We start from the raw sequence: 72089 nt of genomic DNA on the forward strand, positions 1-72089 counted from the left end.
CACTACACCATTGCTCGAACACAATCTCTCCTCGATATACTTTTTATTTAACAACGAGTTCCTTGAACAATCTTACTGTGACACCTTGGGGAGCACTTTGCCTACTCTGGTGCCCATTCTTTTTATGTAGGAGTTTGAGAAGCCAGCACTAGCTTCAGCTATTTTAAAAGCATCAGTATTTTGACTCTTTTATAGTTTGGCCTCATGGTTTGGACAGTCTCCGAGAGTTTCTGCAACACATAAACTCTGTGCATGAAAACATAAAATTTATTGTGGAGATAGAGAGAGATGGTTGCTTGCCATTTTTAGACGTCTTGATGCGACGGAAGAGCCGTGGCGCTCTTGGGATTTCGAAAGCCGATTCATACAGAACTATATCAGCAAGCTACCAGTTGCCACAACAAGGCATAAAAGACGAGCGCTTTTTTCCACCCAGCTCATACCATCTCGGATGCCGATAATCTGCCAAGAGAGCTGAACCATCTGCAGACTATGTTCCAGAACAATGGATATTTGTCCCAGCAACTACATAGAGCGCTAAGGACGTACAAGAGAACAAGAGGATGACGCCTTCAAAACGACCGCTTATTTACCATATACTGGAAATATTTCAGCCAACATAGGCAGAATATTAAGAAGACATAAAGTTAAAGCAGCTTTTCGTTCTCCTTCTAAAATCTCGGCTATGTTGGGATCTGTTAAAGACGACATAGTGTTGCGCAAGACACGTGTTTACTGAATTCCGTACGAATGCGGCAGATCGTGCATACTACAAATGACGCGCACAGTGCAGTAACACATTGTAGAACATCGGCGGTATACTCGCCTCCTCCAAGCCAACAAGTCCGCTATCGCCGAGCATTATGTTTCCACGGGTTATTTGACGAAGTAAGACCAAACGAAACTTTTGGATCTATACCATCAATGAATCAGTGGAAATACTACTGTCTGGGTGTCTCATTAATCGAGACGGCGGTTTCCAGTTAAATTCTGCATCGAATCCCGTCATAGAAATTTTTCGTGCTGTGCTTAGCCGGTGTCATTTGCCATTTGACGACAATCGATCTGATATTGATGATATCTCGCCCAGCGCAAAGTCCCAAGCAACTAGAAGAAAAGCGCAGGTGACTCCAGTATATAAGAAAGGTAAAGGAACGGACCCGCAAATTTACAGACCAATATCCCAAACTTCTGTTTGTTCCAGATGCCTTGAACATATCCTCAGTTCGAATATAATAAACTTTCTTGAGACTGAGAAGCTTCTGTGCACGAATCAGCATGATTTTTGAAAGCATCGCTCATGCGAAACTCAGCTTGTCTTTTTCTCTTACGATATACTGCAACTATGGGTGAAGGACCACAAGTAGATGTCCAGGAAGCATCTGACAAAGTGCCCGATTACAGGCTGTTAACGAAGGTACGAGCATATGGAATAAGTTCACAGATATGTGAGTGGCTCGAAGACTTCTTAAATAATAGAACCCAGTATGTTGTCTTCGATGGCGATTGTTCATCAGAGACAATGGTATCGCCAGGAGTGTCTCAGGGCAGTGTGACAGGACCACTGTTGTTCACTGTATACGTATGAACTGGCTGACAGGGTGGGCTGCAATCTTCGGTGTTTGCTGATGATGCCGTGGTGCACGGTATGGTGTCGAATTGGAGTGATTGTAGGAAGATATAAGACGACATAGACTAAATTTCCGATTAGTGTGATGAATGGCAGCTAGCCCTTAGTGTGGAGAAGTGGAATTTACTACGTTAATGTTCGCCTACAGTGTTACTAGTGTCCTGCTTGACACAATCAAGTCATTTAAATGTCTAGGCATAACGTTGAAAAGCTGTATGAGATGGAACGAGAAAGTCAGAACTGTGGTAGGAAAGGCGAATGGTTGACTTCTGTTATTGCTAGAATTTTACGAAAGATTGGTTCACCTGTAAAGGAGACCGCGTGTAGGACGCTCGTGTGACCTATTTTTGATTACGATGTAGGACTGAAGGAAGACAACGAATCAATTCGAAGGCGGGCTGCCAGATTTGTTAACAGTAGGTTCCAACAACACGTAGGCGTTACGGAGTTGCTTCGGGAACTTAAATGAAATTCCCTGGAGGGAGGTCGACCTTCTTTTCCAGGAATATTATTGAGAAAATTTGGAGGATCAGGATTTGAAGCTGACTGCGGGACGAATCTAGTGCCGCCAACTTACATACCACTAAGATAAGATACGAAAAATTAGGGCTCTTACGGAGGTGCCAAGACGGTCTTTTCTTCCTTCGCTCTGGTTGCGAGTGGGACAGGAAAGCAAATGACAAGTAATGGTAAAGGGTACCCTCCGCCATGCACCGTTCGGTGGCTTTCAGAGTAAAAAAAGTGGTTCAAATGGCTCTGAGCACTATGGGACTTAACTACTGAGGTCATCATTCCCCTATAACTTAGAACTACTTAAACCTAACTAACATATGGACCTCACACACACCGATACCCGAGGCAGGATTCGAACCTCCGACCGTAGCAGTCGCGCGGTTCCAGACTGTAGCGCGTAGAACCGCTCGGCCACCTAGGCCGGCGCTTGCAGAGTATCTATGTAGATGTATATGTACAAAGTTCGTTACTGGATCATGTGGAGCTTAAGGGAGAGAATGCTCTGATTTAGAAGTGATCGTTTAACTTTAGGAGGAGACTATGAGCTGAATACATAGACTATGTGATCAAAAGTATCCGGACACCCCCAAAAACACTCGTTTTTCATATTAGGTGCATTGTGCTGCCACTTCCTGCCAAGTGCTCCACGTCAGCAGCCGCAGTAGACATCGTGAGAGAGCAGAATGGGGCGCTCTGCGGATCTCACGGACTTCGAATGTGGGCAGTTGATTGGGTGTCACTTATGTCATACGTCCATACGCGAAATTTCCACACTTCTAAACATCTCTAGGTCCACTGTTTCCGATGTGATAGTGAAGTGGAAACGTGAAGTGGCACGTGCAGCACAAAAGCGTACAGGCAGACCTCTTCTTTTGACTGACAGAGACCGCCGGCAGTTGAAGAGGGTTGTAATGTGTAGTAACAGACATCTATCCAGACCATCACACAGGAATTCCAAACTGCGTCAGGATCCACTGCAGGTACTATGTCAGTTAGGTGGGAGGTGAGAAAACTTGGATTTCATGGTTGAGCGGCAGCTCATAAGCCACACATATCACCGGTAAATGCCAAACGACGCCTCGCTTGGTGTACGGAGTGTAAACATTGAACGACTGAATAGTGGAGAAACGTTGTGTGTAGTGACCATTCACGGTATACAATGTGGCGATCAGATGACAGGATGTGGGTGTGGCGAATGCTCAGTGAATGTCATCTGCCTTGCTTCCCACTGTTGGAGAGCAATTCGGGGATGGCGATTGCATCATTCAACACGATCGAAGACCTGTTCATAATGCACAGCCTGTGGCAGAGTGGTTACACAACAATAACATCTCTGTAATGGACTGGCCTGCACGGACTCCTCACCTGAATCCTATAGAACACCTTTTCGATAGTTTGGAGCGCCTACTTCGTGCCAGACCTCACCGACTGACTTCGATACCTCTCCTCATTGGAGCAATCCGTGAAGAATGGGCTGCCATTCCCCAATAAACCTTCCAGCTCCTGATTGAACGTATGCCTGCGAGAGTGGAAACTGTCATCAAGGCTAACGGTGGGCCAGCACCATATTGAATTCCAGCGTTACCGATGGAGGGCGCCACGAACTTGTAAGACATTTTCAGCCAGGTGTCCGAATACATATAGTGTACTTACATCAGCGGTTTCTGATAGATTGGATTTTTTCCCTTTGTTGGCTATTTGTAAGTGAGCACCAGGTGATTCAAAAGGAAGGTCATATTTCAGTTTTTTATTGCAGGAAAACTATAAAAGATAGAAACACATTGGACATGTCAGTGAATAGAGGAAGCTTCAAAGTATACTGCAAAATTGGTTATTTCCTCAGCTTCAAGGAGACCTGAATGATTTCATTTTTATGATGACAGTGCCCTGCCTGACTTTCATTTATAGTCCAGTAGGGTTAAACCTAAAAATTAGACAAATCTGTAATAATTGGTTTTATTGTTTTAATGGCTTCATTTGTGGCCCATTATGACTATCCTAGGTTTTCCCCCTCGGCAGAGTTGTGGAAAAGGGGTGGGTGGCAAAAATGTACCCGAGAAAGGGGTCTTATTTCGGTTTTGTGATTATATCTTGTAAATGACTCACAATATCGAAAACATAGTAAAATTAAAAATTGTCCGGCATGAAATTCTGCATTGAATGAGACCATCTGCATATGTTTGGGCCACCAGTTTCCATACTAGTGCTCTTCAAAATTGGACCAATTTTATACGTTCATGAAAAAGTTTCGTTTCAACCTCTGTTTTTTGGTAATAGCGTTGAAACTAACCTATCTGTCAATAAAGTGGGTCATACAAACGATATAGAGGAATAAATTCTGCGTTTGATGAGACCAAGAGTGAAATGGACCACCCGTTTCTGTACGGCTAAATTTGTACTTTCATTGCTATGCATGTAAGGTAATTCACTTTTACAAATCTAGGTCTCTAGATCAGTTTTATACAGAGAACTGAAAAATAACATTATCGTGGGTAAAGATTGAAAAAAATAAAAAAAACTGTTCACAGTCAGCGGTAAATTCCGTGACAAGAAATTTAAGATCCACTTTGGCAATCCCTTTTCAAACGGCAAAGCCTTTTTGCACCTTGTTATTCTGACTTTGTTTATATGTTCTGCCTGGCAAGCCAGTGTAATAACGACAAATGTGCATCTTTTGTAATCGGCCAGAAAGTTACCTTCAAAAAATGAGAACCCCCCATTTGACGAAATTTGGAGGCAAATATATTTATACAGCTCACCTCTGATTTTAATTTAAAATGCACCATTTGGAAGAGCAGCTTATGCTATACTAGAATATTGTGCATAATGTGAGTGTGCAGTTACCAGGCGGCAGCATCCTGCGTCCGCCCCCTAGGCGACACAGTTTATTGCTCTCTAGTGGCGTCTGGCGCCACGCGCGGACAAAAGGACAGGTGTGGCCGAGGTAAAAACTTTGTCTGACCGGGTCTCGCCAGTTCCCACCTTTCTTCCGGGATGGACGCACGCCAAACTACGCATTTATTTACCCATAGAGAACGACTCGCCACGCGGCGATAAGTGGCGGTGTTTCGCGCGACCGCGACGTGCGACGTGCCGCGACGCCAACGTGCCTCCACGCCTCACACCCGCACCGCGACGCGTTTTTCTCGGGCCGCCTCCGACGCATTTGCGCATCACGCATCACCTCGCCGCCCTTGTGCCACCGTCAATGCTACCGTAAATAAGAGCACCATGCTTTTGCATATCGATACATACATTGCATATGACGAGTTGCGTCATCTTTCAAGTTCTATAACCATTCAACCCATAGAGGACCAAGTACAACAAACAGCATTCATGTAGAGAATAAGCAGTTCTTTCTAATCGTGCAGTTTAAATTGAAATCTGATTTAACCTATATAAAGATATTTGCCTGCAAATTTGGTCAAATGTAGTGTTCTGATTTCTTGAAGGCAACTTTGTGGTCCATTATCTCAGGAAGTACAAATGGTACAGTTTTTTCATCATTACATTGGCTTGCCCAGCAGAACATATACACAAAAGCAGAATAACAAGGTGTAAAAAGGCTTCGTCGTTTAATAGGAATTCCTTACATTTCTTGTCTCGGAATTGACACCTGCCTTTGCAAAAATTAAAAAAGAAACTACTCAAGCTTTACCCATGAAAATATTATTTTTGAATTATCTGTGCAAAATTGTTCTAGAAACCTAGACTTGTAAATGTGAAGTACTTTAGATGCAGAGCAATGAAATTCCAAACTTGGACGTACAGAAACGTGTAGTCCATTTCACTTTTGGTCTCAACAAACGCAGAATTTATTCCTCTATATCATTTGTATGAATCAGTTTATTGATAGATAGGTTAGATTGAACGATAAACAGAGATTAAAACGAAAACTAACTTTGTTGCACGTTGGAAACAAGCAGATGTAAAAATGACAGAACTGTGCCTGTGTGCGAGAAGTCAATAGTGGAGGATGAGGCAGTGACTGTAGAAGCAAGAGGAATCAGAACCTTGTTGGAGTGCAGTAAGAAGAGACGTAATTGAATGGATGGTCTTTTTGAGGCTTGTAATACTGTAAAACTTCATGCCTCTTGTCACAAATCTTAACCACGGACTAAAATGTCGCTGCTGCAGAGAAAGCAGGTGGAAGTGGATATACACGTCGCGTACGATTCAAATCAGCCAGTTTTCACTTTTAAAACAACATTTTTTTTTTATAACATGGATGCCAGTGATGAATTCATTTCCCAACAGTTAATACTGAATGTCCATCGACGGATTGCTGTTAGCACTGTAACCACTACAGGACTTAGAGAAAGTGTTCTGGAAACTGCAGCTGCCCGAAGTGACCAGTGGGCAAAGGAAGTCACATCCCGGCTAGGGAATGATTTGATTGCTGATGAGAGTAGATACCATCAAAACTGTATGAGAAAATTTTTATTCCCAGTACGTTCAATAAAAATCAAAGTCAGACCCTAGGATAAAGACATCACTAATGCTTTACAATATGTTTGCAACTACATTGAGGGTATGAAAGATGAGTGCCAATTTTGTTTGAAAGACGTCATGAAAGACTTCCCTGGCCCCAAAGTAAGTGAGAAAACTCTGAAGAAAAGATTTCGAGACTATTATTGGAGGGACTTCATCATATCAGTTTGTCAACGCTGAGAGACAGTACTCTGCTTCCGCAATACTGGTTACAAAATCTTGTCCCAGAAATGGTATACATCCAAACAGGCAAATGAGGAGGAAGAACGCCTCCGAGTTGTTCGAGCAGCAGCTGATATAATCTAGGAAGATATCCGTTCAAAAGTGTATCGTCTTGACCGTCACCCAGATCCCCAACGCTTTCTTGAAAACTGTGAAGTGGATATCCCACAAACCCTACATGTGTTGCTTGATTCAATCATGCATAGAGGAAAACGAGGCCAACAGCAGAAAGGCAGAACAAAAGTAATTTCTATTACTCATGGTGTAATATCTGCCGGTAGACCGAGATCTTTTCATTCTTCCCTCCAAGTTGGGGTTGGAGCCCTCTTGTTCAGGAAATATGGCTCAAGGGAGCAAGCAAGTGGACCTGGTTTCTGCTGTTCCTACGACGAGGTCAGGATGTTTGAGGTGTCTTGTATGAACCACCCTCATGCCCTATCCACCCAAATTATTTCTCTCAATGGGCGTTTGACAATGCAGAAGTCAGTGTTGACATTATTGATGACCCTAATAATTTCCATGCTATGGGTGGTATCTAATGTGTAACGCCAGCAATTTCTCCCTCTTCAAGAGGTACAGTAATTGCTAGAACAAGTACTGTTCCAAAAGCCAGCTATGTTGTAGATTTGTACGTAATTCCAGCAACAACATTTGAACATACTGGAGCACCTTTGAAGAGCATTATGTTTGAGAACTTGACGGAAAATTGTTCAACAGTGGACAATAAATTTGCTGATTTCAAGTCGATTTTTGGTAAATGGAAAGAAAATGATCTTCCAGGTTGGAATGGCTTCGTGGAGCAAGTAACGTGCTCTGAACTTTACGTCACAGACACTTTTCCTTTCACTCATTAATGCACCTCCCAGTAAGTATGACACTGTGTACACTTCACTTCTCACTGCAACAAATAAATGCAAGAGCATCAAGCAAAGTGCCTGTTTTGTTATATTTGACCAGTCTCTCTATCTTAAGGCACGTGAGATAGTGGCATCTTTCCCTCCAGACTCCAATTTGGGCGTGGCCATACTACCATTTGGAGGGTTTCATCTTCCTTATGAGAGGAAGTGGGCTGCAAGAGCTATTCTGCATTGCTTACGGGCAGGTATCAACAGAAAAAAATGTTGGCTGGTCGTGCTTATTCAAGGGCAGTTCGTGCACATATCCTTTGCAATTTGGCTCTCGCACATTTCATCCTCACAAGAATGAGTGACAGTGAAAGAACTGTTCAGCACCTTGAAGAGGCGTCTACCTCATCAAGTTCCTTGGAAGCCCTTGATTATGAAACTTTGAAGCACGTGTTTGCACAGAAACTGGGAGAGCTGGAGCTAAATGGTCCCACTGCCAAGTTATGGATTCTCTATTCAACATGACTACTCTAATGATGCAATACATTCAGATTGAGAGGAGTGGCGACTGGAAACTGCACCTCACCACTGTTAAGAAAATTTTACTCTATTTTCATGCCAGAGGACATTTTCTGTGTGCTAAATCTGCACAGCTGTATTTACAAGACTTGATGGGCCTTGAAAAGAAAATTTCAGAAGACTATACACAGTTTTCACTCAAAGGCTGGTTTACTATCAGAAGGTCTGATAAGTTTTGGAGTGGGGTATGGTCTGACGTGACGCTTTAGAAATACTAATGCGCTCGTTGAAAAGAACTGTAGGGCTCAGTCATGATCGCGGCGTTTCAGACAGTACTCTGAATAGAATTCTGACCAAGCCAACTGTTACTACAGTGACCCATCTGGTTGAAGAGTTTTGTAGGGTATCACTCACTACCTGAGATGCGAGGGATGCTAGAGTTCAGCGTGACAACGCAGATCTTCAGAAACTTATTGACTAGTTTCAATCCCATGATCCTTTTCCTGTTACTAAATTTGTTATGTCCATCAGCACAGGAATCGTCGGAGATGACTCAATCAACTGCCACAGAGCCTTTGAAATTGGCAAATACTCAATGCTCGCCCTAGTTGGTCAAACACTTGACAACATCAGGTTTGTCCGAAAGAAAAGATTGATGAGTATACACTGATTTAAATCTAAGGTGACCATTCATGGGAAGGATGTACCAGTGAACCCTGAAACCATATTCCACTGGATAGCACGTCTCAAGAAATCTGACTAACAACTAACAGCTTAAAGAATTCTTCCGATATGAGCTGTCACCCTATCTTCTCTCTGTGTTCGATGCATCTGGAATGAGGCAGTCTCCCAAGTCAGTGTTATATTGCTTGTTCACACCACTGAATGATGTAAACCTGGAAGAAGCAGCATTTGGCATCGATGGTGGATTTCTTCTCCACCGGGTTGTATGGAAGAATGGTGAAACATTCCACTTAATGCTAACCAAATACGTTAAATATTTAAAAAGGCACTACAGCGTAAGTGCGACAAGTGTGGTGTTCGATGGCTACCCAGAAGCCCTGCGTACCAAAAGCATCAAATATGCCGAGCACCTCCGCCGAAGCAAAAGACACACTACGCCTGAGGCCATTTTTACCGATTTAATGATGTTGACTATGACTCAGGAGCAATTCTTTTCCAATGACAGAAGTAAAGCGCGTCTCATTAGCTTGCTTATTTCGAAGCTTGAAGATGATGGCTTCTCAGTAAAGCAAGCTAATGAAGACGCAGACCACTAAATTGTTGCCACAGTGCTTGAAGTATCACGGGAACATGAGAAGGTGGTGGTTGTTGGTGAGGATACGTACCTTCTCATCATGCTCAATGCCCTAGCCACACAATCAGCAAATATATATTTCTTGAAACCTGGAAGAGGAAAGACCTCATCCAAAGTATTTGGTTCCAGCAGTTTCAAACTGGCAAACAACATCAGGAGGCCACTCATATTTCTCCATGCCATAAGTGGATGTGACACAACTTCAGCACTCTTCGGTCAGGGCAAGAAGAAGGCGGTCAATCTGCTGGTCAAAAATAAATGTCTTCTGGAAGATATCAAACCTTTCTTAGAGCATGACACAGAAGTTGAAGCTACTGTCGAAGCTGGCCTCCAGTTTTGGACAATCCTCTTTGTAGTTACGGCTGGAGACACTTTAGACAAATTGCGCTTCGACCCGTTTTCCAAAGCTATTGTGAAATCCAGATTCACCCTAGCATCCCTACCACCAACGTCGGAAGCAGCTCGTCAGCATTGCTTGAGGACCTACTTACGAGTACAAATGTGGATAGGACACGAGATGGATCGGCTCCTCTGGGGATGGCAAGCATCAGAGTTTGGTCTTGACTCCGTTCCTACCTCCAAAGAACCAGCTCCACAGTCTCTTCTCTCAACAATTTCCTGCAAATGCAAAAAGGGCTGTGCAGGTAGTTGTGGGTGTCGGAAGGCGGGTATTAAGTGCTCATTAATTTGTGTCAACTGCAAGGGGAACTCATGCACTAACTCCCTCCAACCAGATGAAACTGACGAGCCAGATGTTGACTAAGACCTGGACACTATATATGAAGTGACGAAAACTACTGACTTTGAGGAGCCGAATGACGGGGTTTCGGACTCCGGAATTACAGACTTTGAGGAGCCGACTGGTGCAATGACAGTCAAACGTCGACTTACATGAAATTTGTGTACATACCTAGTTTTACCCTTTTTATCTCATATATTTATGTAAAATTTTGTAATTACGAAATATAATAACCACTTCATAGTTTCAAGGAGTGTCTCTCTCTTCTTGCCTCCTTCATATCAGTTGGACAGGTATATTATATGGAGGGTTAAGAACAGAGACCACGTTTCTGAAAAAAGACAAATTTTACAGTGGAGCTAAAAAACATAACTTTTTAATAATAAATTTGATTGCTTTGATTTTTTTATTTAGAGCATAATCATTTATTAATCTCAGGTTGTGCTCTGTCTTTTTTGCATCATTTTGTTATAACATATATTTTTTTCACTTAGAAGTTTTTTTGAGCCAGGACTTTTCCTGACATCTGTCAGATACGAGGTCTCAGTTCTTAACCATCGATAAATGAAAAATATTTTAATATTATTTTTCAAATTGTATAGAATTTTAATATTTTAGTCTACTACTATATTAAATAAGTGCAAGACAATGGGTTGCTATAGTTCTGTATTTAAAGGAGTGTACATAAGAATTACTGAAGTACTACATTTGAAATTGTCTTCATTGATGATGAGAAATGGTCCAACTTTAATAAGGAGCTGTACACAAATGGGTGGTCCAATAAATTCACTTTTGGTTTCATCGAATGCAATTACCAAGAAACAGAGGTTAAAACGAAAATTTTTCATGAACATGTAAGATTGGCCCATTTTTGAAGAGCACCTGTATGGAAACAGGTGGTCCAAAAAATATTCGGATGGTCTCATTCAATGCAGAATTTTATGCCCTACAATTTTTAATTCCACTATGTTTTCGGTATTGTGAGTCATTTACGATATAATCACAAAACCGAAAAAATACCCCTTCTTCGGGTGCATTTTTGCCCCCCACCACTATTTCACAACTCCGCTGAGGGGGAAAACCTAGGATAGTCATACCGGGACACAAACGAAGCCGTTAAAACAATAAAACCTTTTGTTGCAATTATTTCTTATTTGAATGCTAATTCAATAAATAATAAGTTGGGGCGTTATCTTAACAATACCATCCCACAACGTTGGATTGAAAGATGTGAACAACAGGAACTTGTTCATTTCCTTTAACCTCCCAGGTCACCAGATCTCACATATTGGACTTTTTCCTGTTGGGCTACTCTCAGGAACGACTCCTTGTTCCACCAGAAACTCAAGATGGCTGCCGAGTGAGATCTCAGGTATTTTCTTCATCCGCTAAAAGAATTTATTTAAGAGAAAATAGTGTTAAATTTCAGTTTTCTTTGATTCTTATATCTCCTGTAGTATAGAGTCTTGTCACACAACTGAATATTAGCGTCCCAGTAGAGCTTGTTCTTGAAAAAACTTCGTGTTACCTGAAGTCCCGATAATCGCGACATAGCCAGAAATGTTGCGTGACATAAGAAAAAGTGCTATTCAGGTTTTCTAGATAGTGCAAAATACGTTAAAAAAGACAGCAACTAGTTTCATCAGTGTTTTATCGTCGCAATAAAAGAGTAATTAAACGTTTCTAAATCGTATTTAACTAACACATTTCGTATGGTTTACTAGTCGGATAGTCGCGATCCAGGCCTAAATGTTCCGCGTTATAAACGCTTAAAAACCAGACCCAACACTCTTGATAAGGTAAATTCTCTAAAAGCAAAGTAATTATTAATTCATTCTTCTGTCATTGCGTCTCTAAACCAGTACAAAAGCAATAACAACTAGACATAAGACCTTTCCGCCGATTTTGTTTACATACAGCCAATCTCACATCCTTGACACGTTTAAAACATTCTTTAAACTTAATTATTCATTCGAAACCGAGCATGAGTGAGAAATGTGGGAGCTGTTATAGGCCATTTAGTAGAGAGATTTGGTGCCACTCTTGTAAGGAATATTTTCACTAGGAGGGGGAGAGGGGGATGCAGTGCGGAGAATGTTGGGAGAACAGAGGAGGCTCTCTCCTGGAACTGCAGAGTACGCAGTGGGTATATTTTGATTGGGGAATATATTTTGTTTGGGGAACATGAAAGGAAAATCTTTGCCCTTCAGGCACAGTTGGAGGAAGCAAGGAAGGAACTGATAAGAATCAAGGAACATAGGGGTAGGACGGTGTTTGGGAACTGGCAGTTGGTAGGAGGATAGGAAGAAAGAGAAGGCGATCTGACAGTTTTACCATCAACACCGAAACAGGAATCTGCCACTGCCAGAGTTAAGTGGAGAAGAGCCTCAGGTAGAATGAGGAGCAGGAAATATGCAGCACGCTTCAACCAAGGCCAAGAAGCCTAGGAATATACAAAGTGTTAGGAAGAAGAAAGAGCTGGTGCTAGGTAGTAGCCATGGGCGAGGTGTAGGCCTTCAGTAACAGGAAAGTTTACGGGCAGCGTACCAGACCACCAATATATACAAGCCAAATGCAACGCTAAGGCATGTGATAGAAGACTTAGCGTCTTCATGTAATGACTTTACAAAAGAGGACCATGTAGTGATAGTGGGTGGGGCGGGAAAAAGTTTGGACAGGGATGGGGCATACGACATAGGTGGTGATCTGAATAAGATAGCTTCTCTGACTTATGGCACCAGCGGAAACTTTGTTGAGCTGTTCCAGCATCATGATAGACCACACCTTGATGGCACTGTGAGGCGAATCAGTGTGGGTTTAGGGATGGCTCTGAGGACTGCCAACTTTGTTCTTGTTTCTCTGGTGCCGTAGGGACAATCAAAAGATTGCGTTTCACTAGGCATGGCCTACACCTAAACATGACTGGGAAGGGAAGATAGGTATAGCTCATTCATGAAAGTATAATGGGTGGATCGTGGGCCACACATGGTCAAATACCTGTTGTCATGGGTAGGAAAAGTAAGTTTTTTTGAGATAAACCCAGACAACAGGTTCCACTGCCAAAAGATTATCTCCAGCAGTTTAAAAAATACTGACACAATCACTCACTAGACAGATTTTAACACTCCAAATACCACAAATACATATGTCGTCTTAACTTCCGTCTGCTTCACATCTGCTGTGCAGGAAGCTACGTAAATTTAATTATTAAATGTGTTTTTCCTATTTGTCACTTCTTTTTCCGAGTGTTTTTGCTTTTAGGAAGCTTTAATTTTCGATTACTAGTAATAATGTTCCATAGATTTTGTGTTTGTTTTGAGTACAGTCCAGATACAGGTAGTGCTTATTTTCATTGTTTCCAACAAGAAGTGTGTAGCAACCACAGTTTAGTCACCTATCAGCCGCCTTTAGTGAAATAGCAGTCTAGTTAATAGTTGATTAACTCTCTACAGTAAATTGTTGATTTCTTAGCATGGATAGGATATGTGACTGCTGTGTACGGACGCAGGAGAAGCTGGCCACTGTTCGCGAACAGCTGAACGTGCTGATGGCCGCGGTCAGCCGCCTTCAGGCTGCTGCCTCGGAGTGTAGCGGCTGTGGGGAGCCTGGTGCGTCGCATGGTAAACCCCAGGTGTTACATGCTTCACCCAGGGTCCCTGCTGTCGAGACACCTTCGCGGGTGCCGGGCGCAGTTGGGCCACCCTCTCCCCAAGGGCGGGTTCAACGGCGTTCGCGTCGCACGAGGCGGAGGGTGAATGAGGAGGCTGGCCGTGTGGCATCGCCCGCTCTGCCTGTGAGTGGACATGTGGCCGCTCCTTCAGCAAGGTATGAGCAGTCACACGGGGGGAGGGGTTTATTAGTGATTGGGAGCTCCAATGTTAGGCGGGTGATAGAGCCCCTTAGGGAAATAGAGGAAGGGTCGGGGAAGAAGGGCAGTGTCTGCTTGCTGGGGTCTCGTCCGAGATGTGGAGGAGGCCCTACCAGCGGCCATAGAGAGCACTGGGTGCACCCGACTGCAAATTGTTGCTCATGTCGGCACCAATGACTCCTGCCGTCTGGGTTCAGAGGTCATCCTCAGTTCATACAGGCGGCTGGCGGAGTTGGCGGAAAGCCTAGCTCGCGGTGTGAAATCTGAGCTAACTATTTGTAGTATCGTTCCCAGAACCGATCGCGGTCCTCTGGTTTGGAGTCGAGTGGAAGGCTTAAACCAGAGTCTCAGACGATTCTGCGGAGATCTGGGGCGCAAATTTCTTGACCTCCGCTATGGATGGAGAAATCTACGGTCCCCCTGAATAGGTCAGGCGTGCATTACACGCAGGAAGCGGCTACAATGGTAGTGGAGTACGTGTGGAGTGCACATGTAGGTTTTTAGGTTAGAGAATTCCCTCCCTAGGCCCGAAAAGACGTCTTCTGAGACGCGACTACGTAGCAGTAGGCAAAACGCAACAGGGAAGAACAATATTAATGTGGTAGTAGTAAACTGCAGCAGCGTCTATAGAAAGGTCCCAGAACTGTACGCATTAATAAACGGTCACAATCCCCACATAGTACTAGGGACAGAAAGTTGGCTGAAACCAAATGTAAACAGTAATGAAATTCTATACTCAGATTGGAATGTGTACCGCAGAGACAGGCTAGACAGTGAAGGGGGAGGCGTGTTTATAGCAATAAAAAGTACAATAGTATCGAAGGAAATTAACGGAGATCCTAAATGTGAAATAATTTGGGTGAAGGTCACGATTAAAGCAGCCTCAGACGTGGTAATTGGATGTCTCTATAGGCGCCCTGGCTCAGCAGCTGTTGTGGCAGGGCACTTGAAGGAAGATTTGGAAAATATTTCGAGTATATTTGCCGACCATATTATAGTTCTGGGTGGAGATTTTAATTTACCAGATATAGACTGGGAGACTCAAACGTTTATAACGGGTGACAGGGAAAAAATCCAGTGAAATTTTTTTTAAGTGCATTATCTGAAAACTACCTTCAGCAGTTAAACAGAGAACCGACTCGTGGCGATAACATATTAGACCTTCTGGTGACAAACAGACCCGAACTGTTTCAAACAGTTAACGCGGAACAGGGAATCAGTGATCATAAAGCGGTTACTGCATCGATGATTTCAGCCGTAAATACAAATATTAAAAAGGTAGAAAGATTTTATGTTTAGTTAAAGTGAAAAAAAAGCAAATTTCAGAGTACTTGACGGCTCAACACAAAAGTTATGTCTCAAGTACAGATAGTGTTGAGGATTAGTGGACAAAGTTCAAAACCATCGTACAATATGCATTAGATGAGTATGTGCCAAGCAAGATCGTAACAGATGGAAAAGAAAAAAATGGTTCAAATGGCTCTGAGCACTATGGGACTTAACATCTGAGGTCATAAGTCCCCTAGAACCTAGAACTACTTAAACCTAACTAACATAAGGACATCACACACATCCATGACCTAGGCATGATTCGAACCTGCGACCGTAGCAGTCGCGCGGTTCCGGACTGAAGCGCCTAGAACCGCTCGCCCACCGCGGCCGGCGATGGAAAAGGGGCACCGTGGTACAACAACCTATTTAGAAAACTGCTACGGAAGCAAAGGGAACTTAACAGCAAACCTAAACATAGCCACAGCATTGCAGACAAACAAAAGTTACACGAAGTGAAATGTAGTGTGAGGAGGGCTATGCGAGAGGCGTTCAATGAATTCGAAGGTAAAGTTCTGTGTACCGACTTGGCAGAAAACCTTAACAAATTTTGTCTTACGTCAAAGCGGTAGGTGACACTCTGTGACCAAAATGGTACTGAAACAGAGGATGACAGACCAAAGGCCGAAATACTAAATGTCTCTTTCCAAAGCTGTTTCACAGAGGAAGACTGCCCTGAAGTTCCTTTTCTAGATTGTCGTACAGATGAGAAAATGGTAGATATCAAAATAGATGACAGAGGGATATGGAAACAATTAAAATCGCTCAAAAGAGGAAAGGCCGCTGGACCTGATGGGATACCAATTCGATTTTACACAGAGTACGCGAAGGAACTTGCCCCCGTTCTTGCAGCGGTGCACCGTAGGTCTCTAGAAGAGCGTACGTTCGAAAAGATTGGAAAAGGGCACGGGCCAACCTCGTTTTCAAGAAGGGGCGTCGAACAGATGTGCAGAACTATAGAACTATATCTCTAATGTCCATCAGTTGTAGAATTTTGGAACACGTATTATGTTCAAGTATAATGACTTTTCTGGAGACTGGAAATCTAGTACGTAGGAATCAGCATGGGTTTCGAAAAAAACGATCGTGTGAATCCAAGCTCGCGCTATTCGTCCACGGGACTCAGAGGGCCATAGACACGGGTTCCCAGGTAGATGTCATGTTTCTTGACTTCCGCAAGGCGTTTGATACAGTTCGCCACAGTCGTTTAATGAACAAAGTAAGAGCGTATGGACTATCAGACCAATTTTCTGATTGGATTGAAGAGTTCCTAGAGAACAGAACGCAGCATGTCATTCTCAATGGAGAGAAGTCTTCTGAAGTAAGAGTTATTTCAGGTGTGCCGCAGAGGAGTGTTGTCGGACTGTTGCTATTCACAAATATATAAATGATCTTGTGGATAACATCCAAAGTTCTCTAAGGCTTTTTGCGGATGATGCTGTAGTATATCGAGAGGTTGTAACAATGGAAAATTGTACTGAAATGCAGGAGGATCTGCAACGAATTGACGCATGGTGCAGGGAATGGCAATTGAATCTCCATGTGGACAAGTGTAATGTGCTGCGAATACACAGAAAAAAAAGATCCTTTATCATTTAGCTACAATATAACAGGTCAGCAACTGGGAGCAGTTAATTCCATAAATTATCTGGGAGTAGGCATTAGGAGTGATTTAAAATGGAATGACCACATACAATTAATCATTGGTGCATCAGATGCCAGACTGCGATTCATTGGAGGAATCCTAAGGAAATGCAATCCGAAAACAAAGGATGTAGGTTACAGTACGCTTGTTCGCCCACTGCTTGAATACTGCTCAGCAGTGTGGATCCGTACCAGATAGCGTTGATAGAAGAGATAGAGAAGATCCAACAGAGAGCAGCTGGCTTCGTTAGAGGATCATTTAGTAATCGCGAAAGCGTTACGGAGGTGATAGATAAACTCCAGTTGAGGACTCTGCAAGAGAGACAGTCAGTAGCTCGCTACGGGCTTTTGTTGAAGGTTCGAGAACATACCTTCACCGAGGAGTCAAGCAATCTATTGTTCCCTCCTACGTATAACTGGCGAAGAGGCCATGAGGATAAAATCAGAGAGATTAGAGCACACACTGAGGCATACCGACACTCTTTGTTTCCACGAACAATACGAGACTGGAATAGAAGGGAGAACCGGTAGAGGTACTCAAAGTATCCTCCGCCAGACACGGTCAGGTGGCTTGCGGAGTATGGATGTAGATGTAAATGTCACTGGAATGCGTAAGATGGGGCATTTCACGGGCTTGAAAACCCTTCATCAGGGCAGGCAATCAATAAAAAATAAAATAAAAGTTGAGCTTCAATGTTTGAACTGCATAGTAGTTCGTGTTACTGAGCACCGATGTAGAGACACAGAAATCGTACATGTAGTATTATCATAGTATGAAAGGGCAACTCCTACTGCAGAACTGCTTAAAGGGGTGGAGGATCATGCATTTATATCAGAAAAGGAACACAGTTGAAATCGAGACATGACCTAAGTACAGCAAGTGAAGACAAACACTTTGAAATACCAGCTATTGAATTAACTTTACCTGATATCACCAAGAAATTAGTCGTTTCGTGTGTGTATAGAACTCTCAGTGGTTGTGTGGACACTTTTTTCAATAAATTAACAGAAGTTGTAGATAAAGTCTCAAGTACAATGGTAAACATAATTCTGTATGGGAACATTCACATCAATATCATAAATGAATCCAGCAGCACCCTCATAAATACTCTTCAAAGTTTTGGCATGTCCCTATTGGTCAATAGTGAAACGAGCGTTACTACAATGACTGCATCAGTAATTGACCATGTGTCCACAAATGTGGATAGGGAAAGATGTGATGTAGCTGTAAAAGACCGCGGACTATCAGACCATCTCTGTCAAATAACAACAGTAAAATCAAGCATCGAATCGTTCCCTAAACTACAAGCCTAAAAACGACATGTATCAGAAATCAAAATAAAAGTGTTTTCAACAGAAGTAGAAAAACAAAGCTAGTATGAAGTGAACAAGGGAACGAATGTAAATATGAAATTTTCTAAATTCTCAACATTATTTAAATTGAACTTTGAACAGACATTTCCAAAAGTATGCATGTCTGTATCAACATCTCACAAAAACAGATTCATAACAGCAGGTCTTAAGAAGTCCTCCCAAACACTTAAATACTTCAGTTCCATGAAAAAGATCCGCAATGATCAAGAATTGTTAGATTTCTGTCATAGATACAGAAAGATCTGTAGGAAGGTGCTGATTGCTGCAAAAAGTCATTTAATGACAAAATAATACGTAACGCAGAGAATGAAAGCAGAGCTGCCTGGGCTGTTATAAAAAAGTAAGCGGGGCGAGGCAAACAAATGCAGAGTAACATACTGCTAAGGGAGGGGGATGAGGTAGTAAATGATCCACTAAATGTAGCAAATTATATAAACGAACTGTTTTCAAGTATTGCAGAGAAGCTACAGCAAGAATTCCCGAAAACAAAATAAAACACCTATAAATAATGTTGCACTAAATACGAGGATGTTACTTCGAACCACAGAGAACGAAGTCAATAAAACTGTTCAAAAACTAAGAAATAAAAAGTCAGTTGGCTTAGATGAAGTACAAATGTGTGTACTGAAACAATGTATAGAGATTATGCAAGTCCCCATAACAAGTATAATAAATGAATCCTCCACATCAGGGACATTTCCAGAGCAGTTAAAATAGCCAAGAGTTGTGCATCTGCTTAAGAAAGTAAATGCCGAAGACATAAAATTACCGACCCATTTCCCTGTTGTCACCATTTTCATAAATAATTGAAGAAATTATGAAACAGATTAATGAATTACCTCAATAAACACAATCTTTTACGCGAATCACAGTTTGGTTTCCCAAGTGGCTAAAATACGGAGTCAACCTTGTAGAAAAAGTGGTACATGATGCTCTCGACAAAGATGACAGTGTCATAGGCATATTTTTGGATCGTTCTAAAGTCTTTGATACAGTCGACAACAAGATTATAATAAATAAATTAGAAGCATTAGGAATAAGAGGGGTAGCTAATGACTGGTTTTGATCATACCTAGCAGATAGTGTACAAAGAGTAGAGATAACACATACTTCCAATAGATCTAAACATTTAGTAAAACACTTATCCGAGCCAAAATACATTAATACAGGTGTTCTGCAAGGTAGCAAATTAGGACCAATACTATTCCTGATTGTTGTTGTTGTGGTCTTCAGTCCTGAGACTGGTTTGATGCAGCTCTCCATGCTACTCAATCCTGTGCAAGCTTCTTCATCTCCCAGTACCTACTGCAATCTACATCCTTCTGAATCTGCTTGGTGTATTCATCTCTTAGTCTCCCTCTACGATTTTTGCTCTCCACGCTGCCCTCCAATACTAAATTGGCGATCCCTTGATGCCACAGAACATGTCCTACCAACCGATCCCTTCTCCTAGTCAAAGTGCCACAAACGTCTCTTCTCCCCAGTACTATTCAACACCTGCTCATTAGTTATGTGATCTACCCATCTAATCTTCAGCATTATTCTGTAGCAACACATTTCGAAAGCTTCTATTCTCTTCTTGTCTAAACTATTTATCGTCCATGTTTCACTTCCATACATGGCTACACTCAATAAAAATACTTTCAGAAACGACTTCCTGACACTTAAATCTATATTCGATTTTAACAAATTTTTCTTCTTCAGAAACGCTTTCCTTTCCATTGCCACTCTACATTTTATATCCTCTCTACTTCGACCATCATCAGTTATTTGGCTCCCCAAATAGCAAAACTCCTTTACTATTTCACGTGTCTCATTTCCCAATCTAATACCCTCAGCATCACCGGACTAAATTCGACTACATTCCATTATCCTCGTTTTGCTTTTGTTGATGTTCATCTTATATCCTCCTTTCAAGACACTATTCATTCCGTTCAACTGTTATTCCAAGTCCTTTGCTGTCGCTTACAGAATTACAATGTCATCAGCGAACCTCAAAGTTTTTATTTCTTCTCCATGGATTTTAATACCTACTCCGAATTTTTCTTATGTTTCCTTCACTATTCCTGATATACATCAATAACTTTCCCATTAGTGTTACTCATATATATCAATAACTTTTCTATTAGTGTTACTGACGGCGAAAAAATTGTCTTTGCTGATGACAGCAATATTATAGTCACTGAGAAAACAACAAGAGGACTCCTGCAGAGGAAGCAAGTGAAACTCTGAAGGACGTTTACAATTGGTCAAGAAGAAATAAAGTGACACTGAACATAAAGATAACTAATGCCATGAATGCAGTATTAAGCATGAAAATGACAATGTTAAATTAAATGTAGATGGCACCCCTATAGACTGTGTAACAAATGTAAAATTTCTGGGTATGAATATTGATTCTCAGCTGAAGTGGTGTGAACACACAAAGGTACTTACAAACAGATTGTGATCAGCATGTTAAGCCCTTATAATCCTGTCATCAGTGTGTAACATGCAGTCTCTTTTGGTTACATACTATTCATATGTATACTCATTTCTTGGGTGTGGCATTTTATTTTGGGAAACAGACGCACAAAACATGAGCACAGTTTTCAAACTGCAGAAAAGAGCCAGAAGAATAATAACCAGAAATAGTAGTCGTGCTCATTGTAAAGATCTGTTCAAAACACTGGGGATTTTAAATGCTCCAAGTGAATACATTTACCAACCAGCTGCACACATCAAAACTAATATTGGTAATTACTGCACAAACAGCTCTGTCCAAGATCATGGAAGAAGAGCTAGATTCAACTTACGTTTACCAAGAAAATATTAACGTAAGAATCAAAACAGCATTTTCTACAAAGTAATAAAACTGTACAATAAATTACCAGAAGATATTAAAGAAACTGCAAAAATACACTTATTTAAAAAGCCAGCTAAAATACCTGTTGTGGAATACATTTTTACATTAAAAGATTACTTAGATAAAAGAGAGGAGGGGTTGGCAAAAAAAGTGTTACACAGATAAATAATAATAATGATTATAAAACATCCAACATTCCACATAAACCTTCACACTATGGTTTTTTTCCTTGTGTTTTTCCTTTTCTAGGGAACCTTACCTCCAAGCTAAGCGTAACACAATGCCAACACCCCTTTCTCTTTCTGAGCTCATCATCTCATTCATTATACAGATATGCTGACTCAGTTTTGCAGGATAGCAAATGGGAGATTGCCATACAGAAAATGGCCCAGAGATCACCAGTGTGTGTTTGTGTGTGTAGTGAGTAAAGTGTATAACACATTGTGTGTACAGTATGTGCAATGACTGATAGTGAGAGCTAATGGTGTGGCATTACATTATTTAACAAGTTATTTGTAAAAGAAAAGTTGTATACCAGGAGTAAATCTAATGACTGTCTCTAACTAGAAGGCTGTAAATGTATGTGTATACGAATTAGCCCATTTTAAATTGGTCTAAACTTGTAAGTAGTTTGACACATCTTATATCCTTATAAAAGACATCTACGGATAAATAAAGCTACTACTTAACTACCTCTATCACTACTATGGCTGCTACTCTTTAAGGGCTGGGAAATGAAATAGTTGATAATGTCGATTCAATAAACAGGGATGTGTTTATTCATGTGTGAAACGAAATGTTCTACCGTTTCGATGTTTCTCAAGCAGTTCATGTTGCTCATGTTGACTGCATGGTGCAGTGTCTGTGAGAACAGAGAAGTTTGAACCTTCCTTCATGCAGCGTCTTCCACAATGTTTTTCTTTGCGTGTGGTCTGTAATAAATAGTGGAAATCGGTTCTTTGTTTTTGAATTTCCCTATATATTCCACCAGTTTATTCGTCTAATTCGTATGATTCAGCCGGTTCCTTACAGTCACATGCAGGCAAAGCTGTATACATAATAGTTTCATCTGATGAGTTGTTATTATGCTCACTGCAAGTAAAATAATTATTCTATAGTTTTTCCTTTATTTGGAGAAGTATTTAGAAGTAAGAGGTCTGATTGAGTGTCAGGGGAAGAGGAAACTACGAATTTGTTCTTTGTTCAAAGATCGTCTTCAGGAATTTTTCTTTGTTTATATTTCTCAGATGTTTGGACACGTTACTGGCAGCGGAACAGCGGGCCGTCGCAACTGTTGGCGCCGCTGGCAGCGTAGAGACACGCTTCCGGTTTAAATCGATGCAGCGGCAGAGTAAATCTGCCGTCGGCAGACTGCGAGTACACGACACGGGCCTGTGCTAATATTAGCTCCGGAAGGGAAATTGCAGGCTTGGCAGGTGGCCGCTCACGGCGGCGTAACATGTGTGTGGCTGCGGCTGTGCGCCACTGTGGGGGCGGCACGGGCAGCGGCTGCGGCGGCGGCTGCCGGTCGCTCTCCACGTTTACGTAACGACAGTCCACTCTACTGCGAAGGGTTTTCCACAGGCTCTGCCTCTTTTTTTGAATGTGATGAGGAATTTGGAAACGGAAATGAAAACTTTGCGGTATGCCGATGATGTAATTGTGTCAGAGACGATAAAGGACTTGCAACAGCAATTGGACGAAGTGGACAGTATCTGAAGATGTAGCAATATTAATGTAAGCAAAAGTAAAACAAAAGGTAACGGAATTCAGTGATAGCAAAGCAGGTGATGCTAATAGAAATGCAAGTATGATTGCGAGATGCTGAGGGTGGAAGCTGTCAGGGCAAGAACGTATTATTTCAAGGAAACAAGAAATTTTATTTTTTGAAGCCGGTAGTGTGCCAAAACAATTTCCGTGAGGCATAATAATAAACAAATAGAACTAATCAAGTTGCAAAAGCCACACTTAAACAGTTTATAACGATGTATGTTAGCATAGGCAGTTTACAGTCAAGAGCAAGCCCGTGTCACCAACACCGGACTCCCAGTACGCTTTGACAGTCTCAAGCAGTATACTAGCTATACAAAGCTGCTAAAACATTGAAAAGACAGTTCCTATTAACCCTGCAATACCAACGTCTTTTCCATAACGTGCATTAACAAGTGGGAGGAGGCACTTCTTGTCCACCCGAAGAAATAAAGAACCGAAGTTATTTATTTGTTGTAGACTTATATTAGCAACATACCTTTTAAAAAGGTGCAGGTATGTAAGTAGGCTTTAGAAACTGAAAATATCCTTTAGCACACGCTTCACAATGCCATCAACGTTCCAATAACAAGCGTACCACCAAGTGGAGCGGGTTAGGACGAGTGGCGGTAACTTATCACCAGCACAAAAAAGAAAAGGAAGTAAATAAACACAAATACGCTCATTGTTGTTTACATTTACTCACAATATACTTTTAAAACTACATTCACGTGTAAGTAGTGTCGTGAACGTGAAATTATTGAGTATGACATCCACACATTCAAACAGACAGCTTCAGATTGCACAAAGAACATGTGGTGCTACAGAAATTTCACAGCTCTGAATAAAAATTTACGAAAATCTGATAGTATTAAAGAAGTGAAATATTATCGTGCCAAACTCATACGATGGGCAATAATTAGTTTCGATAACACAGCCTGCTTAAAACAATTCATCACCTAGCACGGATATACATATATCAAAGCCCAAAAAATATGCAGTGAATTGCAGTTGTCCAACTTACATTCAGAAGACAACTAGAAAGACACGGCAATGCCCTGATACTGCATAAGCCAGTGAATCCTGACAATGTAAGTAAATGTCGCTAAGGTCTACGATATGCAAACCACCTGTCACTGTCTGTGACGCCAGACAGCTGGAAGCTAGTGTTATTACACCGAGTGCGTCTGGTCCAATGGGCCTGAGTTGACAGCGTAGCGCATCATACGGGCTCAGTGTACCAACGTCTCCACTTGTCACCTGCAGCACGAGGATTCCAAGGGATTCGAGGAGGAACGCACTTTGTGCAAGACTGCACGGTCAGCAATCTAAAACCACTCATTTGGGGCCAGTTGCACAACCTAGGGGGACGCCATAGACTCTTTGCTAGGTTGCAGAGTCAATGACACGATAGAGACAAGACCTCTAACGACAGCAGTAGCCACACAGCTCGAGATCGAGGTTACGAAATGAGAACTATATGAACAGTTTTTCTTCTTGGACAGCAAAATAAAGAAGTTTGGCAGAAATATAATGGATATAAATATAGACAGGTAATTGTGATATAACTGTCTCCGAAAAAGAGAAATTTGCTACCAAATATTAGTAAACACTGAAGTGTTAGCAAGGCTTTCCCTTAGGTATCTGAATGCGGTGTAGCCTTGCGAGGGAGTAAAATGTAGACGACGAGTAGGGCAGACAAGAAAATATTAGCTTCAGAACTGTTGTCATCCAGAACTTGTTGTTGCCGTTGTGGTCTTCAGTACGGAGACTGGTTTGATGCAGCTCTCCACGCTACTCTCTCTTGACCTAGCCTCTTCATCTCCAAATGACTATTGAACCTTTGTGAATCTGTTTTACTGTATTCATGTCTCGGTCTCCGTCTACAATTTTTTCCACCCACTTTTCCCTCCTGTATTAAAGTCGTGAACGGTTTTTGCACAGGTTATTAATAGTGTTTCGCTTCCTGTACTTTACCGCCGCTACTTTCAAAATTTCAAAGAGAGTATTTAATAGTGTTTCGCTTCCTGTACTTTACCGCCGCTACTTTCAAAATTTCAAAGAGAGTATTTCAGTCACCTATGTCAAAAACTTTCTCTAAGTCCATAAATCCTATAAAAGTAGGTTTGCCTTTCCTTAGCCTATCTTCTAAGATAAGTCTTAGGATCACTATTACGTCGAGTGTTCCTACATTTTTCTCGAATCCGAACTGATCTTCCACGTCGTCTGTTTCCACCAGTTTTTCCATTCTTCTATAAGGAATTCGCGTTAGTATTATGCAACCATGAATTATCAGACTGATAGTTAGGTAATTTTCACACCTGGCAGAAACTGCTCCCTTAGGAATTGGAAATATTACATTCTTCTTGAAGTCTGATGGTATTTCGCCTGTCTCATACATCTTGAGCAACAGATGGAAGAGTTGTGTCAGAAGTGGCTCACGAAGGGCTATTGTGACGGAATGTCGTCTACTCCCGGGGTTTGTTCCGATTTAGATCTTTCAGATCTTTGTCAAGTTCTTCTTGCAGTACCTCATCTCTCATCTCATCTTCATCGACATCCACTTTCCTTCCTACAATACTGCTCCCAAGTACATCGCCATTGTGCAGATCTTCTATATACTCCTTCCACTTTTCAGCTTTCCCTAAAATCTGAACTCTTGATAATCTCTCAGCTGATTCTCTTTTCCTCAAAGGACTCTTTTAATATTCCTGTAGGTGTTATCTATCTTTCCCCTAGTGAAATATGCTTCTGAATCCTTGCATTTGTCCTCCGGCCATTCCTGCTTAGCAATTTTGCATTTCCTGGTTGTCTAATTTTTTAAACGTTTTTCTTCCTTTTCACCTGCTTCATTTGCCGCTTTTTTAATTTTCTTCTTTCGTCAGTTAAATCCAATATTTCTTGTGTTACCCAAGGATTCCTACAAGGCCTTGCCTTTTAACCTATTTGATACTCTGTTGCCATCACTATTTCGTCTATTAAAGCAACCCAAACTTCTTCTACTTTATTCCTTTCCCCTGTTCTTGTCAATCGTTTCCTACTCCTCTCTCTGAAGCTCTCAACAACCTCTGGTTCTTTCAACTCATCGAGGTCCCATCTCCTCAATTTCCTACCTTTTTGCAGTTTCTTCAGTTTTCAACTACCATTCATAACCACTATATTATGGTCGGAGATATTGCAGTTTAAGATGTTTCCTAAATCTCTGTCCAACCATTATATAATCAGTCTGAAACTAACCAGTGTCTCCAGGTCTCTTCCACGTATACAGTCCTCTTTTACGATTCTTAAACAAATTGTTAGCGATGATAGAGTTATGCTGTAGGCAAAATTCTACCAAGTGGCTTCCTCTTTCATTCTCCCCCCCCCCCTCTCCATAATCGGTTGCTACTTTTCCTACTCTTCCTTTTCCTACTATCGAATTCCAGTGAGTCATCAAGATTAAATTTTCATCTCCTTTAACTATCGTAATGGTATCTGTTACGTCATCATACATTTCTTCAATCTCCTCATCATTGCGGAGCTATTTGGCATGTAACCTTGTACTATTGCGGTAGTCTTGGGCTTCGTGGCTATTTTGGCTACAGTAACGTGTTCACTATGTTGATCATAGTACCTTATTCCGGTTCCTTTTCTCTTATTCATTCTTAAACCTATTCGTGCATTAACCCTATTTGATTTTGTATTTATAACCCTATATCATCTTATCAGGACTCATGCCATCGAACTTCACTAATTCCCGCTATAGCTAACTTCATCCTATCCGTTTCCTTTTAAAATTTTCTATCCTAATTGCCCGATAAGATCCATAAGTATGTTGAATATTTGATGAGTGGACTGAATAATTAATGAGGAGGAATTAATTCTAATTAGAAAAAAATGTAAATCTGTTGCTCAACTCGACTAAACGGAGAGTTCAGTTAATCTGACACACTGTAAAGCAACAAGGAATCATCAGTTTATTGAAGGAGAAAAGTAAAAATTGTAGAGATAGACCAACGCGTGTCAACAGTTAGCTGGTTCGTATTCTTGTAACTTGCTATAGTTATTCAGAGATGAAGAGCCTTTTTCAGGACAGGTTTACATGTAGACTTGCACCAGTCTTCGGACTGAAGACCACCACAGTTACAACCCATTTTGAGGTATTTTCACTAATCTAATATTATAACGAATTTCCGACGTCTCTGCAGCTTTCAAATTTGATACTAAATAAATTGTACAGGATGACGTGTTTCGGCTGCAAATTGTCATTTTCACATTCCCAAATACTGTCTATATATTATACTGGATGCTGAACTGTTATTTTCTGCATGCAGCAATTAGGCTAAAAGAAACTGTATTACCGCCTCTTGTCACATGAAAGTATTACGGTTTACTTTGTATCCGGATATACCTATCTGAACTGATTCCATTTTGGATGTGGGGAGCTACGCGCGTTCACAACATATGATTAGATTACCGGACACGCACTTAATGAGAGCGGATAGTGTTATGTAGATATTCGCATTTTCATGCAGATTTAGTTTTGCATTGATGCTATTTACATTGACAAGTCTGAAATAACACGAGTTATTATGGACAGAGAGCTTCTAACTGGATATATTTGAGACTTTGTTAAGACACGTGTAGGTGGGGGAGGTAAAGTTGATTGCTGAGCATAGTTTGATCACTTCAAACAAAACCTTACGATCCTGACTAATTTGAGTACCAAACACTTACACTAAATGAGAAAAAAGTAAAGATTTAAAATATAATTTACAAAATTTTCTAGGATTAAAGCTCCCACTAGTACCGTTGTAGCACGGAAACATGATAACAAATATGTATGAGAAGACCGCACAGAATCGATGCTTGTAGTGGGGAGGGGGGCGGAAGGTTCAAAATGGTTCAAATGGCTCTGAGCACTATGGGACTTAACTTCTGAGGTCATCATTCCCCTAGAACTTAGAACTACTTAAACCTAACTAACCTAAGGACATCACACACATCCATGCCCGAGGCAGGATTCGAACCTGCGACCGTAGCGGTCGCGCGGTTCCAGACTGTAGCGCCTAGAACCGCTCGGTCACCCCGGCCGGTTGGGGGCGAAAGGAGCGGGGGGTGTAGAGTCTTAGTGATGGCTTGCCAGTTGAGCCAGGAACATGGGGTAAAATTTTTTCAGCTTAACCTAGCCCACCGGCCATCTGTACGGCCGTTCGAACACCTATCTTACTGTAGCTGTGTTACCATATGTTAAGCAATGTTTGAAGGATGAACCGAAGCCGTTGTCCCGACAAATTGAACCAACTGAGTAATTCCTTTTGCAGAAGATTTTAATTCGGATAAAATTAATGCTCATCTAACGAGACGATTTGTAAGTGCACCGTTCGGATTTTGCGTGCAAAAACAGCAACCCTTAAATAACTGCTGACTGTAGCGAGAATAATGAGTCAAATTTGGTCCACTGGTGTAACGGACCTTGCTGTAAGATTTTTTTATCCGTTCGAAAATCTCCTGCTTCATTTGAATTTTTGTGGGACTTTTTGAAGGGTGCATTTTAATGCTTATACGAATTGGTTCAAATTTTTTAAGAACGTGGACAGATGGACGTAATTACTGGTCGTCCTGTTACCTTGTGAAAGCTGTACCCGTTGCCAAGATGTAGCGTTTTGAAGTAGCACATGAAACGAACATAAAATCTTGTTTTATGCGAATCGTATATTCTGAGACTGTTTGAAATGGTACAGATAATAAACTAAAATATATTCATGTGGTAATCACAAAAAGCACTAGCAAAAATCTTTGTTCACTCGACTTTGTTTACGAAATATTATGCGGATGCACATAAAATTGAGTTTCGCATAAATGAGTTGCATTTGAAGCGCTGCATTTTGATGTAATTATAAAAAAATGCTTATTACAGTTGATTTTCGTTTAGTTGTTTATATCCTAAAGATTTTAATCGCCAGTGGGTTAAAGTCATAGGTAAATCTTTGGACGTGCAAAGCAATGCATCTACAAAAAACGATTTATGCCCAGTCCCCTACAAAATAATACACTATTTAACAGAGAGTATGAAGTTCTAACGATGGTAAGACAGAAAATAAAACCCATCCAGAAATTGCTATAAAAGTAATTGTCAGAATTAGGGTCATCTTATTTCTAATCATTAGAAAATGTTTCACTGCGTTTGATGCACAAGCTACACTACTATTTCGTAGCAAGTTTATTTTCGGGCAAAGCAAGCTTAAGTTCGACAGTTGTTGTACAGCATTGGAAAGATGACAGTATATTGTCCTGTATACATTATTTCATAGTTTCGCTTACTTGATCCAATCGCTCTCATATTTATTTCGGTTTGGTTGTTGCAACATTTCACGTCAAAATTATTCACGGTGGTTTCTAGCTCTCAATTTTACTAACCGCGGTCTAAGGGTAGCGTCTTTGAATAGAAGACAAAACTTCCTCGGTGCCGGGCTCTAAACCCGCCAACGCTTAAATTTTGATTAATGATCAGCACTGGCGGCCGAAGACCTGAGGCCTAAGAAGTCACCCTCTTTCTGCCAACGGCCTTGTCGAAGAGGCCGGATGAGCGGACATTCATGGAACTCTCTTACCATTGGGGTGGAAAACTTCCCTAAAGGGAAAGAATCAGCAATGATCAGCGGCGTGAGGATGTAGAAGGCAATGGGCACCACTGCATTAAAGAGACGTAACATGTATCCACAGGACATGCGGCCTGTAATTGAAAAAGTGTCATGGTGATCTCTCCATTGGCAAAATATTCCAAAACAGCCTCCATTCGGATCTCCTGGAGGGGACAGCTAAGGGGGAAGTGACTGAATAATCAATGAAAGGATAACGTTCTGCGAGTCCAGGCGTGGAATGTCAAAAGCCTGAACGTGGTAGGGAAGCTATAAAATCTGAAAAAGGAATGGAAACGCTCAATCTAGGTGTAGTAGGGGTCAGTGAAGTGAAATAGAAAGAAGACAGGGATTTATGGTTAGATGAGTAATGGGTAACAAGAGCAGCAGAAAATCGTAAAATGCGAGTGGTATTTCTTATGAACAGGAAGGTATGGCTGAGAGTGTGTTAATGTTAATAGTTCAGTGACAGTGTTGTTGTTATCAGCATCGACAGCAAACCAACTTCAACGCTGATAGTTGAGGTATACATGCAGAAGTCGCAAGCTGAAGATGTAGAAATAGATAAAGTGTATAAGGATAGTGAAAGGGTAATACAGTACGTAAACGGTGATGAAAATCTCTAATTGTGGGGGACTGGGGGACTGGAATGCAGTTGTAGGGGAAGGAGCAGAAGTAATGATTACTGGAGAATATGGGCTTGGGACAAGAAATCAGAAAGGATAAAAAGACTAATTGAGTTCCGTAACAAATTTCAGCTAGTAATAGCGAATAAGCTACTCAAGACTCACAGAGGTATCTTGGAAAGGACTGGGTGATACAGGAAGGTTTCAATTACATCACGTCATGGTCAGACAGAGATTCTGAAAACAGATGCTGGATTGTAGGAAGTATCCAGGAACAGATATAGACAAAGATCACAAATAGTAGTGATGAAGAGTAGGCTGAAGTTTAGGAGATTATTCAGGAAGATTCAATTCCTAAAAAAGTGGGATGTGGAAATATTAGGGAACAATGAGATACGTTTGAAGTTCTCGAAGGCTTGATCGATGAAGGAAGGAAGTACAAAAATGTTCAGCGAAATTCAGGAATACTGAAATACATGTCTCTGAGGAATGAAATATATAGGAAGTGGCAGGAAGCTAAGACGAAATGGCTGAATGAAGAATGTGAAGAAATCGAAAAAGAAATTATTGTCGGAAGGACTGACTCACATATACGAAAGTCGTAACAGCCTTCAATGATACTGAAAGCAAGTGTTCTAACATTAAGAGTGCAACGGGTATTCCACCGTTAAATCTGTTAAATGCAAAGGAGGGAGCGGACAGGTGGAAACAGTACCTTTCAAGTCTTTATGACGGGGAAGTAATTTTTGATGTAATACCAGATGAAAGAAGAGTCGATTTAGAAGAGACAGGCGATCCATTATTAGAATCATAATTTAAGAGAGCTTTGGAGGACTTAAAATTAAATAAGAAAGAAGGGATGGATAACATTCCATTAGAATTTCTAAAATCATTGGGGGAGTGGCAACAAAACGACCACAATGGTGTGCAGAATGTATGAGTCTGGCGACATACCATCTCACTTTCGGAAAAATGTCATCCACGCAATTCCGAAGACTGACAGAGCTGACAAGTGCGAGAATTATCGCACAATCAGCTTAACAGCTCATGCATACAAATTACTGACAAGAATAATATACGGAGGAAGGAAAACAAAATTGAGGATGTGTCAGATGACGATCAGTTTGGAAGGATAAAGGCACCACGGAGGCAATTCTGACGTTGTTGTTGATAATGGAAGCAAGAGTAAAGAAAAATCAAGACAGGTGCATAGTATTTGTTGACCTGGAAAGAGCGTTCAACAATGTAAAATGGTGCAAGATGTTCGGAATTCTGAGAAAACTGGGGGTGAGCTATAGGGAGAGGAGGATAATACGCAACTTGTACAAGAACCTAGATTGGAGAATAAATATCGACTGCCAAGAACGAAGTGCTCGGATTAAAATGGTGTAAAACAGGGATGTAGTCTATTTCTCCTACTGTTCAATCCTTACATCGAAGAAGCAATGATGGAAATAAAAGAGAGTTTCAGTAGTGGGAATAAAATTCAATTCATATCAATGATATGATTTGCTGATGACATTGCTATCCTTAGTGAAAGTGAAGAAGAATTAGAGGATCTGCTGAATGGAACGAATAGTCTAATGAGAGGAATATGGACTGAATGTAAATCGAAGAAAGACGAAAGTAAAGAGAAGTAGCAGAAAATGAAAACAGCTAGAAAGTTAACACTAGGATTAAGGTATTCTGCTACCTAGGCAGCAAAATAACCCATAACGGACGGAACAAGAAAGACATGAAAAGTGCTTTCTTAGGCAAGAGAAGTCTACTGGTATCAAACATAGGCTGTAATATGAGGAAAAAGTTTCTGAGAATGTACTTTTGGAGCACAGCACTGTATGGTAGTGAATCGTGGACTGTATAAAAACCGATACGGAAGAGAATCTAAGAATTTGAGATGTTGTGCTACAGATGGATGTTGAAAATTAGATGGACTGATATGGTAAGGAATGAGGAGGCTCTGCGCAGAATCGGAGAGAAAGGAAAATGTGTAAAACACTGAAAAGGAGCAGGGAGAGGATGATAGGACATCTGTCAACAAGTCAGGGAATGACTTCCATGATACTAGAGGGAGCTGTAGAGGACAAAAACTGTAGAGGAAGACAGAAATTGGAATACATTCAGCAAATAAATGAGGACGTAGACGGCAAGTGCTACTCTGAAATGAAGAGGTTGTAACAGGAGATGAATTTGTGGCGGATCGCATCAAAGCAGTCTCTGACTCAAACAAAAAATAAAGAATACTGCTGTGGAAGTTAAACTCTGTTGGGCCAACCGAGTGCCAGTGGCACGCCTACTGGGATTAGCTAGGCGGGCATGGCCAGTTTAGTAGGTTTATAGCTTCTTGTCGCAGCTATAACGCTGCAGGTAGAATGGTACAGTAGATTAAGTAACGAAACATCGTAGCTTCAGTAGAATCAATAACAAATGGTGGACGTAGCTTGCTCATTAGATATAACTGTAACAACACTACTTGTAACAGCTGCATGTTAAAATGATAATTGTACAAGTTAGCACCCACTCATACTTAGGTGTTTGGTATCATTGTATCATCATTTATTTCAAGGATAAAATTGTTTTAAAAAATATTTGATACCATATACCAAAACCAGTACCTATGACAGGAGGACTTCTCTGTCACAGCGGTAATAAATTGTATACATAAACATTTCTCGAAATCAGTCTACTTGTTAGCGAAATGTTATCAAAATTCGAGCCATGCTTCTCGAGTTTATACATGACATACCTATAGAAAAAATGTGGCGGGTTAATGTAAGTCGTTGTAGCTTAGCCATCTTGCAAGGAACACACTGCTTGACAAAGGAAGTGAACCACCCAGAGCATAGTCTGAAGCCAATGTAACTTCGTACGCATACATACCATCGGTGTTTACGTAAATGATTACAGCTGACATTCTCTGTGACAGGTATAATGGTATTTAGTTTAACTACCAGACTTGATTTGTCATAAATGGTCGTCAACAGAGTTGATGTTTTGTGATCATTTTGCAGAACATGGAGATAGCATGCATTAGTATGGGACAGCGTTATCATCACCTGGTAGAGTGTGATTGTGGCCTCACTGTGAGTCTGAATCAGGGCAGCTGGACGAATCGTGGACTACCCAGATTTGAGGGCGTTCGGATGTGACAGTCGCCCGATGTTGGAATGATAGGAAACATGAGAGCAGGCGTACACATGATAGGGGTTCTGTTCGAGTATGTCTGACCACCAAAAGGGAGGATCGTCGTAATGTGGACCAAGCACATCATAATTCTTTCGTATCTGTGCTTGCCAGACTACCTGGAACATTCCGTGTCATCCTGCTCCATTTGGCAAAGACTAGCAGCAATCGGACCACATAATAACAGTCGACTGCGTAGGCTGCACCACAAACAGCTGAGTTAGTAGTGGTACCATGACGGGGAAGCATGAACTGCTTTGATAGGTGGCGTCGCACTGTGTACAGTAATGAATCACGATTCGACACTGATACTTTGGTAGTAGAGGCGACTAATAAAGACAATCAAACATCTACAAAAAATATATCACATTGATAAGTTTCTTAACTTTATGATAACTGAGCTACATGTAACTCTGACTGCTGAAGGTTCTTCTGTAGTGCTGAGCTATATACAATGAGAATTAAGTTCTGGTGTGTTACTAATAGTCTTGAATGCTGATATACTTACACTGATGCAAAGTAATATTTGATAGTGTTGTGCGACATAATCTCCTCACTGCTGTCTTCCATACTAATGTTGACGATTCTATAGATGCACTGAATGTGGGGGTGTAACTGTGAGTTCGGCTGCTTAACTGTCCGGTTATAATCGTGAGCAGTCGGGCCATATTAATTTAGCCTCCTCTTGTGGCGTGCATGATTGGCACCACCAAACGCTAAACAGTGAGCAATGAAAAGAGCCGAAGTGCCGTCACTCGTATAGCTGTAAGCAGAGCGTAAGCCGCCAAGTGCTATGGAATAAGATGCCTCTGAGTTTTTGCGTGTCCATCTTTCTGACTGTTGGTCTGTGGCCGTTAGCCTTCGTAATAAAATTAAAAACCTGTAGCTGTCATTTTGCTGTCATTTTAATATATTGCAACGTGTTTCGCTGACTCAGTACACCATCTTCAGACCGTAACTGACACTGCGAGGGTGAGTTCAAATCGAACACGTGATCTCATCAATGGCCAGCCTCTATGAACTTTGCTCCGTGGAATCCTAAAACATCGATGTTGTATCTGCAACTAGCAGCTACAACTGACTGGGGAAACAGCTGGTAGTGGATCAGCTAGCAACTACTTCTCCAGTCAGTAGTAGTTGATTATTACAGACACGACATCGATGTTGTACTATCTACAGAAGCCAATTAATACATTGTAGCCCAACGATGGTATCGTGTGTATACGATTGGAGTCTTCCCCCCCCCCCCCCCCCCCACACACACACACAATGTCAGTTAAGGCCTGAAGATGGTGTGCTGATTGCAATATAATAAAATGACATCAAAATGACTGCTGCCGGTGATTAAATTTTTAACGTAATAAGCCACTGATACCGCATCCACAGCCCGACGACCATCGTCCGTGAGGAGGATGGCGATTTAGAGGAAGGTCCCATTCTCCCAGTGTTTTGAATAATCACTACAAGTCTACTCCTGTTGTCATAGTGTGCAGAGCTGTCATGGCTGGTAGTGACTGAGGGAACTTTGACAGCACGGCAGTACTTCACAGACGGGTAGCGTCCACATGTGTGGGACCAGCTTGGACGAAAACAAGTGTCCCATAGTCACTAGCCCAAGGGGGCCGAGTGGAGACATCCCTGTGTGAGATCAGGATGGCTGCAGGGACCTTTTGAAGCGTTTTTCAGGACGTTATTTGTTTACTGTGTGTACAATCATTTTCTCTCGTGATATTTCATTCAGCTGTGTGTTGGATTCTAGTTGACGTCTGTTTAGGCAGCTCAGCGCCTGTGTGGTGTTAGCGACCTCGTCGACGCGGCCTGTTGCCGGCCAGGCAGCCGGCGGCCGTGCTCATCACACAAGTTTGGTTTCGCATTGGCTGTTGCAGTCCCCTCGACCCTAGAATTCTACGACGACCCTTGATGACCCATCAGCGATGTACTTGGTATAGGTGGTTATGTGGTCGATTGATCTCCTCCCTACTGGTGTCATAGTTTTCAGCACACAGAGCCGTCTATGCGTTGAACAATAAGGTGAAATCCCAGAGGAGCTATTGCTGGATTCCGCGATGTAGTATTGTAGGAAGACAGTCAGTTTCTCCAATACTGGATGGTAAGTGGCAATCGTCACGAAGTTCATCAGTTGAAGAATATCACCTTGAGTACATCTTTGGCTGGTTCATAGAATGTGTTAGAGCATCTAGGACAAAGATTCACTACAGTATCGTATTCATAAAATCGGGTGCTACAACTGTGAATGCCATCGATCCCAATGTTCAGTTGACGAGAACTGGAAAACCGGAGTATTTAAAGGGAGCTGGCACAATGCTTTGACGTGAGGCTCAGTTTTTAATGACTGCTTGTGCCCTCCTTATTCGCTCTATTCACTTAATAGGCTGGTAACTGCTATATAAAGTCCTGTCTATGTGTTCTTCGGTCAGAGAAGCTTCTTGCACCACATCTTTTTTTTTTTTTTTTTTTTTTTTTCCTACTGACTGGTTTGCTGCGGCCCGCCATCAATTCCTTTCCTGTGCTAACCTCTTCATCTCAGAGTAGCACTTGCAACCTATGTCCTCAATTATTTGCTTGACGTATTCCAATCTCTGTCTTCCTCTACATTTTTTGCCCTCTACAGCTCCCTCTAGTACCATGGAAGTCATTCCCTCATGTCATAGCAGATGTCCTATCATCCTGTCCCTTCTCCTTATCAGTGTTTTCCACATATTCCTTTCCTCTCCGATTCTGCGTAGAACCTCCTCATTCCTTACCTTATCAGTGCACCTTATTTTCAACATTAGTCTATAGCACCACATCTCAAATGCTTCGATTTTCTTCTGTTCCAGTTTTCCCACAGTCCATGTTTCAGTACCATACAATGCTGTACTCCAGACGTACATCCTCAGAAATTTCTTCCTCAAATTAAGGACGGTATTTGATATTAGTAGACTTCTCTTGGCCAGAAATGCCTTTTTTGCCATAGCGAGTCTGCTTTTGGTGTCCTCCTTGCTCCGTCCGTCATTGGTTATTTTACTGCCTTGGTAGCAGAATTCCTTAACTTCATTGACTTCGTGACCATCAATCCTGATGTTAATTTTCTCGCTGTTCTCATCTCTACTACTTCTCATTACCTTCGTCTTTCTCCGATTTACTCTCAAACCATATTGTGTACTCATTAGACTGTTCATTCCGTTCAGCAGATCATTTAATTCTTCTTCACTTTCACTCAGGATAGCAATGTCATCAGCGAATAGTATCATTGATATCCTTTCACCTTGTACTTTAACTCCACTCCTGAACCTTTCTTATATTTCCATCATTGCTTCCTCGATGTACAGAATGAAGAGTAGGGGCGAAAGGCTACAGCCTTGTCTTACACCCTTCTTAATACGAGCACTTCGTTCTTGATTGTCCACTCTTATTATTCCCTCTTTATTGTTGTACATATTGTACATGACCCGTCTCTCTCTATAGCTTACCCCTACTTTTTTTCAGAATCTCGAACAGCTTGCACCATTTTATATTGTCGAACGCTTTTTCCAGGTCGACAAATCCTATGAAAGTGTCTTGATTTTTCTTTAGCCTTGCTTCCATTATTAGCTGTAACGTCAGAATTGCCTCTCTCGTCCCTTTACTTTTCGTAAAGCCAAACTGATCGTCACCTAGAGCATTCTCAATTTTCTTTTCCATTCTTCTGTATATTATTCTTGTAAGCAGCTTCGATGCATGAGCTGTTAAGCTGATTGTGCGATAATTCTCGCACTTGTCAGCTCTTGCAGTCTTCGGAATTGTGTGGATGATGCTTTTCCGAAAGTCAGATGGTATATCGCCAGACTCACATATTCTACACACCAACGGGAATAGTCGTTTTTTTGCCACTTCCCACAATGATTTTACAAATTCTGATGGAATGTTATCTATCCCTTCTGCCTTATTTGTCTGTAGGTCCTCCAAAGCTCTTTTAAATTCCGATTCTAATACTGGATCCCCTGTCTCTTCTAAATCGACTCCTGTTTCTTCTTCTATCACATCAGACAAATCTTCACCCTCATAGAGGCTTTGCATGTATTCTTTCCACCTATCTGCTCTCTCCTCTGCATTTAACAGTGGAATTCCCGTTGCACTCTTAATGTTACCACCGTTACTTTTAATGTCACCAAAGGTTGTTTTGACTTTCCTGTATGATGAGTCTGTCCTTCCGACAATCATATCTTTTTCGATGTCTTCACATTTTTCCTGCAGCCATTTCGTCTTAGCTTCCCAGCACTTCCTATTTATTTCGTTCCTCAACGACTTGTATTTCTGTATTCCCGATTTTCCCGGAACATGTTTGTACATCCTCCTTTCATCAATCAACTGAAGTATTTCTTCTGTTACCCATGGTTTCTTCGCAGCTACCTTCTTTGTACCTATGTTTTCCTTCCCAACTTCTGTGATGGCCCTTTTTAGAGATGTCCATTCCTCTTCAACTATACTGCCTACTGCGCTATTCCTTATTGCTGTATCTATAGCGTTAGAGAACTTCAAACGTATCTCGTCATTCCTTAGTACTTCCGTATCCCACTTCTTTGCGTATTGGTTCTTCCTGACTAATGTCTTGATTTTCAGCCTACTCTTCATCAGTACTATATTGTGATCTGAGTCTATATCTGCTCCTGGGTACGCCTTACAATCCAGTATCTGATTTCGGAATCTCTGTCTGACCATGACGTAATCTAATTGAAATCTTCCCGTATCTCCCGGAATTTTCCAAGTATTCCTCCTCCTCTTGTGATTCTTGAACAGCGTATTCGCTATTACTAGCTGAAACTTGTTACAGAACTCGATTAGTCTTTCTCCTCTTTCATTCCTAGTCCCAAGCCCATATTCTCCTGTAACCTTTTCTTCTACTCCTTTCCCTACAACTGCATTCCAGTCGCCCATGACTATTAGATTTTCGTCCCCCTTTACACACAGCATTACCCTTTCAATTTCCTCATACACTTTCTCTATTTGTTCATCTTCAGCTTGCCACGTCGGCATGTATACCTGAACTATCGTTGCCGGTGTTGGTCTGCTGTCGATTCTGATTAGAACCACCCGGTCACTGAACTGTTGACAGTAACACACCCTCTGCCCTACCTTCCTATTCATAACGAATCCTACACCTGTTATACCATTTTCTGCTGCTGTTGATATTACCCGATACTCATTTGACCAGAAATCCTTGTCTTCTTTCCACTTCACTTCACTGACCCCTACTATATCTAGATCGAGCCTTTGCATTTCCCTTTTCAGATTTCCTAGTTTCCCTACAACGTTCAAACTTCTGACATTCCACGCCCCGACTCGTAGAACGTTATCCTTTCGTTGGTTATTGAATCTTTTTCTCATGGTAACCTCTCCCTTGGCAGTTCCCTCCCGGGGATCCGAATGGGGGACTATTCTGGAATCTTTTGCTAATGGAGAGATCATCATGACACTTCTTCAGTTACAGGCCACATGCCCTGTGGATACACGTTACGTGGTTTCCATTGCCTTCTGCATCCTAATGTCGTTGATCATTGCTGATTCTTCCGCCTTTAGGGGCAATTTCCCACCCCTAGGACAAGAGAGTGCCCTGAACCTCTATCCGCTCCTCCGCCCTCTTTGACAAGGCCGTTGGCAGAATGAGGCTGACTTGTTATGCCGGAAGTCTTCGGCCGCCAATGCTGATTATTTATCAAAATTTAGGCAGTGGCGGGTATTGAACCCGCGACCGATGACATTTTGATTATGAATCAAAGACGCCACCCCGAGACCACGGACCACGGGTAAACTTTTTTCTATTTCCTTGGTTTTTTGTTACATTTTTCTTTCTATTGAATAAGTATTTCTCACTCGGCGATGGCCTTGTAATGTCCCGACGGCCTGAGCCACTTGCGACGTAGTGGAATGCTTCCTGTTTCAGCTCGTGTTTCTGTTTTAACTTGGTATTGCCTGTGGGAATGCGAACAGACTTCATAAAAATTTCTAATTTCGTACCCGTTTCTACTCTCTTCCTTAACAGTATCAGGTCCCAATTGTTACAGTAGTAAGCCAGTTTACCTCTAAACAGGATACAAAACTTTATAATATAAGGGGTGCAACACACTGACAATTGAGTGCTTTATAAATTCGACTAGATTTTGTAATCACTGACATGTCATCGCGTATTCTCACAAACCGTGAAGTTTCAGTTCGTTTCATTTACTCCTACTGTGCGCTTCACTTTCTTGTCAGAGTATTTATTAAGTATATAGATAATCCTTCTTCATAAATCAATATACAGATTGAATAACATCGGGGAGAGGCTACAACCCTGTCTTACTCCCTTCCCAACCACTGCTTCCCTTTCATGTCCCTCGACTCTTATAATTGCCATCTGGTTTCTGTACAAATTGTATATAGCCTTTCGCTCCCTGTATTTTACCCCTGCCACCTTTAGAATTTGAAATAGAGTATTCCAGTCAACATTGTCAAAAGCTTTCTCTAAGTCTACAAATGCAAGAAACGTAGGTTTGCCTTTCCTTAATCTTTCTTCTAAGATTAGTCGTAAGGTCAGTATTTCCTCACGTGTTCCAGTATTTCTACGGAATCCAAACTGATCTTCCCCGAGGTCGGCTTCTACTAGTTTTTCCATTCGTCTGTAAAGAATTCGTGTTAGTACTTTGCAGCTGTGGCTTATTAAGCTGATTGTCCGGTAATTTTCACATCTGTCAACACCTGCTTTCTTTGGGATTGGAATTATTATATTCTTCTTGAAGTCTGAGGCTATTTCGCCTGTTTCATACATCTTGCTCACCAGATGGTAGAGTTTTGTCAGGACTGGCTCTCCCAAGGCCGTCAGTAGTTCCAATGGAATGTTGTCTACTCCGGGGGCCTTGTTTCGACTCAGGTCTTTCAGTGCTCTGTCAAACTCTTCACGCAGTATCGTATCTCCCATTTCATCTTCATCTACATCCTCTTCCATTTCCATAATATTGTCCTCAAGTGCATCGCCCTTGTATAGACCCTCTATATACTCCTTCCACCTTTCTGCTTTCCCTTCTTTGCTTAGAACTAGGTTTCCATCTGAGCTCTTGATGTTCATACAAGTGGTTCTCTTATCTCCAAAGGTCTCTTTAATTTTCCTGTAGGCAGTATCTATCTTACCCCTAGTGAGATAAGCCTCTACATCCTCTAGCCATACCTGCTTAGCCATTTTGCACTTCCTGTCGATCTCATTTTTGAGACGTTTGTATTCTTTTTTGCCTGCTTCATTTACTGCATTTTTATATTTTCTCCTTTCATCAATTAAATTCAATATTTCTTCTGTTACCCAAGGATTCCTACTAGCCCTCGTCTTTTTACCTACTTGATCCTCTGCTGCCTTCACTACTTCATCCCTCAAAGCTACCCATTCTTCTTCTACTGTATTTCTTTCCCCTATTCCTGTCAATTGTTCCCTTATGCTCTCCCTGAAACTCTGTACAACCTCTGGTTCTTTCAGTTTATCCAGGTCCCATCTCCTTAAATTCCCACGTTTTTGCAGTTTCTTCAGTTTTAATCTACAGGTCATAACCAATAGATTGTGGTCAGAGTCCACATGTGCCCCAGGAAATGTCTTACAATTTAAAACCTGGTTCCTAAATCTCTGTCTTACCATTATATAATCTATCTGATACCTTTTAGTATCTCCAGGGTTCTTCCATGTATACAACCTTCTATCATGATTCTTAAACCAAGTGTTAGCTGTGATTAAGTTGTGCTCTATGCAAAATTCTACTAGGCGGCTTCCTCTTTCATTTCTTAGCCCCAATCCATATTCACCTACTACGTTTCCTTCTCTCCCTTTTCCTACACTCGAATTCCAGTCACCCATGACTATTAAATTTTCGTCTCCCTTCACTATCTGAATAATATCTTTTACTTCATCATACATTTCTTCAATTTCTTCGTCATCTGCAGAGCTAGTTGGCATATAAACTTGTACTACTGTAGTAGGTGTGGGCTTCGTATCTATCTTGGCCACAATAATGCGTTCACTATGCTGTTTGTAGTAGCTTACCCGCATTGCTATTTTCCTATTCATTATTAAACCTACTCCTGCATTACCCCTATTTGACTTTGTGTTTATAACCCTGTAGTCACCTGACGAGAAGTCTTGTTCCTCCTGCCACCGAACTTCACTAATTTCCACTATATCTAACTTTAACCTGTCCATTTCCCTTTTTAAATTTTCTAACCTACCTGCCCGATTAAGGGATCTGACATTCCACGCTCCGATCCGTAGAATGCCAGTTTTCTTTCTCCTGATAACGACATCCTCTTGAGTAGTCCCCGCCCGGAGATCCGAATGGGGGACTATTTTACCTCTGGAATATTTTACCCAAGAGGACGCCATCATCATTTAATCATACAGTAAAGCTACATGCCCTCGGGAAAAATTACGGCCGTAGTTTCCCCTTGCTTTCAGCCGTTCGCAGTACCAGCACAGCAAGGCCGTTTTGGTTATTGTTACAAGGCCAGATCAGTCAATCATCCAGACTGTTGCCCTTGCAACTACTGAAAAGGCTGCTGCCCCTCTTCAGGAACCACACGTTTGTCTGGCCTCTCAACAGATACCCCTCCGTTGTGGTTGTACCTACGGTACGGCTATCTGTATCGCTGAGGCACGCAAGCCTCCCCACCAACGGCAAAGTCCATGGTTCATGTGGAGGTACCTACTGTAGGGAAATGTATTTACGAGGGTTGGAACTTAAATAGTGGCAACTATTTATTCACAACTGATACAAAAGAGTTACATGTTTGCACTTGTTACAGTCTTTCAAAGTAGTCACCAGCGATGTGTAGAACCCGTTGTCAGCGATGTGGAAGGCGTAGTATACCGTTAGCAGAGCCTGTTCTGTTGATGGTGGGAATAGAGCGGTGTAAAGTACTGAGATCCTCATGTACGACTGTGATGGTGTTATCCTAACGCATTACGTTCCTCTACGGCAGACCGTCAACGCACAGTATTACTGTTCGTTTTAGGAGCATCACCTACGAACAGCCTTGCGAAAGAAGCGGTGACACTTTCTGCACAACCGACCCATCATTTTGCACGACAATGAGCGGGCGCATACAGCGCAAACTGTGGCTGCTCTGTTCGGTCGATGGCACTGGGAAGTACTGTACCATCCATCATAGTCCCCGCACTTAAGTCCTTGTGACTTTGATTTGATTCCGAAGATGAAGGATCCACTTCGTGGCATTCGCTTCAGAACTGTTCCAGAGATTCGACAGGCACTAGACCGATCCATTCGCGCCATCAACCGAACAGGCATTGCTAACGGTACACTACGCCTTCCACATCGCTGGATACGGGCTCTACACAGCGCTGGTGACCACTTTGAAGGACAGAAACTGGTGCAAACATGTAACTCCTTTTTATCCGTTGTGAATAAATAGTTGCGACTGTTTAAGTTCGAACCCTTGTACATAATAGAGTGTGAAGTTGTTTTTGAGAGAGTTAGGTTCTGCAAAAGACTCTCACGTGAAATATATTATCTGCCTATAGATGTTATACCACCTGTAATGTAAACTGTAAATAAGCTTAAAAGCAAATATCCACAAGGCTCTACATCGCAACACAGTGCTATCGAGACCACATGCCTCTAAGCATTAAAAAGGCTTTTGGCCACTGGAATTGCATACGCCTCGTACCAATGACCTTGAAGCAAGTTAACGCATGGTGTTAGCAAGCAACATGGATAAAACAACGAAACCGACAAGGCGCTAAGCCTCACATCGTTTGTTTTGTGAACTGCTATTTGCGGTGTCTGTGTCATGCGGTCTGCTGGACGCATAGTCGTCGATATACTGGTGCCCATTAGTGCTGCGATAGTAAGCGTATAGCGGAGTACAACAACGAACAATTGGCTGTCGGAACTATTAAAGGTGGGGATATGTAATGCAGCTGTAAATACTGAAAACGGGACAAGCCTTTTCTCCAGTCCACAGTTTAGTAAGAGATTAATTACCAGTGTTCTGATTAAAACATGAAGTTTGTCCATCAAACACTGCAAAGATTGCGGATTCAACCTAAGGCATTAGTAATAAGTCTGGTGGTCAAGGACTGTACGCCAAAGCCTCTCCTCCAATTGCTGACGAGTTAACAGCAATGAAAATTTCTTCTGTCGATTGGATTCGGTGTATCTGCCACTGCAATGGTGCACGATAGACATCTCGTCTCCGGAGGATGATATATTTGCGTACATGCTTCTCTGTTAATTTGTCCCACAGCAATCTGCTCAAAGTGGGTTACTTATAATAATGAAATTTTCTGTGCGGACGACATAGCACGTCTTGATATATCTCTGTTGGAGAAGGACACGCTACAAGGTGGGCGTATCAGACAAGTACTTTAGCTAGCGTGCGACATAGAAGATAATTCTACTGAACTTGTTCGGCGTTCTCTTTGAAGCCATATTACAATTACACAAGAAACTTTAGCGTTTGCTATGGAGGGAGAAATTGCTGTACTTGATGTGACAGATTGCACGAAAATACCACTGTCGTAATTCATCAGATATTTTGGGATCCCATACATATGCAAACTACAAGTTTCGCTAAGTACTGTATTCCCAACATATTGCGGTGCATTTCTGAATTCGGGTTTCAAAAGTCTTTCACGAACTTTTATATTGCCGAATAACTCTGAGCAGACAGTTCTGCGTATAAGCTTTGACTACGTAGCGTGCGGCACATTTATTTTACAACTGTATGATATAACATTTCATTAAATATTCATAATATTTCCAACAAAATAAAACTTCTTTTATCATAGAAAATCAAATTCTAATTTTAACCTAGTGTTCGGTTTTTACGATAAAATTAATTGCTTTAAAATTTGAAACAGGCAGTATTATTGCTCCACAGTAATAATTATTTTGTATTTTGTTGTGAGCCGGCTTTGAGTTTTCTACTCTACTATGCGACGTCTTAACATGGAACAGACAGTCAAAAATTAGCTACAGCTTGTAGCTGTACGGTGACCGTTACTTCCAAAGATACTTCACGCAGGTTTCGCATCTACACGAAAAACACACAATTGCAGTGCTCAATCAGGGCTGGGTATTAAAAAAGAAATATTATATGAAGCTGTAATGAACATTTTAGGACCTATAAAGATAAATCACGTATAGATAAGGGGTAAATCACAATACCCACTGTTTCACTGACCTAAATATATGTACTACACAAGGTACACGCATATTAAAATTGCACCCATTCCATTCTGGGAGCCTGGTACAGCAATTAGTTATGAATCTCTGGAAATAAGACAGTCTCGGTAGCAAAATACTTTCTATTTTACGGAAAATGATTCTTTTCGCCCTTTTGGGACATAATCAGACTGGGGTAAAAACGAATGTGTGAATCCAACAATCGTGCATATGTGGGCATTGATGGACGAATGTTGGTTTTCAACACTATTTTTACGCCAATCAGATGGCAGCCCAAAAGGACGTACAGGTCATTTTCTGTAAATTAAACATATTTTGTAACCGAAACTGTCTTATTTCTAGAGATATTACCTCAGGTCTCTAAACTGTAGAAAACTTAATAACTGTCAAAAGAATATAGGAATACACACAAAGAAGATATACAGGATAAAACAATGCAATTATTATTATAGATTTCTTGGAGTTGTAGTGGGGAGGTATTAGATGAGTCTGGAAATGTACGGTTTGAATATATATTGAAGAGAAAAACGCACGAGACGAAGAGGGAGTTCTGCGACATAAACGAAAGTTGGTAGGCCTATTTCTACATCTGAAATATGATGTCTGTTGAAATTTCACGTCAGTCGCATAAGCGTAGTGCTGGTAGTGCTACTATGCTTTAAATACATACTGTAACTGTCACGAGCGTTAGTTACCTTTGAGATTCGATGTGGTGACTTGGTGTTAGTCAAGAATACCTTAAAGGCAACAAGACGCCATTAACAGCAGCTCAAGGTGATGCAACTAGGCTATGTGAGGCTGGATTTTCCTTCTGCTGTATTACAGAAAAACCCGGCAGGAATGTAGCCACTTTTCATGATTACTGTTAGCGGTGCTCATGAGAATGTATGGTTGCAAGAATACAGAGCTCCGGAAGGCTACGTGGCATTACCGAGAGGAAGGACCATCGCGATCGGCTTATGGTTCTGGCTTGCATCTGCGGCTGCACTCTGAGCAGCTGTTGTCATCACAGTGACACAGCGAACTATTACCGATCGGTTACTTGAATGATAGCTTCCAATCAGACGCCCTGTATCGTGTGTTCCACTGACACCACTCAACCACTACTTGCGACTTCGAGCGGTGCCACGCAACAGCTTATTGGAGGGCAGGTTGGATGTATGTTGTATTTCTGATGATAGTTGGTTCTGTGTCGGTGCCAGTGATGGCCGTGTGTTGTTTGGAAGGATGCTAGTTGAGTGCCGGCAACCAACCCGTCTGCGTGCTTAGACAGGCTTGAGCTACACCTGGAGTTATGGTCTGCAGAGCGATTTCGTATGACAGAAGGAGCACTCTCGTGGTTATCCCACTTTACCTGACTGCAGATTTGTACGTCATTCACTATAGTTGACATAACTGCCCTGAGAGGTTCAGCAACTGTTTGATAATTAAGATAATTCTCATTTATCGTTCCGTCTCAGTTACCCGTTTTTAATTAGATTAGACGTTTCGATAGCTCTGTGTCAACTTCAGCTATAAGTAATAACTGCTTAAATCGGAAGATAATCCAAACTGATCGAAGCATATTATGTAACTAAAATGAGCAACTAAGATGCAACAATAAATGAGAATTAACTGTACGTCATTCCGGTGATACGATATTTTGTACTGCTATTCATGAAGAGTATTGCTGCCACAGTGAACTCGCATTCGGGTGGACGACGGTTCAAGCCCGCGTCCGGCCATCCTGATTTAGGTTTCCCGTGATTTCCCCTAATCGCTGGGATGGGTACTTTGAAAGGGCAGAGCCGACTTCCTACTCCATCATTGACTGATCCGATGGGACAGATGACCTCGCCGCTTAGTCCCACCCCCAAATCATCCAACCAACCAGCATTCCAGGAGCTGTTTACCAGCGCTCGCCGAGTTATTGCTGTTGTAACACAATATGTTCTACAGATTTTCGACATGTTGCCTTTGCCTGCTCTATCACCAGTTCTGTCTCCAATCGAGCGTATATGGGACATCACTGAACGACAACTCTAGCGTCATCCACAAACAGCATTACCCGTTCCTGTATTGTCAGATCAAGGGCAATAGGCATGGCAACTAGCTCCAATACAACACAGTGCATATACGTTTGCATGATTGCATCCAGTAATCTGGCGTCTACCCATCTTATTACATTTTCAACGGCTTTTCTAGCGCTTACATTAACCAGCGATTTTGCAATCTTGATCACTTAAATGTGTTAGCTAGACAAATGTATTCCAGATTTTTCATTACTCTTATTTTTTGGTGTTGAATTTTTTTCCTGTCTGTGTAAAAGAAGTTTCAAGATCAGATCACTTTATAATCTCTCGCAGTGATATACGCCCACAAACTGGGAGGAATGAGTCGTCGCCAGTCCCTGTTCTAATTATTAGATGACACACCATTTTCATCCAATCGCAACAACGGCTGCAAGAAACTGGTAGGTTCGCCATTAGGGGCGCGGAGTGAGGTATTCCACGGACGACCCACACACTCGGCTTTGAAGACGACCTCCTACTTCACGCAGAGAAGAATCCGACGATGAGTGCTTAAAAGGCTGCCTATGCCATGGATTCCTGCAAAGCACACGTGGCTGTTTTGCGTAACTACTGTGAAGCAATATATTTGAAAGACATGCAGTCTTAAAATTTATTTTATACCAAAGGGTACAATTCTGGAAATGTGTTCCTTATCAAAACTTTACTTACTGAATCTCCTACATAACCCCTAGAAGCCTGTACTAGGAATTGTGAAGCACCATGTATACAAAGAAGAACCATTAATTGCATGATCCTCAGAGTTCACAAGTAAGTGATCATTAAGGCCATGTCAGTAGACTGGATGACTACTGGCACGGACTACTAGGGTATAAGGACAAAAACAAAGAAGGGAAAGAGGAACGGGTGAGAGTGGGTGAGGAAGGAGAAAGCGCAGTGTAGTGAGTGGAACGTAATTATATAGTATACAACACGCTTTTCATCTTACAGTGAGAACAATGGTAACCGTTTGAGGTGTAAAACATTCAATACATTATTAGATAATATCTGCTGTTTTTTGCGCATGTGAAACAGAAGCAAATTTGTTTTCGTTTACCGTAAGACAGCAAAACTTTCTAACTGTCAAACATCATTAGAAAGAACAGTTTCTGTGCTGCTACAATGTCTCGTTGATGTTTTGTGCACTTTTTGTTTACTATTAAACTGCCAGATGCGTTAATGCTGCTTCTTTCAGTCTTAATATGGCTGTGTTTATCCACGTACGGACGGAATTATCCGTAAATTAATGCTCGCGGTAAATTCAGCGTATAAGTTTATTTCTTTTTCAGCACAGTTAATCTATCTGGATTTTGGATAATTATATGACAATATGTATGCCTGAAAATTTGTCTCTATTAATATTTAGGTCACAAAAACCGATTTTGCGAGTATTACATCCTTTTACGAAAATGTTGCAATTCTTGTTGTCTGTAAAGGTAATCATTCCTTAATTTCCCGTCTGCCTTTGCAGGGTAAAAGACTAACAAATTTAGCAAAATGCATATGAAACTTTTCAGACTTCCAGTGTGGTTGGTGAAACTGACTATTCCATCTACGTAGTTGGATGTTTTTATGCGTTATTGTAGTAACGACTGACTCGCTAAATCACACATACAGGTGTGGGTGCCAGCGTGCCAACATAGGCGATTTGTTACGGGCTTAATTGTCATCCCGCCATTCACGAACGTTCTCCGCCGACAGCATTTTTTGCACCCGACAAAAATTTATTGAATAACTTTCATTCCTTTGTGAATTGAGGTTATTTTCCAAATTCTCATCAAACACACCACACGATATTGATATATCCGTGTGAAACAATTCATCGACACGTAATTACATAATAAAATGTCGCTGGTGAAATGAAATGATTAAAGAGGTACGACAGGAACGTAACGTGTTTAAAGAAGAGCGCAAGACGTGAGACACGGTGAAAACGAACTCCGCTGGAGAAATTTCTTTGTTCATGAATATCTTCTGGTATTTTATGCTGTTCTCTCACACCTAAATAAACAAATAATATTTGAAAACAAACAATTTCGTTCGTGGTATTCGGACTAACCTTCTAGATGCAAAGCGTAAGGCTGCTTACTTCCCACAATTAAACGGTACTTTCACTGAGGAAATTCAAGTAAATGATCGATATCTTCATACACTACAGGCAGCTTTCGTTTGACGCTTTTCTGATGCAATCTGATATAACGCAAAAGCGAAACGCTCCATTTTTCATCACACATCCGTGAAAATGTACACATGCAATGCGTAGGCTGTTGTATTGAGACGAAAACGTCCCTGTTTTCTAAGTCGAAATGTAACTGTGAAAATTCATAGAGACAATATCATTCATGTTCACGTATATAACAGTGAGTTCAGTATGCGAACATAGCAGTCATACTACGCTTTTATCATCTACAAACGCTACAAATTGTTCTTCTTGATTCAAATAAAAAGGTAGATCATTAACATACAGTATCTACATTAGTGGACCCCCATGTGGGACTCACCCTGTAATATCTCCCCATGCCGATGAGATGGTCTTCGCGTTACGCGGACAGCCTATTGCATCTTTCATCACTCTATTTCTTAGATGAGATAAACCAGACGTTTGTCGAACTATGTATTCCATAAAACCTTGCCTTCGGTAACAGAATTTTGTGATTGATACTACTCGTGATTCCGATACGTCATAGAAGGAACCAAAGGGTAATTTTTTAATCACTGAAAATTTTAATTTGAGCCCCGTAAATGTATACATGCTGTTCTTGTAGAAGGGCTCTTTTGAAATCTTCTAATTGGCTAAGTATCCCTTCACTTCACAGGTGAGCGACAGTCCTAGAGTAGTATTCATTTCTCAAAAAAAGTAAATAAATAAAAAATTAAAATAATTTCGTTATGAGTGACACTTGGCATCAGATATTTTCATCTGTGGTGTCACTCTTTTTAAGACGCCTGTTGTGTGTTGTGGTCTTCAGTCCAGAGACTGGTTTGATGCAGCTCTCCATGCCACTCTATCCTGTGCAAGCTTCTTCATCTCCCAGTACCTACTACAGCCTACATCCTTCTGAATCTGCTTAGTGTATTCATCTCTTGGTCTCCCTAAACGAGTTTTATCCTCCGCGCTGCCCTCCAATACTAAATTGGTGATCCCTTGATGCCTAACAATATGTCCCACCTACCGATCCCTTCTTCTAGTCAAGTTGTGCCACAAATTTCACTTCTCCATTATACTATTCAGTACCTCCTCATTAGATATGTGGTCTACCCATCTAATCTTCAGCATTCTTCTGTAACACCACATTTCGAAAACTTCTATTCTCTTCTTGTCTAAACTATTTATCGACCATGTTTCACTTCCATACATGGCTACACTCCATACAAATACTTTCAGAAACGGCTTCATGACACTTAAATCTATACTCGATGTTAACAAATTTCTCTTCTTCAGAAACGCTTTCCTTCCCATTGTCAGTCTAGGTTTTATATCCTCTCTACTTCGACCTCCATCAGTTATTTAGCTCCCCGAAAATCAAAACTCATCGACTACTTTCACTGTCTCATTTCCTAATCTAATTCCCTCAGCATCACCTGATTTAATTTGACTGCATTCCATTACCCTCGTTTTGCTTTTTTTGATGTTGATCTTATATCCTCCTTTCAAGTCACTGTCCATCCAGTTCAACTGATCTTCCAGATCTTATGCTGTCTCGGACAGCACTACAATACCATCGGCAAACCTCTAAATTTTTATTCTTCTTCATGGATTTTAATTCCTACTCCAAATTTTTCTTTTGTTTCCTTCACTGCTTGCACTGTATACAAATTGAATAACATAGCGGATAGGCTACAACCCAGTCTCACTCCATTCTCAATCACTGCTACCCTTTCAGGCCCCTCGACTCAAGTAACTGCCATCTGGTTTCTGCACAAATTGTAAATTGCCGTTTCCTCCCTGTATTTGACCCCTGCCACCTTCAGAATTTGAAATAGAGTATTCCAGTCTACATTGTCCAAAGATTTCTCTAAGTCTACAAATTCTAGAAATGTATGTTTTTCTTCCCTTAATCTGTCACCTAAGGTAAGTCGCAGGGTCAGTATTACCTCGCGTGTTCCATTACTACGGAATCCAAACTGATCTTTTCTGAGGTCGGCTTCTACTAATTTATCCATTCGTCTGTAAAGAATTCGTATTAGTATTTTGTAGCCGTGACTTATTAAAATTTCTTTGGGATTGGAATTAATATATTCTTCTTGAGCTCTGATGGCATATCGCCTGTCTCATACATCTTGCACTCCAAATGGTTTTGTCAGGGCTGGCTCTCCGAAGGCTATCAGTAGATCTAATGGAATGTTATCTACTCCTAGGGCCTTGTTTCGACTTCAGTCTTTCAGTGCTCTGCAAAATCTTCATGCAGTATCATATCTCCCAATTCATCTTCATCTACGTCCTCTTCCATCCCCATAATATAGTCCTCCAGTACATATCTGTATACCCCTTCCACCTTTCTGCTTTCCCTTCTTTGCTTCGAACTAGATTTCCATCTGAGCTCTTTACATTCATACAAATGGTTCTCTTTTCTCCAAGTGCTCTTTAATTTTCCTGTAGGCAGTATCTATCTTACCCATAGTGATATATGCCACCACATACTTACATTCGTCCTCTAGTCATCCCTGCTTAGCCATTTTGCACTTCCTGTCGATCTCATTTTTGTGACGTTTGTATTCCTTTTTGCCTGCTTCGTTTACTACATTTTTATTTTTTCTCCTTTCATCAATTAAATGCAATATATCTTCTGTAGGATTTCTTTTAGTTCACGTCTTTTTACCTACTTGGTCCTCTGCTGCCTTCACTATTTCATCTTTCAAAGCTACCCATTCTTCTTTTACTGTATTTCTTTCCACCGTTCTTGTCAATCGTTATCTATTGCTCTCCCCGAAAATCGCTACAACGTCTGCTTCTTTCAGTTTATCCAGGTCCCATCTAATTAAATTCCCACCTTTTAGCAGTTTCTCCGGTTTCAATCTACATTCATAATCAATAGATTGCGGTCAGAGTCCACATCAGCCCCAGGAATTTTTTAACAATTTAAAACCTGGTTCCTAAATATCTGTCTTATCATTACATAATCTATCTGAAACCTTCCAGTGTCTCGAGGCCTCTTCCATGTATAAAACACTGTTTCATGATTCCTGAAACAAGTGTAGCTATGATTACGCTATGCTCTGTGCAAAATTCTACCACGCGGCTTCCTCTGTCAGTCCTAACCCCCGATATATACTCACCTACCACTTTTTCTTCTCTTCCTTTTCCTACTATCGAATTCCAGTCACCTATGACTATTAAATTTTGGTCTCCCTTCACTATCTGAATAATTCTTTTATCTCATTATACATTTCATCAGTCTCTTCGTCATCTGCGGAGCTAGTTGGCATATAAACTTGTACTACTGTGTTTGGCGTGATCTTCGTGTTTATTTTGGCTACACGAATGCGTACATTATGCTGTTCGTAGTAGCTTACCCGCACTCCTATTTTTTTATTCATTATTAAACCTACTCCTCCATTACTTCTGCTTGATTTTGTATTTATTACCCTGTATTCATCTGAGCAGAAGTCTTGTTCCTCCTGCCATTGAACTTCACTAATTCACACAATATGTAACTTTAACTTATCCATTTCCCGTTTTAAATTTTCTAACCTACCTGCCCGAGTAAGGGATCTGACATTCCACGCTCCAGTCCGTAGAGCGCCAGTTTTCTTTCTCCTGATAACGACGTCCTCCTGAGTAATCCACGCCCGCAGATCCGAATGGGGGACTGTTTTACCTCCCGAATATTTTACCCAAGAGGACGCCATCATCATTTAACCATACAGTAAAGCAGCATGTCTTGGGGAAAAATATCGGCTGTTGTTTCCCCTTGCTTTCAGCCTTTCGCAGTACCAGCACAGCAAGTCCGTTTGGGTAGTGTTGTAAGGCCAGATCAGTCAATCATCCAGACTGTTTCCCCTGGAACTACTGAAAAGGCTGCTGTGCCACCTCAGGAACCACACGTTTGTCTGGCCTCTCAACAGATACCCCTCCGTTGTGGTTTCACCCACGGTACGGCTATCTGTATTGCTCAGGCACGCAAGTCTCCTCACCAACGGCATGGGGAGTTTAACAGTTGTATATTTCAGTAACTCTGAGAAAACACTCCGAGTTGTTAAAAAAATATCTTATAAAGCCACAGCTTTTCAGTGCCTTGGTTGAAACCCAGTGGACCCCACATGAACCTTTATTTATTAGCGTCATGATGATCTTCTTGAGAAATGTGACATTAATTTTCATTTCTCTGAATGTCCTCTGTATTGTTTGTTCGGTTCTGTGTTTCTCATCTATTTTTAGAAAGAAATTTTTTAAATATATCTGCAGCATATGCATTGTAGTTTGCAATACTTCCTATCTCTTTAACACATATCTTGTCATCTATGACTTCTTTTCCTGTCGCTCTTATAATTGTACTCCACATTTACTTTACTTTGTTAAGTGATTTTTAAATTTCAGAAAATATGTGCACACTCCTGAACTATTTTACGGCTTTTCTTAAATAGTTACAGTGCTGTTTATAGAAAGAACGTGTGTCTGGGACATTACTTGTTTTGGCTATTTTGTACAAATCCCTTTTGTTTGCAAAGAGGTTGCGATATCTGTAGTAATGCAAGGTTTCTTTAATCACTTGTCATTGCTGCATTTAATTATCTTTCTAGGAAACTACTTTCCAAAATGGATCAAACTCGTAAAGAAATATATCGAATTTATATTAACATGTGGTTCCTTGCGAATTTCATTCTACATTTGTTTAAATCTTTACTTATTTTGTCATTAATCTGCCTCGCTGTTTTCTTAGAGATTTTCAGCACTGCACTCGGAGCAAAGTAATTTAATGTACCTAAGTGTGCATTATGATTTGACATTTCTTCTACCACTGGATAGATATGTGACTCTTAACTTTCGCTTCTTAAGTAAATACAGAGTGTCCATAAATGAATTTCCCTATTATTGATTTTAATATTATCTAACTTTAAGAGCTGTACAGTGCTTTGGTGTTTTGACGTTTGCTATGCTACGCAGGGTGAAAAGTATTTAAACCGACAAACTCTGGGACGTTGTAGGGGATCTCAAAACAAATGTTTTTCCCTAATGTCATTTTTTCCTACGAGGATTATTTAAATCGGTGGAGGCCGTATTACGCTCTTCAGTTCTTAGAGGCCGTATTACGATCTCCAGTTGTCAGAGGGCGTATTACGCTCTTCAATTGTAGGCAACTGCTGTCCACCAGTGTAGTAGAGCATTGTCTCTGCTTACTAATGGAGCGATACATCTGGAGTGAGTACACTGATATAGTTGGTGCATACTACGTAGCGCACCGCAACGGACGAGCTGCACAGCAGGTTTATCAACAACAATATCCTAATCACCGTATCCCACACCATACGAAATTTTTTGCTGTGTACCAACGTCTGCATGAGACCGGGTCATTTAGCAGATTATCTGAACAGGGACGCCGTCGCACGGTAAGTAAGCTGCGATTTGAGGAAGCTGTCTTGCAGCATGTGGAGCGGGATCCTTCTATCAGCACTCGTGCAATTGCACGTAACGTGGGGACTAATCAGACGAATGTAAGAACAGTCCATCGAGAGCAATTGTTACGTCCATTTCACTAATAGCCCGTCCACAACTTGGAACCAGTTGATTTTCCACCCAGAGTACAGTTTTCGCAGTGGTACCTGGGACACTGTGAAATGCATCCTACATTTCCACCCTCTGTGTTGTTTACCGATGAAGCTACGTTCGGGCGTGATGGAGTCTTCAATATGCACAATTCGCATGTTTGGCGTGAGGATAACACACATGCCATAGTTAGTAGCGCTCATCAAGTGCGGTTCTTCGTTAATGTGTGGGTCGGTGTTGTTGGGGACTGTTTAATTGGACCGTATCTGCTACCTAGGCCATTAAATGGCAGACAGCATTACAATTTTCTCACCAGAGCATTGCAAGAATTGCTGGAAGACGTCTCGCTCCCTACAAGACAACGCATGTGGTTCCAACATGGCGGGGCGCCGGCACATTTCAGTCGTCGTGTGCATCGATTCCTGCACCGACGGTTCCCAGAAACGTGGATTGGCTGAGGTGGCCCTGTACCATGGACAGTTCGATCCCCAGATATGTCCCCTCTGGCCTTTTTTGTGTTGGGAGAGATGCGCAACCTTGTTTACGCATCTCCTGTTGCGTCAGAAGAGGATCTGGTTGCCCGGATAGTAGCAGCAGCAGGAACAATTCAGCATACTCCTGGGGTTTTTGCTCGTGTCAGAACATTATCCGACGGTAACCTTTGTTTACGTGTCAATGGAGGCATTTTTGAAAATCTACTGTAATTTAAATTGGTTTGTGTTAATTTGTTGTCTCTTGGTCATAAAAAATTGTAAAGTGTTTGTTGGTTTAATTAATTTGCCGCCAGAGAAACCTTCCTCTACCGGTTTAAATACTCCTCAGAGGAAAAAAATGACATTAGGGAAAAATATTTGTTTTGATGTCCCCTACAACCTCCCAGAGTTTGTCGGTTTAAATACTTTTCACCCTGTATACACCATAATTTGTTGCAAACAGTCTATTGTAATGCACCCACTGTCTTAGGTACACCCTGTACTTTATCTACGAATGTACTACTATCTGCAGCAACTCGAATAGGGATGTTTATTATTGATGTCATTGTAAGTGGCTAACAGGATGTCTTTTAGATTCCCTGAAGAAATTTTCATTGAAGTCAGCGGAAATTGGTGAGATCTTCCTTCTGTCCATCAGCCAGCACAATAATTTTTCATCAAAATTTTTCAGTCACCCGGTAGAAACTTGTAACAAACACAATTATTACATTTCCTAATCGTCATTTATTTGTATCTACATTTCTGTATTTATTTACCTTTCTATGAATGTGGCACTTCCTCTTTTATCCATATTGGCTGTACATGAATATGAAGCTAACGTATGACTATTTAGATCATGGTTTTATATATTTGTCGTTATATGGTGTTCATACCGTTTACATCTTTCTCGTTCCAACTACTAAGTTCTTAGACATAAATGAATAACTCGTTCACTTTATTCATTACCATCCTAACATTCAGTTGAAGCTAAATGATATCACTTTTCGCTCCATTATTACAAGACGACCTGGGAGTTTATGGCTATTAAATTTGTTTTCGGTATATCACCTGAACCCAACAACCGCAAGGTTTTGCTGTTGTCTACTGGTAGCTCCCTTAAGGTTTGCTGCTAGTAGATGTGCTAACTTGTCCTTGCCGCTCCAATTCGGGTGTAGGCCATGAGCAGTATATCCCCTTCATCCTACAGCAACTAGTTTGGAACAGCACCAGCGTCAAATATCGCATCCATCACGTTTACTCGTCATACAGCAGAGTTAACCCACAGTTTGGTAATGGTGACAAAGAACTTCCCTAAAATATACACTTGCATACTCAACAGCTGCTCAAATTTGTGCCTATCACCCCTAATACTTCACTTTTCTTTTCTGAGTAAAACTGTTTCCAGCTCTTCCAACTATAATTACTTGATCTTCGTTCTTAGACAAATGGTTCAAATGGCTCTGAGCACTGTGGGACTCAACTTATGAGGTCATTAGTCCCCTAGAACTTAGAACTAGTTAAACCAAACTAACCTAAGGACATCACACACATCCATGCCCGAGGCAGGATTCGAACCTGCGACCGTAGCGGTCTCGCGGTTCCTGACTGCAGCGCCTAGAACCGCACGGCCACTTCGGCCGGCCGATCTTAGACCTTTGTCTAAGTTTTTTGTTAACTGGTTACACCTAGAATTTGGATTCACAAAATTAGTGACCTAATACTCGGCATCTTCCTTTTTCTCTAGGTGTCAGCCTGCATCCCTCCCAGGACTGCTACCTGGAAGGTCAGTTGGTATTCGTCCTAAACTGAGGTGTGAATGGTAATTTGGATTGAGGACGGACGCCGGCCGGAGTGGCCGAGCGGTTAAAGGCGCTACAGTCTGGAACCGCACGACCGCTACGGTCGCAGGTTCGAATCCTGCCTCGGGCATCGATGTGTGTGATGTCCTTAGGTTAGTTAGGTTTAAGTAGTTCTAAGTTCCAGGGGACTTATGACCACAGCAGTTGAGTCCCATAGTGCTCAGAGCCATTTGAACCATTTGAATTTGATTGAGGACGGAGGAGTGCTAGGCCAGTCCGTGCATTTATGCGTGGTCGCTGCGTCAGGGTAGTTTAGTGGTTAGGGAACCTGCCTAGTGAGCAGAAGACCCATTTTCGAATCCTGGCCTTCGTAAAATTTTCATTCTTCGCTTTAGTCTGCGTCTACAGACGCACATCATGTCTCTAGAACCATATAGCTTAATTTGATGTCTTATTTTCCTACTCCGTTTTTAACACGATTTATCTGTAAGTTTCTTAGTAAAGATAAAATATTGTAGGTAGCTATATCGCAGCATATTTCTTGTCTACGATCTGCATTTCGACCCGTCTGCTGGGATCTTCTTCAGGATCTTGCGGTGTCCACGGCTTTATCACTGGCCAGTGGCCTGTTCTCCTATAAAGCGGGGAGTTTTCCCGCGTTACTGTTGTCGAAGTGGGCCTGCAGGCATAAATTCTTGAGACTACCATTATAAGGCCATCGTCATTGGATAGAAAGAGATTTTTCCACTGGAGAAGACTTCTTGGTTTAAATTTTTCCTGCTGCTATTGGTGGGCCATCGTCATTGGACAGAAGCGAAAAGCGCAGAGCAGGAGAGGGAGAATGTTTATCAAAAATATTGTAGTCCACAGAGCCTAGATGTTGTTTGTGTTGCTCGTACACTGTAGCCGTGTATTCACTTTCTCGACAGAGAGGAGCAACGAAGCTGGCAGCCTCTAACTATCCCCTCTGTTGCAGTTATGCGCGTTCTTGGAAACTACAACAGCTTCTCCGACTCCTATAAATATTAGTTTCCCTAGCCAGCATACGCACTTTATTGATATCAATACCAAAACCACAGATCACATGATGGTCCGCTACCGAAGATTTCACACTTCGTTTTAACAACTTACGGCTTTCGTGTTCCTTTGTACATTGTTTAACAGTTCTTCCCGTTTTGCTATCTTTCGCCTATACAGGGTGTTACAAAAACATACGGCCAAACTTTCAGGAAACATTCCTCATACACAAAGAAAAAAAGATGTTATGTGGACATATGTCCGGAAACGCTTAATTTAAATCTAAGAGCTCATTTTAGTTTCTTCCTCCTACGATCAGTGGAGCACATTATCATGATTTCATACGGGATACTCTACCTGTGCTGCTAGAACATGTGCCTTTACAAGTACGACCCAACATGTGGTTCATGCACGATGGAGCTCCTGCACATTTCAGTCGAAGTGTTCGTACGCTTCTCAACAACAGATTCGGTGACCGATGGATTGTTAGAGGCGTACCATGCTCTCCTGACCTCAACCCTCTTGACTTTCGTTTATGGGGGCATTTGAAAGCTCTTGTCTGCGCAACCCCGGTACCAAATATAGAGACTCTTCGTGCTCGTATTGTGGACGTCTGTGATACAATACGCCATTCTCCAGGGCTCCATCAGCGCATCAGGGATTCCATGCGACGGAGGGTGGATGCACGTATCCTCGCTAACGGAGGACATTTTGAACATTTTCTGTAACAAAGTGTTTGAAATCACTCTGGTACGTTCTGTTGCCGTGTGTTTCCATTCCATGATTAATGTGATTTGAAGAGAAGTAATAAAATGAGCTCTAACATGGAAAGTTTTTTCTTTGTGTGTGAGGAATGTTTCCTGAAAGTTTGGCCGTACCTTTTTGTAACACCCTGTTTTTACTTGTCCGCATCCACGTGCTATTTCATAGAAACTCACACTGTAGAAGTAATCAGGTGCATCCGTTCGGCGCCGAAATAAGGCTTTTATTTTATTCTGAATGAAGAAAGATGTCCGAAAGCCGTTTTTTCGTAGAAATTTGCTTATACACGCAGTGACTCCAGAAACAAATTGTAGGTTAGTAGAGTGAGAATGTGATTCCTCGTCATTCCTATTTGCGTAATCAATATCTCGCTTAAAAGCTGTGTCTTTGGAATGACTGCTACAGCCATTTGCGTTCATTGTTTTCTTTAAGAAATCCAATTCCTATTCGAAGCTATTGTCATCGCTGCCACGGAAGGCAAGTGGAGACAGTGTTTTGAGCACTGCTTGCTTCTGGGCTGGTCGATGTTGTGAAGTTGCGTCTAAATACCTATTTGTGTTAACAGGCTTTCTACTTTGTAGCACTATTCTGTTGCACCCTACATTTATCTGCTTCTGTATGAGAATCTTCCTTCTCTAAATCTGGTACCAAGCGATATGTATTGCTTAACATAATTCAATTTCTAACGTAATTTTCTATTTATGGCCCTTCGCTTGCCTCTTTCTCCCCCTTCATTTGCCGTAGATTAATTCAGTTGCCGTCATCTCCAACTCTGCATGAAGGGCAGAAATGTTTACCTCCCCTCTCTCTATTTTCCGATCTTCGACACATAAATCTACAATGTAACGGAAGGGCCTGTTTGATCACCCCAATCCTCTTCCCAATTGCAATCGCTACAATGTAACCGTTACCTACAATTTTCGAAAAAGACTTATGTTTATTGATCAGTGGAAACATCCAGACTTAGCACACAAAGCTGACTAATTTCAACAGCAGATACAAAGAAATAAATGAAAAATAAATTTATGGTAGGCTTTTCCTACGATTATCGTGAGCAAATAAACCTACAGTACAACCGCATGCGCAATAACGAAAATAACGTTTTGCACAGTTTTATCTTATTTCACATGACACTAACAAGTACCCTAGTGCAACTGCACTAATATAATTGCACTTGTATTTATAACAATAATAAATATTTCAATGTAAGTTCTGATCTCTTATTTATATAATTTTCTAATCCTAAACGTGAAGTTTTTGTGAAAGTTAGTGAATGCTTTAGCACAACTTGGCTAGCTTTAAATTTTGAAAAACCGCAGTTCATGCAGTTTTTTTTTACTGTTCAAAATGATTAAGCTAGCATACTAAAAAAGAAATAAGAAACAGGGTTGAAAACTGTAAGATCTTAGGTGTGCATATTAATGAGAACCAATGTTGTACACCTGGAAAAACGTTTAGATTCAGTTACTTTTGGCATGAGAATAATTACACAGGCCAACGATGGAGAAGCTTTTTGGCTGAAAATACCTTATTATTATGTTTTTAAGGGTGGAAAATCGAGATAAAATACTTAAAAAACTGTATCAACCACCATTTCTTTAGATTTTACAGTTACATTTATTAAATTAAGCAATTTTTTAAACAACTTAACAACTTTTATATAGTTAAAATAATTTGAAAAGGAGGTGTAATGAATGTCGATGACGTTGGCAGCACTGCTGAGAAACATTTTCTGGCAAAAACATGTCGATTCTATTTTTGTGTTAACAGATGGTGTTTTGTTTACTGTCAACGTAACCTCACTTCCCGTTTCCTGTACATGTGCTCAGTACAATGTCTAATAATCGTTGTAAAAACTCTGCTGATAGTTTTAGTTATATTTGTGGTGAATTTGTGATTAAAATACACCAAAGAAACATGATAGACTTTGTGAAAAAGATTTATCTCTCATACTTTGGATCTAAACTTGATGATCAAGATAAATCTTGGTCGCCGCATAAGGTATGTTATGTGTGTATTGAATATCTGAGAAAATGATCCAAAAAGAAGAGAAAAGCCTTTAGATTTGCTATTCCTATGATATGAAGGGAGCCAAGAAATCATTCGGATGATTGCTACGTTGATATTACTGGTCGTAATTCGAAAAACAAGAAGGTAATAAGCTACCTTAACCTTCTGTCCGCCATCCGATCAGTAGGGCAAGGTGTAGATTTGCCAGTTTCTGTACCTGGTGTTTCAAATTCTATTCCAACAGAAGTATTTTCTGGTGTTCAATCTGATTTAGTGGAACCAGATGATGATGAATTCCATTGTAATGCAGGAAGTCTAGAGCCCGAATTGTTTACTCAGACCGAAAAAAATATTCAAATGTGTGTGAAATCTTATGGGACTTAACTGCTAAGGTCATCAGTCCCGAAGCTTACACACTACTTAAGCCAAATTATCCTAAGGACAAACACACACACGCATGCCCGAGGGAGGACTCGACCCTCCGCCGGGACCAGCCGCACTTACTGAGACCAAGCTTAATGGTTTGATAGGGATCTGGGCGTAACGAAAGAAAAAGCTGAATTTCTTGGCTGTAGATTAATAGAAAAGAGCTTATGGGCAGCTGGAATCAGCATATACATGTAGAGAAAGAGAGAGCAGCAATTTTCCAAGTTTTTCAACAAGAAGGTGATTTAGTGTACTGCTCAGACATTCCCGGTCTGATGAATTAATTTGGTATTGAGTACAAAAAGGAAGACTGGAGGCTGTTTATTGATTCATTCAAAACTAGTTTAAAGGTTGTTTTATTGCACAATGATAGCATGTAAGCATTTATACGTGTTGGACATTCTGTACATATGAAAGAAAGGTATGAAAACCTAGAAATAATGCTAGATAAAATACGCTGTTCTGCTCATGGTTGGATGATATATGGCGATCCAAAAGCAACATGCATGCTCGTTGGTCAGAAAGGTGGCTTTACCATATTTCCATGTTTATTGTGTGAATGGGACAGTAGGGTTAGGAATCAATACTGGTGCAGAAAGAACTGGCCGGTGAGGTAGTCTTTAAAACCTGGTGAGAAGAACATTCTATGCCAAAACCTTGTAGATCCCAAACACATTCTCCTTCCATCTATACATATAAAGTTAGGCCTAATAGAAGAGTTTGTGAAGGCCTCGCCTAAAGATGGACCATTGATAATTATCAATTCTGGAGGTACATAAGTGAGTTAGCTTATTATGTACACTTTCAAAAAAACGGCTCTGAGCACTATGGGACTCAACTGCTATGGTCATAAGTCCCCTAGAACTTAGAACTACTTAAACCTAACTAACCTAAGGACAGCACACAACACCCAGCCATCACGAGGCAGAGAAAATCCCTGACCCCGCCGGGAATCGAACCCGGGAACCCGGGCGTGGGAAGCGAGAACGCTACCGCACGACCACGAGATGCGGGCTTTCATTTATTGATGTCTATTCTGGTACAATTCATGGCTTAAGGCAAAAAGTACTCATTGCACAAAAGGAAGTATCAGAATTACGTGTGTTGTTCACACACATCGATCTTGCAGGTATGTCTTACAGCAACTGAGAATGTTAAGCACAGCCCCACAGTGCACCGACTTGTATATGAAAATTTTAACAACAGTCCGTCTAAAATTAAGAATAACGGGTGTAGTCACAACACTAGGCAGAAAAACGATCTTCATTACCCCGTAATGAATATAACTCTGGCACGGAAAGGGGTGAAATATGTTGCTATAAAGCGCTTTGATAATCTACCCACGGAAATGAAATACCTCACAGACAGCATTTTCAAATGTGAATTTCAGCTGTTTCTCTTCGGCAATTAATTCTACACCGAAGAAGAACGTTTGAGTAGACATAACTAGTCACTAAGAAAACTGTAAGTACTTACCACGTTGCTGTATAAATATAATATTTTTACAATTTTTAATTGCGTACTAGCCTTTCCCCACAGCTTCGCTCTCGTATATGTTCGACTAATTTATTGCATAGTTCTCGTCTCCTCTTCCCCCATCTCTTGGTCGATCTCCTCTCCGTGTCTCTTAGTCGATACTCTCCTCCTTAGGCAGTCGTCTTCTGAGTGGATGAAATTTGAGTTAAGGGGAGGTGTAACGACGTTCCCGTGGTTTGACATGTCCACATTGTCCTTATGCCGAATTGTAGTGAAACTTGTTGCCGATATGGCATCATTAACCAAGCCTACACCTGTCATGATCTTCTGAGTTCTGGCCTACGTTTTGCATGTGTCGTCACCTTGACATTTGAAGCGTCGTCGAACAGGAGGGTAGCGTCGCAGGGTGCCATGTTTTTGCATAACTGTAGAGGAAGGTTTCAGGCAAATTTGAGCTAAATTTCAGCGGCGCCCTTTAATTTCACTGCGCCGTGTATAAAATTACATATAAAGATGGGCAACTAGAAGCCAGCTACAGAATTCTATACTTTTGTGCAATTGTTGACATATTATTTTCGAGAAAGAAATACACATCACATGTTCGCTATCTACTCCTTTCTTCTGTATGAACAGAAAATCTGATGACATACTCAGATGTGGAAACGAGTCGTGATAATGTTTGTGTGATCATATTGTGAAGTAAACATTTTTGTTTTTTTGAGGGAAGGGGGAGGGGAGAAGTGAGTGGGAGTGTTGGTGGGTAGGTACACTTCAATACGTGTTACTTGCTGATTCAAACACAGAGTCGTCCAAATGCCCCACAGGAACCAGGCAGGATGGTTGTGGAGTTCGTGATAGTTTCGACTGTACCAGCAAGTTAAATGAGACGATTACATGTGAAGCGCGTCCAACATTTCTCACAGAGCTCCCCTTTCCCCTCCAGCGGCCGGCAGTCGGTGGCGAGCGCTGTCCGTTGGAATGCGAGAGGCCAGGAGTGGCGGCACAGTGGTCTCTGCTGGCGGGCTGATCGCTCTCCATTCACCCACCTACCCGCTACCCGCTACTCGCTGCTCTCTACTCGTACGGCAGCCGCGGCCGCCTCGCCTCTCCGCGACCCGCTCTCCGGCCAGCTAGCCGACTACAGCGGCTGCGGCGGCCGCTCAGATTTATGGCTCAATTACCAATGGGATTATCTCCGCCGGGGATCACTCCCGCTGACTCATTTGTTTCTGCGTGCATCAGATACCGCAAGAGAGGGGCCGCGAGCTCCGGGAAAAAATGCCACCGGCGGATGGGGCACCTTTTCTGGTAGCCGCCGCCGCCGCCGCCGCCACCTCCGCCGGCCGGTGCAGACCTGACCCGCCGCGGCGGCTGTTTAAGCTAAAATACTCGCCTAATGCAGTCGCGCCGCGCCGAGGCAAATTGAAATCTAATAACCGCGGCGGCCGGCGGTGCTCCGGGGATAGGGCTCGGCTCACAGTAATTTACACCCTAGGCACTAAATCACATTCCACGCGAGGCGAGGCTTATTTGTTTTGGACGGTTTGTCTCCTCTCTCCCTCTCTTTTACGCCAGAGTGAACGATTCCTCTATTGAACTGTTTCGGTTACAGTAATGAGATTGCTTTGTCCAAATGACATAAAAGATGAACCTATTCGCGCAAATGAGTTATTGGCAGCGGACTGAACAAAAGTCATAAATGAATACTAGAATGATAGGTTTTTTATGTTTGTTGATACACCGCACCGTAGCCACGATTCATTACAACTGACGAAGGGGAAGCGCAGGAGATGGTTTCGATAACTGTTATGGCGGCAAGCAACAGTATTACGTGTTGAACGATAGAATGGTCTGGATGATTTATCACTGCAGTTTTTTCTTAACGGTAGGTTCTAAGCATCACCTCACCCCTGCTGCCCCTCATGTACGAATCATAATCAGTATCAGTCATGAACACAGCCTCTACCGCACGTCATTTATTAATAGTAATCAGCTCATACACGGAGCAGAAAAATTACAAAATTGAAATGTGGAATAAAAAAGAAAGTTTGTGAGAGTGACTAGAGAGTTTCCCAATTGTACGCAATATTAGATTTACAAGATTTAAGAATTTTAAATACGTACGAAGGCTACTGCTGCAAAGATAATCAAATTAAATCAAATCAGTACATACATAGAAACTTGTAAATGGCTGACTTTCACTCTGTGTAGCTTTCTTTTCTTGAATTATCAGTTTTTTGAGTGGTTTGATGCGGCCCGCCTAGAATTCCTCCCCTGTGACAACCTCTTCATCTCAGAGTAGCACTTGCAACCTACGTCCTCAATTATTTGCTCTATGTACTCTCATCTCTGTCTTCCTCTATACCTCTCTCTAACAACAAGCAAGCTATTCCCTTATGTCTTAACATACGTTCTACCACACTTCCCCTTATTCTTGTCAGTGCTTTCCATTTATTCCTTTCCTCTGCGGTTTTACGCAGAAACTCTTCATTCCTTAACTTATAAGTTCACTTAATTTTCAACATCAATTTCTAGAACCACATCTCCAATACTTCTATTGTTTTCTGTTCCGGTTTTCTCACAGTCCATGTTTCACTATCATACAGTTTTGTACTCCAAACTTTCATTCTCGGGAATTTCTTCCGGAAATTAAGGCTCATATATGATACCAGAGGACCTCTCTTGATCGGGAATGTTATTTTTGCCACTGATAGTCTGTCCTGATTCCCTCCTTCCTCCGTCCGTCATAAGTCATTTTGTGGCCAAGGTAACAGACTTCCATAACTTTATATATTTCGTGACCATCAATCCTGATGCTAAATTTCTCATTGTTCTCATTTCTGCTACGCCTCATAACTTTCATATTTCTTAGATTTACTCTAAATCCATGTTCTTTTGTCATTAGACTGTTCAGATCGTAAACTTTTCTTAGCTTCCACTGAGGATAGCACTGCGATCAGCGCATGTCCTCATTGATATCCTTTCACCTCGAATTTTAATTCGCCTCTTGAACCTTCCTTTCATTTTTATCATTGTTTCTCCGATGTATAGATTGAAAGTAGGGGAGAGAGACTAAATCCCCATCTTACGCCGTTTTTTAATCTGAGCACTTCCTTCTTCGTCTTCCACTCTTGTTAATTCCTCTTGGATCTTGTTCATGTTGTGCATTACCTGTCTCTACGTACGGCCTACTCCTACTTTCCTCAGAATTTCGAACAGTCCTTACAGGTAGGCAAATCCTATGAACGTGTCTTGATTTTTCTTTAATCTTCCTTCCATTATTGACTGCAACGTCAGCACTGCCCCTCTTGTGCCTTTACCACTCTTGAAACGTAACTGATTTTCATGTAACGCATCCTCAACTGTGTCTTCCATTATTCTGTACATTATTCGTGTCAGTAACATGGATGCATGAGGTATTAAGCTGATTGTGCGATAATTCTCGCACTTATCACTTCTTACAGCCAACGGAATTGTGTAGATAGTACATCGTCAGACTCATACATTCTACACATCAACGTGAATAGTCGTTTTGTTGCCACTTCCTCCGACGATTTTTGGAATTCTGATGGAATGTTACTTATCCCCTCTGCTCTATCTGATCATAAGTCATCCAAGGCTCATCCAAATTCTGATTCAATTATCACATCCCCATCACTTCTGGATCGAATCCTGTTTCTTCTTCTACCGTATCACACTAATCTCGGCCATTATACAGCGGACTTCCCATTGCCCTTTTATTCTTACCGTTCTTGCTTTTAATGACACCGAAGGTTGTTTTTAATTTTGTATACGACGAGTCAGTCCTTCCGACAACCATCCCTTTTTCTACTTCTTCGCATATTTCATACAGCCATTTCGTCTTAGCTTCTCTATACCTCCTATTTATTTGGTTCTTAAATGACTGTATTCCTCAATTTCCCTGAATGTCTTTGTACTCCCTTGTTTCATCGATCAGCTGAAGCATGTCATCTGTCACCTTCTTTGTACGTAAGTTTTTCTTTTCAACTTCCGTTATTGCACTTTTCAGAGATTTCCACTCCTCTTCAACTCAACTGCCTACTAAGGTATTACTTACAATGGTTTCTATAGCCTTAGAGAACATCAAGCGCATCTCGTCGTTCTTTAGTATTGCCGTATCCCACATCTTTGCGCATTGATTCTTCCTGACAAATTTTTTGAACTTCAGCCTAATCTTCATCACTACTAAACTGTGATCAGGGTTTTCATCTGCTCCAGGGTACGCCTTACAATCCAGTATCTGATTACGGAATCTAGGCCTGACCGTGATGTAATCTAACTGAAATCCTTCTTTGTATACCTACCTTTTCCAAGAATACCTCTGCCTCTTGTTATTCTTGAACTGAATATTAGCTATGAGTAGCTCAAGTTTATTACAGAATTCAATTACTCTTTCTCCTCCCTCATTCCCAGTACCCAGCTCGTATTCACCCGTAACCCTTTCTTCTACTCCTTCCCCTAAAATCGCATTCCAGTCTACGATGATTGTTAGATTTTCATCTCCATTAACTTAATGATTTACCTGTCCAGTATCCTCATATACTTTATGAATCTCTTCATCTTCAACTTCGACGTCGGCACATACACTGGAACTATCATCGTTGGTGTGGGTTTTTTATCGATTCTGACGAGAACAACATAGTCACTGAACCCGGGACACGAAACATTTTTGTTACTAATCGAAAAGGCTACCCCCACCACACCACCCCTACCACCAACCCTGTTTTCCTTCTCTAGTCTTGAACGGTAGTCTTACCATTCTTTTCTTGTTATTCTCTAGGCGTTGGCCCCTAACATCAACAATACCCCCCAAAAATCCAACCTAACCTACAAATAAAAACTAAAAGCTAACTAGGACGGATGATTACCACCACTTCAGGCTCCGACCACGAACAAAAATGAAATACACCTTTGATTCTTTTGTAAAAAAACTTTTTTCTCGTTCAGGATTAAGCACGCTACGATTACCATTGACGTTTTACCTTAGTCCATCCTGTAGTATAACTTCCATGTCACCTCAAATCCAGAACATACCAGTATTCCTGAGGATGCGTAAACAACGACCATAAGTAATTCGAGAAGAACGAATTATACGACACTATGTGCCCTAAGACCGTATAGTTGCTCGATAAATAGTGCCAAAAATCTAACAACACTGCAACGCCCTCACTAAAAAAGTATGTCAACTCCATACTTTTTACCCACACCGTGGCATCATGACGATTGGCAGGGTAGGAAGTGATGTTAGGATTGTGTTCGATGGGCTCTAGGTACTGAGGCGTCCGTCGCAGTAACAATGCCAACATTCCCGGCAAGACGTATTGAGCACAAACGTTGCTGGGTGGGGAGTTTTTCAGTCAATACCACATTCCACAGCGCCCGCACTGCAGTGGGAAGGAAAGGCAAGTGCATTGCAGCCAAACACCGGATATCGGTGTTTAATCACATTGGCAGGCAGTGTCCATTGAAAGTAGCAGTAGTAGTCCTTGGTTTTTGCGCCTAAGTGATCAGTACGACATCCAACAGATATCCCATGCCGACTAGATAGGTGCGAGCGTGACACAGTGGGGCGCGATATGGTCAGCAGGAATCGGCGGCCGGCGGAATTGAGGCACCATCTCCTCAGTCTGTATACCAGTGGGGGTGTCCTTGTTTGAAGCACTTAGGCTACGGATCGTCCGCAGACAGAGAGCGCGCGCCAAGCAGCGGTCAGTGGGAAACGTGTTTGTGTGTGATGATAAAGTTTCGGGGCGAGTCACACATTCACAAAATATACACGCATAATCAGGTCAAGTGATCGAAAGGTGTGGAGACGAACTTTCGTGCGGATAATATTAAGTAATTCGCGATGGGTAGCTGCTACTGTAGGCTGCATGTTCCCACGAGAGGTAACTCGCAAGCATTTCATCGCGGTACCTTGGTATTGGGCATTGTCTTCTTTTTTTGTGTGTCATCTGTATTCTGACTGATTGTATGCGGCCCACCACGAATTCCTCTTCTGTGCTAAATTCTTCATCTCAGAGTAGCACTTGCAACCTACGACCTCAATTATTTGCTGGATGTATTCCAATCTCTGTCTCTTAACATATGTCCTATCATCCTATCCGTTCTCCTTATCAGAGTTTTCCCTATATTTCTTTCCTCTCCGATTCTGCGCAGAACCTCCTCATTGCTTACCTTCTCAGTCCGCCTAATTTTCAACATTCGTCTATAGCGCCACATCTAAAATGCTTCGATTCTATCCTCTTCCGGTTTTCACACAGTCCATGTTTCACTACCATACAATGGAGTAGTCCATATGTACATTCTAAGAAATTTCTTCATCAAATTAAGGTCGATATTTGATATTAGTCGACTTCTATTGGCAAGGAAAGCCCTTTTTGCCATAGCTAGTCTGCTATTGATGTCTTCCTTGCTCTGTCCGTCTATGGTCATTTTACTGCCTAGGTAGCAAAATTCCTTAACTTTATCTACTTCGTGACCATCAATCCTGATGTTAAGTTTCTCGCTGTTCTCATTCTTACTACTTCTAATTACCTTGTCTTTATTCGATTTACTCTCAATCCATAGACTGTACTCTTTAGACTGTTTGTTCTATTCAGAAGATCATGTAATTCTTCTACACTTTCACTCAGGATAGCAATGTCATCAGCGAATCGTATCACTGATATCCTGTCGCCTTGAATTTTAATTCCACTCCTGAACCTTTCCTTTATTTCCATCATAGCTTCCTCGATGTACAGACTGAACTGTACGGGCGAAAGGTTACATCCTTGTCTGACACCCTTTTTCATATGATCACTTTGTTGTAGTCGTCCACTCTTATTATTTCAAGTTGTCTCTTGTACATATTGTATATGACCCTTCTCTCACTATACCGTACCCCTACGTTTTTCAGAATTTCTAACATCTTGCATCATTTTGAATTGTCGAACGCTTTCTCCAGGTCGACAGATCCTATGAATTTGTCTTGACTGATATTTATTTTTGCATCCATTCTTAACTGCAACATCAGAATTGCCTCTCTCGTGCCTTTACCTTTCCTAAGGAAAAACAGACCAGTATCTAGTACATCCTCAATTTTCTTTTCCATTTTTCTGTATATAATTTCGGTAAGTAACTTGGATGCGTGGGCTTTAAGCTGACTGTGCGATAATTCTCGCACTTGTCAGCACTTGCTGCCTTAGGAATTGTGTGGATGATGCTTTTCCAAAAGTCAGATGGTAAGTCGCCAGACTCGTTCTACACACCACCGTGAATAGTCGTTTTGTTAACACTTCCCCCAATGATTTTCGAAACTCTGAAGGAATGTTATCTACCCATTCTTCCTTATTTGATCTTAAGTCCTCCAAAGCTCATTTAAATTCTGATTCTAATCATGGGTCCGCTTTCTCTTCTAAATCGATTCCTGTTTCATTTTTTATCACGCCAGACAAATCTCCCGCCCCCCCCCCGCCCTCATTGAGGCTTTCATTGTATTCTTTCCACGTGTCCGCTCTCTCCTTGCACTTAACAGTGAAATTCTCGTAGCACGCTTAATGTTATCATCCTAGCTTTTAATGTCACTGAAGGTTACGTTCGTTTGTGTGGCCATCTTCCGCAGCAGCTGTTAACATCTATTATTCTAGGTTATCTGTCTTGAGCTCACTGCATTGAAGTTAAAAATAATACCACCAGAAGGTTTGGCTTTTATTTAGGTAGCGTCTCCGGTGGTATTCTGTAAAATGGATACCCATGTTTGAACAGTTAAAATCAGCCTTTTCTTTATGAAATAGGTCTGTTCGTTACTTAGAGTGTTTTTTTACATAGTCTTCACTTTCCCCTCTTGCTAGCAGTGGTTTGTGTCGTCAGGGTTCAGTTGACATCTGCAGTTTGTGGCGTTTTGGATTTTTTCCTGCGCTGCACTATTTATAATTGAGTTTCTTAACTGTTTTCCACTCATCACTGACACAGTATTTATGCCTATTCATTTGTTTCCGTTCAAGTTTTGAGTGTTGCCAACCTATGAAACGATTTTGTTTATATATATATATATATATATATATATATATATATATATATATATATATATATATATGAGTGTGTGTGTGTGTGTGTGTGTGTGTGTGTGTGTGAGAGAGAGAGAGAGAGAGAGAGACAGAGAGACAGAGAGAGAGAGAGGAAGGGAGGGAGCGACAGAGAAAGTGAGTGAAACTGTCTTGAATGTAGGTAGAGGCATGAAAGGGGTTTTGGATTACTTTTTCAGTGGGGGAGGGGGCGGGACGACAGGGATGGCATGAACAGTGATTATGGGGCAGATTTGGGAGGAAATGGTAGTGGAGCCTGTGGTTATATTTGTACTTTTAATGTTATATATAGTGGTCAATGAGATTAAAGGATGCATGGTTTGCCAAGTTGATCTGATCATTTATGAGTTGTTTCTTTTCTATTATGATTTTTGGATGAGGTAGTTTTCTTGTGAGGTGAGGAGTTGTTTCTTTGTTGTTGTTTATCATTATGATATCCATGTCTGTGTCTCTGGTTGTAATTTCATGTTGCTATTGGTGTATGTACTCTGCAAAAGTTGAATAGTTTGTCCTGTACTTTCATGCTCTTACATTTTATTTGTATCTGTTGTCAAATGTCCTCCTGGTTTGACCTATGTATCTTTCAGATCAGTTTTTTCTATCGTTTTTGAAAAATTTATGAATTAAGTTGTTGGTATGGTGTGCTATTTTTATGCCTTGTTTCTTTGAAAACATTGGATATTCTGTGTGTGTATTTGTGGTTGTATGTCATTGTGTACCATCTTTTAGTTTCTGTTTCTTTCACACTTTGTGTTGTTTCTATTAAGGAATTTTGTGTCTCTCTTCGAGTGTGATTTTTTCCTTGTGTTAGTGACTGTTGGGTGTTTGTTCTTTTCTGTCTCTTGATTTTATTGTTCAGCTTTGTTACTAAGTTATCTTGGTATCCATTGTTTGTGGCTATTTGTATTATAGTAAATGTCTGTGTCTAATGGAATTGTATATAGTCTGTGGAGCATGTATCTAAGTGCTGCCTACTTTTGAGAATTGGGGTGTTGTGATGTGTTATACATAATTTTGTCTGTTGTTGTCGGTTTTTGGTATATGGCAAAGTGTATTAATTGTTTTGAACCTTTATGGTGATGACCAAGATATTTAATCGTGAATTTTGCTATTTATCTATTTTTAAAAGTATCTTATTATGAACGGAATTCATGTATGTTTGTATCTGGTCAATTATCCTGTTTATTTCATCTATCAGGTACAAGATATCATCCTTATATCTAATCCAGTATAGGATGTTGCACGTATTTGGCACTATTTTGTTAAATATAACCTGTTTCTCATGGCTCATAGGTATGTTTGCTATGATTCCAGATACTGGAGATCCCATTGGTAATCCTTATCTCTGTAATTAGAATTAATTATTGAACAGAAAATAATTCTATTCTGTTATTAGCTCTAGAAGCCTGTTTCGTTGATGTATTCGAGTAGAAGTGTATTGTGTGTTTCAAGATTTTGTTCTATAATGTTTACTGTTTCAGTGATTGGTATATTGGAATACACATTCTCCAAATCAAACGACAGTAGCATGGCTTTGTGTGGAACTTGTATGCCTTTTATATACTGAATTTAT

The sequence above is a fragment of the Schistocerca cancellata genome, chromosome 5 (assembly GCF_023864275.1).
Source record: "Schistocerca cancellata isolate TAMUIC-IGC-003103 chromosome 5, iqSchCanc2.1, whole genome shotgun sequence".
Taxonomy (NCBI): Eukaryota; Metazoa; Arthropoda; class Insecta; order Orthoptera; family Acrididae; genus Schistocerca; species Schistocerca cancellata.